Here is a 70498-nt window from a genome sequence, read left to right as displayed (position 1 = left end):
TTTCTGTCTTGAGAGTAGAATCTGGACAGATAGCATTATCTGATGCTCCAGCTTCAAGACTGCTGGACCTAGGGCATGTCTGTTTCCAGGTGTACCCTGGAAAGAACTGACTGGACTCTGTTCCTCCATAGGTGTCATGCTGGGACACAGTCCTTCCCTCTCGCTCATCCAGAAGTCTGTCTGCACTCCTTGTCACCTGGCCTCTCTGTGGGACACTTAGAACAAAGCAGCTAGTTTTCATCAGGGCAAGCACATGAGAGAGAGAGAGAGAGAGAGAGAGAGAGAGAGAGAGAGAGAGAGAGAGAGACATCCAGGGTGGGCACAACAGAAGCTAGTTTTTCTGTAGCCTCATCTCTGAATCAGAAGCTCATGAGTTTTTACCTTATTCTGTGGTGCAGAAGCACACTTCTAGATACAACTCACACACTTAAGAAATCGGGGCCGTCTCAAAGCTACCTGCCATAATGGTCATTAAAATAGAACACATAAAATGATTCTTTTTATTTTTTTCCAATCATCCAGAAGGTTCTCTATTCAAGTCCATGGCTCATTATTCTTTGGGACTAGGATTTAGTAACTTCTCTTAGCACACATAACAGCAGGAGCCAATCAAAAGCATCAAAGTACATTAAGAAGTTTATGCTTCTAGGCACATGAAAAGGCCCCTCGGAGTTGTTTGTGAAGGGATGGAGTGGAAGTAGAGGATGAGGAGGGGACAGGACAGGAAAAGCAGGCTGCTACTGGCACCTAAGACCACAGTGATGGCCTCCTGTTGTCCCTTCCCTTAGATACTATAGGATTTTATGGTTAAACTTTTCTCTAACATTTATTTATTCGTTTACTTATGTGTTGCATTTGTGTGCGCCTGCACACATGTGAAAGCATGCACATGCATATGAATGCCATGGTGCAGGGCATGTGTGGCGGTTTGAGGACAACTTGCAGAGCCCATTCTCTCTCCTTCCATCGTGGAGTTCTGGGGCTCTAACTAAAGGAGTCAGGCTCGTGCAGCAGATGCCTTGACCTCCTGAGCCATCTCGTGGGCCCCCTCACGCTTGTCCCTGAACCTTTTGACTTCAATAATATATTTATTAAAGGGTCAGATGGAGGATGAAAAGACCGCAGGCGAGATCAGTCCTAGCCAAGCTCAGTGTGGTGGTTAGTCACAGCTGTCTAGGATTCCCCTAGAACATCTGCATACATCTTTGCAGAATGACAGCATCCAGCTTTCCGCGGAGGGTACTGGACATCCCTGGCAAACCAAAGGACACAACCAGGAAGAAAGAGGGGGAATAAAGGAGAAATAAAAATGACCTCCTTTCCCCGCCAAGTGACCAGAAAGGAAACAATGGATAGGGTATGGAGTGACGGCGTCAGTGCTATCGATAAAAGTGAGTGTCAATTTGAAGAACCGCCTTCCTGAATTCGACAGTACTGAGTTAGTGTCTGCATGCCTCCAACAGATCATGCCAATTAACTTTTGTTAAAGAGGAAACTCATGCATTTGCCTTTGGGGTGGTCAGATTAGAATGATCTCTCTCTCTCTCTCTCTCTCTCTCTCTCTCTCTCTCTCTCTCTCTCTCCTCTCACTTTTGCTCCTTCCCTTTCTCTCTCTAAGTGTGTGTTGCATGCATGAATGCATTGTTGAATATGTGTCTGCACACATATGTATATTCAGGTGGAGGCCTGACATTAACGTCACTTCTCAATTGTTCTCCACCCTATTCTTCACAGCGGGGTCTCTCCATTGAACCCACAGCTCACTGAGAGGAGAGCAGAGCTAGCCAACTTGCTTCTGGAGTCTCACCTCTGCCCTCAGAGCATTGGGATTACAAACTGGCCATGCCAGCCTACTGGGCATTGGCATGGCTTCTGAGGCTCCCGACTCCAGCCCTCAAGCTTGCACAGCCGTCCGTCCTTTAACTGCTGAGCCGTCTCCCATCACCCAGAGTGGAAGGTCTTAGACTTGGCAGACCTCTGCGGTCAAGTGCTCATCCACCCCAGTTCGCTGGTGAAAGAGGAGGTGAGCCAGAGAGCCACGGAGATTCAAGCTGCTTCGGTGGCTGTCTAAATGGGGGACTTCTCCCTCAGCACTCAAGGCTCACTGGGATATGTGATTCAAAGCCAGTTATTCCCCATCCTCAAACCAAATGATAGATCGTGAACTGTTTTACTCTCACGGAAAAAAAGAAAATTCATTTCCTTTTTCAAACATTTTGTTGCTTTTTTTTTTCTTTAATGGGAATATGGGAAGATTTTTTTGTCAGCCCTATCATAGATAAAAAATATACACATCCTGAGCCAGGCATGGTGGCATGTGGTTTTAATCCCAGCTCTTGGGAAAGAGAGGCAGGCAGATCTCAGTGAGTTCAAGGTCAATCTGGTTTACAGAGTGTTCCAAGACAGCCAGAAGCACACAGAGACACTCTGTTTCAAAAAAAAAAAAAAAAAAAAAAAAAAAGGTTCATCTCCTCATCGCCAGAATTTGTGAATATGGTATGTTACAGAACAAAGGGAAATTCAAGTTGCAGGTACAGTCATGGTTGTCAACCAGATGACCTTAGAATAAGAAAGTCCAATCTGGAGGCTCAGGGCCTACAAACCACTATAGGAAGGATGGGAAGGCAGAAAGCTGAAAAATTCAAGGCCAGCCTATGCAAATTAATGAGACTCTTGTCTCAAAATAAAAAGTAAAAGGTGGCTGCGATGGGAGTGGCTCAGTGGGAGAGCTTGCCGAGAATGCACAAAGCCCTGGGTTTGATTCCTAGGACCACACCTGGGAGGACAAAGAAGATCCTGGACCCGTCATCTTAGCAGGCGTCTGTGAAAATGGACGCAAGAGGCACAAGATCCGGTGTCCACGTGATGTGAATAAGAAAGACTCAAGGACTATTCCTGCTGTGAAGATCAAAGGGACCCAGAAGAAGAAATGCAGTACCTCAGGAAGCTGAGGAGAGAAGAGCGGTTCCCCCCAGAGCCTCCAGAGAGGGCCACAGTGTTAGCACTGTGTGTTAGCTCTGGTGTGTTAGCACCCTGGCTCCAGCCCCGTGAGATACAACTCAGAATTCTCAGCTCCAGAACTTACAGACGGGCTGTCTTAAACCACTGTTTGTGGCATCTTGATAAGACAGCCCCAGGAAGCAAAGACAAGGCACACGCCAAACAAACTGCTGAAGTGGAGTTCCTCTGATTCGGACTGCGTGGTTGCCTCACCAGGCAGGTACATGGGCAAACTGTGTCCCCGAGATCATTAGAGGCGAGCGTAGACACGGCAGTCTCAAATTCTTCACTGACTTTTTTACCCAGAGCTGGGATAGTAACTTTGATCCACTGTAGAAATTGATTTCAGCTGGTGTGAAAATTAAAAGCTGCAGACTAGGGGCTGGAGAGGTGGCTCAGTGGTTAAGAGCGCTGCCTTTCCTCTCAGAGGACCTGGGTTCAATTCAGCCCCCACATGGCAGCTCACACCTGTCTGTAACTCAGTTCCAGGGGATCTGACACCCTCACACCAATGCACATAAAGTTAAATAAGTTTTTTAAAAAAAGATTCAGGCTTGAGTATTTCAATCAAAATGAATGGAGAGATAAAAATATCTTCTACTGAGACTCAGGGCACAAAATCTGTTCAAATAACGAAAATGTCCTTTAATGTCAACATAAGAGGGTTGTTTTTGTTTTGTTTTGGGTTTTGTCTTGTTTGTTTGCTTTTGTTTATGCCTTTTTGTTTGTTGGTTGGTTTGTTTTTGACAGTCTCACCATATAGCTCAGGTTGGCCTCCAAGGCCTCCAAATAATACGTAGTCTAGACTGGCCTGGAACTCGGGGTTCTCCTGCCTCAACCCCCCTGGGTGCTCAGACTGTAGGCATACTCTATCATTTCTAGCCAGATCTGGACTTTGTAAGCCTTGTCTTTCATAGGGTAAATGAGATGAAATCCAGGGAGTCTATTCTAGAAAGACAAACAGCAAGTCCTCCTGTAGGCGTGGGAACTTGTGATTGCAAGCAGTTGGGCCATGTTAACAAAAGACGGGTGATGAGCCCGTGAGGACACGGAGATGGACTCTTGCTTCTTCAAAAGCCTTCAAACTTTCGTGGGGCTCCCCTCCCCCCCCCCCCCCCCCCCCGCATGAGGCCATGAAATGGACGAGTGGCAGGTGAGCACGGACGTTAAGAGGCATGTTCTCTGGGCGATGCACTCCGCGGAGCTTCCATTAACACTTAGGGGAATTGTGCGCAACTGTCAGAGGGGGAGTATATCTCTACTGCTCCAGTTTTAATTTTTTTCAGTTAACAGTCATGTTTAGCCAATTCCCAACAGACTTTGCTGGTGGGATTGCCGGCTTCCTAATGCACGCTTTTTTCTCTTTAGTTAGCCAAGCTAATGCTGATGACCTGTGTTTTGAATTCTGATGTGCTGTTAGGTATATCCAATGTCTATCTAAATGCATTTGTGAAGTAAATCTTGTCTGGAAAGGTTTGCTCGATCAACCTAGGGATTAGAAATTATATTGGCCCAAGAAACAAGACTTGCTATATTTAGTCTGGGATCAATGCCAAAATGCATGGCCAGACCAAAGGATGGGGGAAGGGGTTGTAATGTATTTACTCCAACATCTTGTAAAACATTAAAGTTAGCAATCGTGCTATTTGGCACCTAAAACAATTCCCAGATTTCATGACTTATTGTGTGGATCACAGTTGCATTCCATTGTTAAAGGTGTGCGTTGGGCGGGGAGGGGCAATTAATAAAAGGAAAAAGAATCAGCTCAAACTAATCACAAGGTCTGGATCCTCCTAACTCAGGCTCCAGAGTGCTAAAATTGCAGGCCTACACCATCATGTTGATATTTTTGTTCCCATTTTGCAATGAGGACACCAATTCACAGAGACTAATTAAGACATTTACACAAAGGTATGACTGAGCTGTTACCAGACCCAAGACTCCAGCCAATGCTTATCTGCCCTCAGACTGTGCACACAGCCTTTCACTGTTAACCCTCACTTGTCCTGGGAGGACAGGACAAGCTGTGGATTTCATTTCAGTTGGAAAAGTAATGGAGTGACCTTGTTATAATAATAGAATGGTTTCCAAACCTCTCAAGAAAGCTAAGGAGCTTTTGAGTCAGGCTTCCATGTCTTTTTCAGACCATCATTTCCCTCTCTCCTTCCTAAGAAAAGCACTGATTGAATTAAACATTAAAACTCCAGGAGGAAAAAAGTCTCCAGGAGGAAAGAGTGTCATTTATCTTTGTATCTCTAGTGCCTGGTACAATACCTGGCCCAGAATAGGTGCTTGTCACTGACTATCCAGAAGAAAAAGGGGATGAATAAGCCAATAAATAATTGACTCCATGAAGGCTACTTTATTTATAATGCTTATTGGAAATTCTACTCCACTTTTCAATGTAAGATACGTTTTTAAAAAAATTTTTCAGACAGCTTATTTAAATATTCTAAATATTTCTTATTTCTGATGAGTTACAAAAACATTGGCATTGAACTATTTTTTCCTATCACTAGAAACACACACATATCTATATATACTTATACTATATATAATTTAGTATATTTCCAAAATTGAGTTGAAACAGTTTCTATTCTAAAGTCTGAGGGCGCTGAGCACCCAACTAACATCTTTTAGAAGGGTCTTTTTAAACTTCATTAATTCAGTGCTAGAATTGTACTCAAGGCCCCAAGTGTGCTGGGCATGGACTCCGCAGCAGAGGTACACCCTAGCCACATTCTGCTGAGGTAACATAAAGAGATCTTGAAGAACGGTGGCATTCACGGTGCTCTCTTAAGTGTGACTGCTCTTTACAAACTGTACAACTGCAATAAAAAAAAAAACTTCAAGAACATGGGTATAAGATGGTGTTACTGTTAAGAAGTATTTAAAATTGAAAGTAAAACAGAGCTGGACCTGGTGGCACATGCCAGTAATCACACACAGGAGAAGTGAAGGCAGGAGACAGAAGGAGGATTGAGTCAAAGGCCTCCCTGGCTACATGGACCCTGTCTCAAAACAAAACAAAACAAAACAAAAAAACAAAAACAAACAAAACAAAACAAAACAAAACCCAACAACAATAAACCCAAAAGCTCATCTTTAAAACTGTATCAAATATATTAAGGCTTGAGGATTCTCAGAACGCTCACCTCCTGTTTCCCACACTGGATTGTCTTTCTAGCAAAGAGCAAACTCCAGAATTTGTGTTAGATAGAACTCTATGAAAAACCTTGTTTCCGAGTGAAAAAAATAAATTCTAAAAAACAGTAATAAAATATAAGTTTTGCTGCAGCGAAAAGGCCATTGTAGAGCATTATTTTTATCCAGGGTGGGTCATCTCGTATGAAATACAACCAAAGCTCGTTTTGTTTCATTTTTCATGAGGCAGAGATTTTTCCTCATAATACCACCTCTGGCAAATGTATTGAAATAATGAAAATGTCAATATATGAGGTCACATATGAGGCACGTTTGGATTGATTATGTGTTCCAATAGTCTGAAATCTAAATGAAGAGGTTTTTTAATAAGAAGGTAATAGGACTACAGAGATCTTCATATCACATAAAATGCATGAAGGGGCATGTTGTAATGTGAATATGACTAATTGACCACCTTATTAGAGAAGCATTTATCTTGAGATGAAAAATGGCCACACTTTTGTTTGACATTTGGATGGTCGATGGCTTGACCAGGAGGAACCATAGTCAGACACTCCAGAGGCAAAAGCAGTTCCAGGGATCAGTCGCCTGCCGAAGGTCACCGATGGAATAATAGGGCTTTCACTCTCCACAGTCTAAAGAGAATCATCCGATTCTCTTTCATCCAAATGAGGGGAAAATGAAACACTGGCCAAAAGTCATCTTTTTATTAAAAAATAAAACCAGTCAATGTCCCAACCAATACGACAGGAGAAGCCAAAATTTCTCTGTCACACAGTCCCTAAGTAAGATACTTAGGTATATCACTTATACTCTGCTTATCTGAGGTCCTTATTGAGAAAACAACTAGGAAGTCATCCCAGTAACTAGTTCTATGGCTTAAAATTACTCAAATGGGTAGAATTCTAGATAATGAGTTTAGAATCCATATTAATTTTTAAATTTCCATAAGAAATAGAGAGATCTTAGGTTGTCTTAAAAGGTACCTGTAACGGAGCCCAGGCCTGGTGGTGGTGTACACTTTTGATCCCAGAACTCAGAGGCAGGTGGATCCATGTGAGTTCAAGGCCAGCCTGGTCTACATTGTGAGTTCTTGGGCAGCCAAACAACAGCCAAAGGCTGGAAATAGGGCTCAGCAATTAAGAGCACTGTCTGGTCTTCCAGTTTTGACTCCTGGCACCTACATGGTGTCAAATAACTCATCTGGAACTCCAGTTCCAGGGAATCTGTGGCCCATTCCCAGCACCCACACCACAGCTTACAACCATCTGTAACTGCAGTTCCAGGGGATCTAATGCCCCCTTCTGGCCTCTGTGGGCATCAGGCACATACATAGTGCACACACATACATGCAGGCAACATACCCCAAACCATAACCTAATAAAATGGTTTTTAAAGTAATTAACAAAGAGAGCCAATGGTTCCTCTCCTCTGCCTCAGTGCAAAGGTTACCCGATAGAAGGGTTGGTCCATCTTCTTAGTCTCTGTGCACCTTTGGTAATTTGAGCATTTCCTATCCCTTGAAGCTGGGCACAGTTGGAACTCCAGTTTTTAAACTTGCTTAGGAGTTCAGTCACACATTAGCAAATAGAACTGAACTATTTAACTGGTGTTGGTAACAATGCTGAGGTGTGCTGGTGAGCATGACTCCAAGTCTTGGACTTCCTGCTCCAGACCTAAGAAAAGCCTGCACACGAGGGCCAGGGTTATCTGGCCCATCTGCAGCTCCCCATTCGAGATGAATCAAAATTCAGACCATCTCTGAGGAACTGACTCTGGCTTCCCCACTACCTCTGAATTTTTGCCCAGTGAATTTCAAGCTAAAAACTGAAAACAAGCCAGGCAGTGGTGACTCACACCTTTAATCCCAGCACTCTGGGAGGCAGAGACAGCTGGATCTCTGAGTGTAAGGCCAGCCGAGTCTAGAGAGCAAGTTCCAGGACAGCCGGGGCTACACAGAGAAACTTTCTGTCTTAGAAAAACAAACAAAACAAAACAAAATGAGGCTAAAACAATGCAATTTGTTTGCAATCCATATTCATTTTAAGACTCACTCATGCTTGGAGAGTAAAGGTACTTGACAACTAGCCTGATGATCTTGGTCCTCAGTTAGTGGAGCTATCTGAGTAGAGTTAGGAGGTGTGGCCTTGTTGGAGGAAGTATGTCACTGGGACTGGCTTCAGATTTTTCAAAAGCCGTGTGCCATTCCCAATGGTCTCTCTGTCTTTAGCTTGTGGTTCAAGATGTGTGCCCTCAACTTTCTGATCCTACATACTTATCTACTGCCACACTTACCCACCATGATGTGATGGACACCTATTCCTCTGGAACCACTAACCCAAATAAATCCTTTCTTCTGTAAGTTGCCTTTGGTCATGGTGTTTTATCACAGCAACAGAAAAGTAGTTTATACAGCACTTGTGTCAAAAGTGTCCTTCAAAAGATTGGGGGTAGAGAGATGACTCCATGGTTAAGAGCACTGGTTCTCTTCCAGGGGACCTGGGTTCCATTCCCAGATGATAGCTCACAACTGTCTGTAACTCCAGTTCTGGGAGATCGATCCAATGCCCCCTTCTCAACTCTTCAGTCATCAGGCATGCACATGGCAAAACACCCATATACATAAAATAAATAGATAAACTTTCAAAGATGTCTGTGCGACCCTGAGACTATCAAGTCTCGTCTGAAGATAAGTATGAATAGCTTTCAAAACACTGTACAATAGCGAAAGCTTGGCAGACCTCATTACTACAAAACTTACAGATGGGCTCCAGTGTCCACCACACGGTCATAATTCCGGAGCCGTCTTTTAACTATAGAAAAATTCCACAAGAAGAATCTAATAGTCCCCTGGGTCATCTGCACCACTGAACACATACCCTATATTCTAAATATAATCTTCTGCATTCTTCCTAGAGAAATGCCAGTGACATGTGTGGACCATATGGTTCAGTCTGCTATCTACCCAATCAGCAAGGAATTTCCTGAGAGTCTTCCTAGGATCCCCAAGGAAACGGCAATACATAGCGAGGGAATTCAGCTTGAATTAAGGAACCCTCTTAGACTGAATTAGATATTGTTGTATCTGTAATGACATCACAATCTGTTATTTTGCCATTCAAGGATCACAAATAAGACTATTTGTTTTAAGTAAGGGCAAAAAAAAAAAAATGTGCACACTGTCTTAGAGATAAATAGGAAATGTGCCCAGGTAACTTATGGCTTGAGGCCCTCTATCAGTGTCATCTACCTGTTAAACATCCACAGCCTACAGAGAAGGAAAATTCTAGAAACTGCCTGGTAATAGCTATCAGAATCGAATTAGGAGTGTGTTGGTTACAGCCATCTCCCAAGAGTTCTGAAGCATGGGTTCTGGGCTGTAGACTCCATGGCCTAAGAATACAAAAAACGCTCTGGCCTTGGGTCTTTTGCTTGATAGACATTCCATATATTATATTCCAGTAAATATGTTCATTGCAATTAAGTAAGATTTTGCAGTCCATTACCCTGTAATGGATGTAGCCTTTGGGTGTTTTTGAAAACTAAAATTAAAAGAAAAATGAGCAAGTAAGTAGGTTGATTAATTTATCTAGGAAGATTTTACACTATCTTTTAAACAGATAAGTGAACATTTTTAAGCAAAATAATGACATGAAAATAAATGTATGGCACATTTGTAATGATAACCTGTTTTTCAAAACAACCACCACTGAGTTAATATTGCCTAAGCTATTCTAAAGATGCAGACAGTGAGGCATTAGCAGATGATTTGGTTTTGTACACAACAAGTTACTTAGAGCCACTACACATCCCAGCCAACTAACAGTAATTACTAGAAAATCCTTCAAGAGTTCCTAAGTTGTGCCCAGTTTACTATAACTAAGAATCATGATATCTGTTGTTCTTTAAAGCAGGTTTGCTTCTGTGTTCTGAATCTTCCTGATTCAAACTGTCTTCCAGGCCCTCTGTCCAGGGAGAAGTTGCTGAAACTCATTTTCAAGTGATTGTACTTCCCCATTCGGGCCACTTTAAGGTCTCATTCCAAACCCTCCAATTGTAGAGAAGCACACAACAGGTGAGCCAAGATTCCATACTTACACACGTATGCATACACACACACACACACACACACACACACACACACAGAGAGAGAGAGAGAGAGAGAGAGAGAGAGAGAGAGAGAGAGAAAGTATGATCATACCTAGACCACAACACAGAAACAACTTCAATTATCCAGAAGTCTGTGATTAGAAAACCCAGAAATAGCCCACTTTTATTTATGCATATATGTAATGTGGTGTCATTTTTTTAAAAGAATTTTTGAGTGATTTGTGACAGAGGTAAGGTATAGCACATGATTTCTGTTTTGGAAACCTCACACTTACAGAAATAGGCCAGGCACAAGAGAAAAAATATTATATATACCAGTGAACTTCTGTGAGGCCTCGGACAGTCTGAGTCACAAAGATGAAATGTAGAATGGTGGAGGAGGGAGGAGGGAGGGGGCGTCTCTGCTTAGTGGATCCAGAATGTCAGCTCTGCACAATGTTGATGATTGCGTAACAATGTGAGCAGACTTAATGCTGCCACATTTTGTGCTTAAAATGGATAAAGTAATGTTTTGTTTTAATCCATTGTTCTTTCTGTGTTTAAAACAGTTTATTTTTCCAATCATTTCAATTCCTAAAGTGTTTACCTAGTCTTAGCCTCCTCTGTTACCTCAGTCTCTGACTCATCCGTTTTCCTCCAAAGCATCTGCTTTGTTTTTGTCCTCATGGCCTCAAGTCTTCATTGTCTTTCATCAAAGCTATTGAAATTAATCCCTCAGTGGCCAGAGTGACTCCTGCCTTTCCCTCTGCAGTCTGTTTAATACAGCTGTTCTCTGTGTCATCCTGGTGTTTAAGTTCTCGGTGTCTTACTCTTGCCCCTAGGAGATGCCAGCACATACTAAAACAGCCTAATCTCTCATTCAGAAGGAACCTTGTATATTTAAGAGTGAACTATTCTTACATGGACATTTGTTCACTTCTTTTGGCTGGTTAGTACTTAGCACTAACTTAATCCATTACCGATGGGGTGATGGGGGGAGGGAGGCCCTGTGGGATGTGGTGAAACAAAGAGTCTCAGAAAAAGAAGAGCTAGAGATAACTGTCTTGCCTCATCACTTAGCCCGAGAACAGGATGAAGCACCTTCTAGCGGGATCAGAGTGGGACACATGGACAATGCTTTAAGAAACTGGGCATGGTGGCGGCACATCATTATAATCCCAGCACTCAGGGGACAGAGGCAGGTGGATCTCTGAGTTGGAGGCTAGCCTGGTCTACAGAGCGAGTTGCAGGACAGCCAGGGCTACACAAAGAAACCTTGTATCAAAAAACCAAAAGGAAAAAAAAAAACAGAAACAGAAAAAAGAAAAAAAATCTCTGAAGTATTTATATAAAATTGGCATAATCCTAGACAGAATGAAAAGGAAAATGGCACAGGGTTTAGAGCAGAGAAGATGCATATGTTATATATTATATGCCATATATCATATATTATAGATCTGGCCCTGGTGCTATTATGGCAATAAACAGCCACCCTTCCACAACAAAGATGTGTACAAAATGTAATGCGGATCAGGAGAGAGAAGGATTCAAATGAACAAAACCAAACTGGACATGGAAGTACACACTGTAATTCCAGCACTCACAAGATAGAGGATAGAGAGTTTCAGGTTTGTGTGGGCTACAGAGCGAGACCTTAATCTCAAAAAAAAAAAAAAAGGAAGGAAGAGAGAGAGGGAGGGAGGATTGGATTATGAATAATACTAATCAAACTGTGAACCAAAGCCAAAAGAAGTAGACCTGGGGATCTTCACCAGCATCTAGTCCAACTTTCCCACTTTAACCTAAGAAAGAAGGTTCTTGGGAACCAAAAAGAGCAGGGAGAGAAAGCTGATCCTGCCCCTTTATTACTGCGGTCTATGAAATGACAAGCAGAGAGCCACCGGTGCGAGCTGTGAGATTCCCTTCTCCTGGTAGACTTTGAGTCTTACAAATTCAACAGTCTGCCAAGTTTGTTAAAACAACTGGATGCTGGCCAGACTGCCACTCCGCTTTGTGCTGTGTAGACACAGTCCCACACATGAGAAGCTCCCTAAAGCACTTAATATCACTTGGGGACTTAGCCTGTTTCCCTTACTACCCGGTTTATAAGTTTCTTGAGGGCATAGCAGTTGGTTCTGAGTAACAAACACTGGAATCACTAAAAGTAGGGAAGTTTAGACATGTGTAGGAGAACCGAGGCTTCAACTCCGCAGCTAGCAAGCACTACCATCTAGAATATGACTCTGACAGGCTTTAGTGCTGGAATCACTACTGTGGCCACAAGAATCAACTCTTCTTTTTCCCACTGGTCATGTGAGGGGCTGTTAGGAGAAGATGCCAATGAATCAAAACATCAACCATGTGGTGGTATACACTCCCCAAAATGTGCGTAATTCTAGACAAATTGAGAACACTCAGGAAAAGGAAAAGGAAAAATAAATAATAAATAAATGAAAAGCCTCTTCCAGTCTCCTCACCCATACCTAGAGGCAGCCAGTTGCTAGGGAAATAAGGCATCTTCAAAATAAAACCATTTCTCATTGCAATTATTTAATCCTTGCCAATTTACTTCTCGCTTAACTTGTGGACTACCATCAAACTTCTCAAATCTGCATAACAAAACTGAAAGAACATTTTGGGAGGACCCTCCAGAAAAGCGCAAAGCTTACTTAAAAGTGTACATTCACATCAAGGTGGTAACATAACTATAATCCCAGCACTTGGAAGGCAGGGGCAGGGAGATTTGAGCTCTGCCTTTCTCAAATAGATGTAGCTCATTTGCAGATGTAGCTCACTTTTAGAAATGCTTGCCTGGTATATATGAGACCATGGGTTTAACTCCCAGCACTACAAAAAGAAAAAGAAACATGCCTGCGTTTATATCAACTTGCTTCTAACACTAAAATTTTTATTTCTTTAGTTTTGCTTTATGAATATAGAAAAATGGTCATCATAAATATTATTCCCATATTTCTTTGTTTCTCAGTCTTACTTAAGGTAGATATTTTTAAAGACTATTTTTTTTATTATATGTATATATTTGTGTGGGGGTGCCTGAGAAGGCCAGAAACATTTGGATCCTCCAGATCCCGACTGTTGTAAGCTGCCTGGTGTAGATGCTGAGGACCAAACTCTGGTCAGTACTTGCTCTTAACTGCTAAGACATCTCCTTAGGCCCATGGTAAATGTTCCTCTTCCTTCCTAGTGAATTCTGATTTTTATCAGCACAATTCAGAACTTATTTCCAACTGGTGAGAAGAAAATTGCCCCCAGATCCCACATTAGAAAAGCAGGGTGTGGTGGCATGTATTTGTAATTCCAGTGCTAAGAAGGCAGAGACAACAGATTCCTGGGGCTTGCTGGCCAGAGTCGGGGGGGGGGGGGGGGGGGGGGAGACAAAGGATGGTAGTAGTTCAGGAAAAACACCTTAGGTTGTTGTGATGGCTGGTCTTATGTCAACCTGAGCACAAACTAGAGTTATCTGAAAGAAGGGAACCTCAACTGAGAAAATGCTCCATAAGATCCAGCTGTAAGTCATTTTCTTGATTAGGGACTGATGGGGGATGGCCCAGCCCATTGTGGGTGGTCCCATCCCTCGGCTGGTGGTCCTGAGTTCTGTAAGAAAGCAGGCTATGCAAGCCATAGGGAGCAAGCCAGTAAGCAGCACCCCTCCATAGTCTCTTCATCAGCTCCTGCCTCCAGGTTCCTGTCCTGTTTGAGTTCCTGTCCTGACTTCCTTTGATGATGAACAACAATATGGAAGTGTAAGCCAAATAAACCCTTCCCCACCCCACCCCCACAAAAAAGAAAATTGAACATATATGGCACCCAAATGCTGAATTTCCTGTTGAAGAAATGAATGGTAGACCTTATCTATCATTTATTCAGCTTATGTGTATACACACATATATTACAGACATTTTTATTTAATTATTCAAGAATTAGCACATGAGATGCATTATCTAATTCCTCGGGCCCTCCACCAGCAAAACTAGATGCAAAAAGTATGGTCATCAACTGCATTTTTCCTTTTTCTTATATTTGAAAGTAATGACTTTATTATCTCTATGCTTAATGAGTCACTATTTTGAAAACTTTAACACAGAAAAGCCCAGAAAAAAATTAGTAAGAAAATCCTACTACCTAGAAGTAGCCATTAGTAACAGGTAGCAAATCAGTAACAATGTATCAAAATGTATCAAGCCATCAGTAACAATGTATCAAAAACCCCTACTTCATAGAAGCAACCATCCCAAACAGCCGAAGTCGATGCATTTCTGTCCTGTCATCTCTGTGCCGACAGCAGGAGCTGAGGAGTGCTGATGAACTCAGGCAAAATCAGTGCCTGTCATTTTTAAACAAAAATATGAAGCTTGCTTTTACTTACATTTAGCAAGAGAGAGAAATAGATGAAACTAACAGATAGCGATGTCTTCTTCATAAGAGAGCAGCAAGGAGAGAAAAAGCCTTCTCAGAGGAAAGGGGATGCTTGGCAGTTTAGCCATTTGTCTGTTGTTGATTTTTAGCAACCCAAATGTTCTGAATTTTCTAAGAGTGCTCCTCAAGCTGCAGAACCCTTAGTGAAGCAGTCTTAGGCTAACTCAGTGTGCCCTGCATTAAAAAGTATAGTAACATTTTATAACCTCAACTAGAAGGGGCGGGAATGGGAAATCCAAACCATCATTCCTTATTTGCATATTACCTGGAGCAACCCTTGTCACTGTGCCGGTAGGGACAGGTATAAATCAACATTTTTATTTACAGGTGTTCACTTAGAGCAAGCTCATTGGTGTGCCAAAATATGTATGTTGTGATTGTGTTTATATGGAATCAATTTAAAGACCTCTAACATTCCCTTACAAAATTATCAAAACCAAGGCCCAAACCAAACATGACAAAATTTCCATAAAAACAGACCCAAAAAATTCTCATGTATCTTCCCCATGCGTCAAATTCCAAGGCATCTTCAGAGATTCAAACACAGCTGTCTTTCAAGTGTGCAGAGGAACCATGTGCTGCTAGGAAAAAATAGATTATTCTTCTGCAGGTGTGCTTTTATTTGTAGTCAAAACAGAAGACCAAATTGGCTGTCTTGGCAGGCTGATTTGCTTTTTAAGTTGATTTAAGAGTTTTAGGGACAAATAGTATACTGTCTTCATCTAAATGAAAAATACTATAGTTTTAATTTGTCCTTTGGAGCTCTTTTTATTTATTGACATTGAATCTATCTTAGCTACAAAATTTTTATAAGCCTGAAGTTTCTTTTCTTAACCCGTGTATTGCACGTTTCACTCATCTGAAACGTGGCCCAGGTTTCAAATGTGAGAGGAAGTGTAAACATCTGTGTGTGTATAAGACAGTCACTCACACAGTCTTTTGCATGGTGACTCTATGCTGACAATTGGACCATAAGCAGTTGGAAAAAATGAAGTTTAATTACCAAAATAAATTTACTCTATACATTTATTAGACTTCAAAGTGTCCTTTTGTGTTCATTTTCATTTGTTTGTTTGTTTCATTTTAAGGTCAGACTTTAATAAACTTATAGTAGAAATAGCTTTGTACACAGTTAAGAAAATTCACAATTCCCTACTTCCAGAGTAGATGCAAAGAGAAATTTCTTCTTTCTGCATCAACAGAGTCAAGATTGTGCTGGTTGGTTGTTTCTTAACTTCAGTGTTCATAGAATATAGCAACTAAATAAAATAAGGAAGATTTTACTCTTTGGGGGGTGGGGGAGAAACAGGGTCTCACTGTGTAGTCCTGACTGTTCTTGAACTCCCTTTATGGTCTTGATCTCATAACAATCCACCTGTCTCTGACTCCCCAGAGCTGGGATTAAAGGCCTGCACCACACAACACCACTCTCTGACTAGAATTTGTCATTCTTTAAAAAATAGCAAGGGCTGAAGGGATGGCTCAGCAGATAAGAGCACTGGCTGCTTTTCCAGAGGACCTGGGTTTGGTTCCCAGCACCCACACGGTGCACACATCCATTTATAACTCTAGTTACAGGGGCTCAAATACCTTCTTCTGGCCTCCACAAGCACTGTTCATCATGTGACACACAGGCATACATGCAGCTAAAATGCTCATATACATAAAATAATAAATTTTTAAAAAATAGCCAGACATTTAATCCCAGCACTTGAGAGGTGGAGGCAGATGGATATCCGTGAGTTCAAGGCCAGCTTGGTCTACATACTGAGTTCCATGCTACAAAGTGAGACTGTGTCTAAGAGAGAGAGAGAGAGAGAGAGAGAGAGAGAGAGAGAGAGAGAGAGAATGAATCCTGTCTTCTGCATAAAGAAGCTTCTTTAATGATGGGGGCGTTGGCAGCTACACTGTGGATATAAGGATAAGTATTTATAATACAGTTGGGAATTATACTGGCTTAGGAACATTGCAGTAATGTGTTCTCCTCCAGGGTTCGTGACCTCATCAGCCACAGGTAGCTGGCTAGGCTTACAGTACTACGCATAAATTCCCTCCTAGTCAACAGTCCTTAAGTCCAATTAGGTGGATGCTGGTTTCCACCAAGATGTAAGTACCACTATTATACCCTTGGGTATGTCTTACCATGCCGGCTTTACAGCCCAATAGGATTGTTGATTGCTTTCTCCCTTGGCAGCTTGCAGATCCTGTTTGCATATTATGAGAAGCAGTCCTCAGGGAAAAGGTTTCCAGGTCAGTCATAGCTTGATTCTTCTAAATCCTGTGTTAGAAACGTGTGATATCTTCATTAATGGGGTCTTACCGTCAAGTTCTAGAAGGCAACCACGGACAATGGCAATAGCCTATGTTGTTTGGGGAGTCTCTTGGATTCCCCTGACCAACAACTCAAAGGACGTTTCCCATGCCTGGTACTGGGATTTTGTTAGATAATCTGTGGTTCTTTGGGGGATCATCATCACCCCAAACTTGATTTAAATTGTTTATATATGTATGCACACACACACACGTGTGTGTGTGTGTGTGTGTGTGTGTGTGTGTGTGTGTGTGTGTGTGTGTTTTCCAGAGCTGAGGACCAAACCCAGGGCCTTGTGCTTACTAGGCAAGCGCTCTACCACTGACCTAAATCCCCAACCCCGTGTGAGTGTATTTTTAAGTAAACATAAAATAATTATTTCCCTATGGCTTTTACAATCATTCTTAGCGTTTTTATCCCTCCTTTTTTTTTTTTAACAATAAATGGAGTGCATCACAGAAATCCACAACTGATCAAACTACAAAAATCAGCTGACTGTGAGTACCCATCCCTGACTGATACATCTACAATACAGCTCCTATACCTAAGATTCACAGAAGCAGGATAGAAAGATTGTAAGAGCCAGCGGATCAGGACTGCTACAAAAAGTCTCCTCTGTGTACAACTGGAAGTCGCACCCATGAAATATGAACAATATGGCCATCTAAACAAGACCTAGACAATGACAACAATTGACATCCCAACAGGCATGAGGAAATCTCAAAAGACCCCACCCCTAGATAAAGAGATGCTAAGAGAGAGATCTTTCTTCTCTGGGGCCAAGCACACTGATACATTATTCAGTCCCAAGAGTTGACCCAAGAGGTCAACACTAATAATATGTACATATGAGCAACACTAAATGGACTCAGCTGGTTGTATTTATATACACATATGTAAATAGGTAAATAGATAGGCAGGCAGATAGGTAGGTAGGTGGGTGGGTGGGCGGGTGGGCGGGTGGACAGACGGACGGACAGACAGATGATAGATAGATAGATAGATAGATAGATAGATAGATAGATAGATAGATAGATAGATAGATGTAAGAATAATAATTAAAGAAGAAAAGGTCATAAAGTTGAGAGGGAATAGGGGAACATGGGAGAAGTTGGAGGGAAATAGTGTGTGGTAGAAATGGTGGAAATACAGTACTCATACAAGATTCTTAAAAATTAAAATAAATGTTTTTAAAAGGAAAGAATGGTAAATTTAACCCTGGAAGGGGTTCCACAATATAGCAAAGCCAAACAAGTAACCACCACATTCAAATTTATGACACCATCCAAATTCTATGTACATGAATTCACATGCCACTATGGATGGGAGCAAACTGAAGAAATGTATGATAGAGTTAGCTTTACCGTCCCCTGGGATGAGACAGTACATTAGAAAGTGTTTCATGGTCATCTTGTTTTTACTTCTAGGCATCTCCTTAAATCTTGGACCCTTAAGTCAACAAGTGTTCAGCCATTACAAGTATTATCTTAGTAACTTTCCTATTAATGTAATAAAGTACCCTGGGTAATGAGCTTAAAAAGAGGAAAGGTCTGCTTTGGCTCACCATCTGGGAGATTTCAGTCCAGGTCCTATAGGCCCCATTTCCTTCATCCTGCGGCAAGACCATATGTCATGGTGGGGAGTGCATGGATCACCAAAGTTCCTCACTTCATAGCCAAGACAGAAAAGAAGAGACGTGGGTACCAAAATCCCTTCAAGGACGTGTCCTCAGCTAAGGTCAGGGCTTCCAGTGAGTTGCCTTGGGTGAAGACTGGAGTCAAAGAAACCACCCAGGTAACAAGTGAGAGGGCAAAACACCTGAGCCAGAGAAGCAGGGAAAACGGCCCAAGTCATTCTGAGGTGAAGCAGAAGGGACCCACGGTGGCGAAGGGAAAGGAGGGGAGATCGGACTATCCACACACCCATTCGCTCGGAGTCTCGTGCATCTTAAAGGAAGGGGAAGGATTCAAGGTTTCCACTGTTCTGAAAGTTATCAACACTGAAAGAGAAAAGTGAGGCAAGGCATTTTAGAATCTGAATACAGAGTGCTTACCTCCATTTGAACATCTCTTATCAGATCCCAGGTTATCTATTCAAGAGGAAGTGGCAACTTCTGGCAGGCCTGTCACTGGTAGCTTTTTATTCATGCCAACAGTGAGAAACACTATGTAGTTCATACATACACATACATACATATACATTTCTAATGTCAGATAGGTTAGTTTTTTGTTTGTTTGTTTGTTTGTTTGTTTGGGTTTGGTTTGGTTTTTTGAGACAGGGTTTCTCTGCATTGCTTTTCCTGGAACTTACTCTGTAGCCCAGGCTGGCCTCAGACTCACAGAGATCCACCTGCCTCTGCCTCCCGAGTGCTGGGATTTAAGGCATGTACCACCACCACCCGGCTCAGAGAGGTTGGTTTTTAATTCCTCAGACATCAACTTAAAACCAAGCCCTTGTTGATACTAATCTACAAAACCTGGTAACATTAAGTAGTCTTTTCAGTGATAATCAACAGAGTAAAGATCTGTGGAGAAACACTAAAGTCATTGGATATTTAGTGATCACCCAGAGCAGTCACCTTTGTTTTCTGGGAGAAGCTGAGACCAGAGAAGTTAGTTTTTTCTTTTAGTTATATAAACTGCAGGTCACCTCCCTTCCAGTGGTATTCCTTGATCATTCACCTCAGCCTCAGAGGTTCCATCCATCTGGGAAGCTAACAATCAAACTCAGTTGTCTCCATCTAGACCTTTCTCTGCTGGTCGCTAAAGCATGCAGCAGAGGACCCACAAGCTGAAGTGGAATTCCCATTCTCAGCAGTGAGGTAGGCAGGCCAGTGGTCCAGAAGAGCACAAGGATGAGGGATGCTTTGAGAGTGCACAGAGCACCAATGAGCTGTCTGGTGCATTTGAAGGAAGTGAACAACAGCTGTGCCTCCAGGAAGTTGGGAAAAGGCAACAATGGCTGTCAACACAAGTAACAACTGGCCAATGACATAAAGCAACCAAGTCAAGGAAGAGGGCAGAGAAATGGGGTATGAACCCAACAAAACCTAAGCTTCATTCATCTGGACTCTTTCTGGTCCCATGAAAGCCTTATTTTTCACTTATAAATTAATATTTGTCTTGTTAATGGGGCCCTTTCACACTGTGTAAGTGTAGGCTGTATAGAATCCCTGGTGACAGGATGTACTCCAGCAGTATGGTGTCCCCTAAAAATGCCTCGAAAGTGTCGGTGGCCTGCTTCATTAGCTGTTGCAAGTCCAAATGACCACTTTCTGGGCATCTTTTCCAAATGATATCAATAATAATATTTGAAGCAGGAGAGATAATCTTGAAACTTCTACAAGCTAAGTGATAGATAGTCTTTTCCATATGAATATTTAGGATCACTTTCCTCTTAGTTTATTATTGAATTGAATTTAACAGTTTCTATTGAAATTATATTTCTGGGCAACAAGGATAATTTAAGAAGCAATTACAAATGAGATGTTCAATAGAGCTGTTTTGCATATTTATTGCATATCTTGGAAACAGGATAGAGGTAAAAAAAAAGCTATGAAATCTTGACTTCTATTTAGATAGAGATTTATCATTATTTGTGAGATATGTCCACCATGGTTTTACTTTAAAACCACAAATAAAGTTTTAACAATGGGCATTTTTCTTGTTGAGAGGTCTGTGGTCAGACTAAACATCTCACAGAACCTGATTAGATCCTGAGGTTTTCAAATTCAATATTCAGCAAATATAGAGCGCTTCTTTGGCCATAAGAAATAATTAAGAACTTTGGAGCTGATGCAACTTGCCTGAGTCTGCTGCTTCTTTTTTTTTTATAATGGCATGATAATCAGACATAACCTCCTCTGATATTGGGCCTTGTCATACATGAGTTTGAGACAGAATAAATCACACATAATTAATCTTTTGACAATCTAGGTGACATTGCTTTAGGTTTTTATATCATCAAGGCCTGCTTTTGCCAGTAGTCAAGTTAGGAATATTTTATGTTATTAAATGCTTTCTTTTTCCCTCCCAATTATCCTGAATCCAGAAAAGTAGACACTCAGTCATTATGTGAAGACAAAGGAACATTGAATGGTTAATTATACAACAGCCAGAACTGTCCACTGTGTATTCATTCTTATAATAGATCTCTGGAGGATGAATTAGCATATTTAGTTCAAAATCTTGTAAGATAGAAATGGAATTGTTTTAGTGGCTAATATTTGCGTGGCTCCCTCAAACTACAGAGAGAGCTGCTGAAAAGGAACACAGGGCTGTGAGTAATGGGAAGAAGGATGTTCTGTAAGTGAGTCACGTGACAAGATGATGTCTGAAATCCACTTTTTCTGTGTTCTCACAGTATCTCTGTAATCCTACAGACTATGCTTGCTTCCCTAGACATAAACTCTCTCCCCGTGACCGTCTTAAAATCAAATATGCAAAAGTCGTTGAGTTGTAGAGTTTTCTGTAGCATTTTCCTCACTGGAAGAGATCTCCAAAGGTCACCTAGGTTGTCCCCGTCTCCAGCCAGGACTCTTCCTAATACTGAATATAGCTGTATAGTGATCTGCATTAAGAAAGCTTTTAAAGATCCCTGGGGTTGGTCAAAAAATAGCTAATATTGGCCTGATTCATAGAACAGCACTATAAGAATGTCAAAATAGCCACCTTCATCAAGGAAGACATCCATCAGGACTGTTAAGTGCTGGGACCAGCTTCACAAGGAAACACTTTACTTTCTCAGAGAATGGGTAGTAGATGAAGGAGATGCCCAAGTGTGGTGTTAGTTGTTGTTGAGGTGTTTCAATGCTTGTCAAAAAGGAAACATTGTCACATCAAAGACCACAGGAGGAAACTCACTAGAAGTGACTAAAAAGGAACAGATAAGTAGGACTTGTAACAAGTCTTTTCAAATAGCTGAAGTGCTAGCTCAGAGAGGAAGCAGGTGTTTTAAAGCAAGATCTGATTAGCTTCAGGTTCTGGAGGGGCAGATGATAAAACATAAGAATAATAATGATGGACCTACTTTTAAAGTGATCTTCCCTTCTAAATCAGCTGAGATTGCTAGAGCTGGTATTATTTCAGCTCCATTAAATGGCAGGTACAAAGGACGAGAATTCAAGTGTAATTTCAAATTCCTAACACAGCTATCACACTGCTGTGTATCAAGAAAAGTAATGTTCCACTGTTGTCTAGACTTTTAAATTACTGGAGTTGGAGGGCTTATACCGAAGTCTAGAAACATCATGGGGTAAGGTTCTTGTGTGACTCGTTTGCATCTTTAAGCCTTTCTGTTGAATGATATGGAGGTCCTAAAGAAATGGGGATAAAGTAAGGGAAATGTCCTAATTAGATGATTGTATGGAGTACCCGTTTGCTGTTATGTGTTTATATTGCACTTTCCTTCATAGTTACACTAATATGAGATAACGCAGGAGCCTTGTTGATTGTGGGCACCTTCAGGGGAAGGGAGACTGAGGGAAATTAAGAGTGGAGTTGTTTGGGTTTGGTTTTTAAACCACCCTCTTGCCAGATTTTAAATTGTACCTATTCTAAGAAGTTAATTTGAAAATACTCCACTGTTAAAAACAGACAAGTATGCTATGTTCTTGGCCAGGGCTTTGTCTGACTTATAGGAAGAGGATGCTCTCACTACTGGCCTCTCACAGCCTTCTTTGTGACCCTTTGCTTTGGAGACAGGAAATAGGCAACTGAGAACTTTTTGATGAGCAGCAACTTCCCTCAGAGAACACAGAAGAATGAAGAAATCAATTCTTCGGGATACCTTCCCTCTTCCTTTGGTGAGGATAGGAGAAACAAGAAAAAGCAGGTCTCTGAAGCGTCCCTGGATTTTCAGCATTCCCACAGTGGGCACCTAGCCCTTGAGTTAATGTGTATGTCTCTGATAAAGCTAAGGCCAGGGAACTATTTCCTTAGGTATTTTGAGTTTAGTGGACTAGTTCTCTGCCTGACTTGCCCAGGTAATTATGGATAATATGCTCTGTGTGTGCAACCTCTATGAAGTACTACTTTTAATCCCAGCACTCGGGAGGCAGAGGCAGGCAGATCTCTGAGTTCAAGGCCAGCCTGGACTACAGAATGATTTCCAGGATAGCCAGGGCTACACAGGGAAACCCTGTCTCAAAAGAAAAACAGAACAAAACAACAACAACAACAAACCCCCACAAAAATAAAGAAGAAGAGGATGGGTTATTACTTTTAAGTTACCAGTGTAAACGAATTCTCGTATGACCGTCAAGCTATTCCACATGGAGGCAACTAAATCAGCTGAAGGAATCAAATGAAAAGGATGTAAGAAAAGGCAAAGAACAGTAGATTCTGTGACTTTTATTGCCCCCTAAAAGGTCAAAACCTTTACATGCTATGTATGACATTAAATGTCATATATGAGTTCACTGCAAGCAGATCTTTCAAAAATATACACACTGTATATATTTACATTCAAGTCTGAGTAACTGATGTCGTGGTATAATTCAGGCTCTAGTCCTTACCCACCCTGTAGATTTGTTCAGCTACTAACTAAACAGCGATTGTATCTTCACTCAGGCACATGGAGAGGTAGGAGCCACTTAACATACAAACTGGAGTGCAATGTGAAGGTCATCAATGAAGCAGCTTAGCCACAACAAGGAGACCCTAACTAGCTTTGGTTATCTCAAGAAGCTGCATATGTCTAGTCTGTCCTTGAAATTAAAACTGAAATAACTTCAGAGAGGTGCTTTGCTGACCACATCAGAGGGTTGACAGAATTCAACGACTAAAAAGGCCTGCCACTCTACACCCAGGAATTGTCCATGACTAACTAACACAGCAGCGCTTAGGCCGGCAGCTAGACCCGTTTCCCTGATGAGGCAGAAATAAGATGCAAATGAGAGATATCAAAATAATATCTCTACACACAGCCTCTGGAACTCAGAAGCCAATTTCGACATTTCCTTTGCCAAGTAAAATCCGAACTAATTTCTGCCCACCCCCAAACTGAGCTAAGTCTATACAAGGGTGGGGGCAGTCTGTGACTTCTGTAGACCCAAGGTCCTCAGCCTCAAGAGTGGACCTCAGGAAGGCTCTTGAGCCTGAGAAGGGCTTCCTAGGTTCCGGCCAGATTTAGTGGGATTTGTTTCTGACCGAGGAAGCTGAAGGGAAGCCACAGAGGCAGCTGTGGCCAGAAGGCCCTCTCGTTCCCTTTTCTTCTGTTTCATCCTGCGGTTCTGGAACCAGATTTTGACCTGGGTGTCATTCAGCTGCAAGCAGTTGGCGATCTCGATGCGTCGGGCCCTAGTGAGGTACTTATTGAAATGAAACTCCTTCTCCAGTTCCGTCAGTTGCTTGGTGCTGAAATTCGTGCGTATGGCACTGGAGGGGCTTGCAGCTCCGTATTCGGAGAGTTTGCCTGCAACATAAAGAGAAGGTGTCAGCGGGGCGAGGGGATGCTGAGACTATCCAGTGACGGCTCAGAGTTAAGACCAAAGTCACAACGCAGCCCTCCTGAGTGATGGACACAGCTGTGCCAGACCGAGCGCTCCACCGAGGGCTCGGTCCTAGCTTTCTCAGCGCCTGGGGCATTTTCTGGCCCTGGAGTCTGACCGCTTAGTGGCAAAAGCTCTATCCAGGGAATGGGCTACACGCTCCGGGCTAAGCACGGAGAAGGCTGCTCTCCCCACCCCAGGTGCCTCCCTCCAGCGCCCACCTCCTTACTTTTCTTGGGGGCGTTCCTCTTGACTTTCATCCACTCGAAAGTGCTGAAGGCGGCCGGGAGGCCGGAGGTGGGAGAGGCGGGCTTAGGACAGGCGCCGGGGGCCGGGGACGCAGTCTGGAAGGGCCCGGGGTGGCGGTCCGCTGGCTCCTTGAGACACGCGGGGAAGGGGCCGGGCTCTCCAAAGGTCGCGAAGTCCACCTGGCCGCTGAGCAGGAAAGATCCTCCGCCGGAGAAGACCGCCGAGGTGGCATAGTGGACGTGCGCCCCGCCGTCGTCCGCCGCTCTCCCGAGCGCGCCCGGGAAATCGAACGCCGGCCCGGACCCCAAGAAGCCGTAGTCTGCAGCAGGCGCAGAGGCAGGTGCGGCGCCCCGCTCGTAGGAGCCCTCCAGGGTGCAGGGCGCGTACCGGGGCGCGGCGGGCTGTGGTCCTGGAGGCTGAGCCGGGGCGGCGGGGGGCGACGGCGCGGGCCGGGCGGCGGCCAAGGGTAAGCAGCTCACGAAGGCGCCGTCGCCGCTGCCCAGGGGGAAGGCGGGCTGCAGGGCCACGGGGCGAGCGTCGGCGCGGCAGAACTTGGGTGCGAAGCCGAGCACGTCGCCGCCTACCCCACCGCTGCCGCCACCGGCGCACGACACGTACTCCAGGTAGGAACTCATGGCTCGCTTCCCCCGGGCCCAAACGCTGCACCCTGCAGGTCCGCGCAGCTCCGCCTTCCCGCTACCCCCGCTGCCCTCGCCGAGCCATGGCGAGAGAGCCCGAGGTAAATAGTGGCCTCATATACCGGCGGCGGCGGCCACGTGGCGCCGGCCGGCCAATCGGCGCCTTCCCCGCACTGGCCGGGTCCCGACTGGAGAGCGGTTCCTCCAGCCTGCCCCGCTGCCAACTTAGCCGGAGCAGCCGGGGAGCCTCCGCCCAGCCCGGGAGAGCGGCGCCAGCCCTGGGTGGCCTGGGAAGGGAGGGGCGAGAGGCCAGGGAACCAGCTCCCTGGACAGGTATTGCGGTAGAAAGGCAGTGGAGGGCGACTGACGCAGGTCCCTCTCAGGACCTCGTGGGCTACTCCCCCGGGACTGGCGGGGTGGGCTTGGAGGAGGCTAGTGGAAGAATTGCCTTTACCCTGCGGGTACTCTACTCAGCCCCCCTTCTGAGAAGGTCAAGTTACTCCTGCGCCCTTTTCCTGGGTGTTTTCGGGTTTTCTTGGCTCTGGAGTCGCTCCTGTCCTAAACCTAGAGCAGATGTTGACTTTTCCCTCTTTTCTGCCTCACGGACAACTCCTGGGACCTGGGGATGAAATCACTTTCACTAGCTTTTCTTTGCAACATCCCTCACAGCATTCCCTTCGGCATCCCTTCCAATTTGTGGCGACATGGTGAGGATGGATGTTTGTAGTGTCAGTGTTGATTTGGGCAGAAAATAAGTTTCTGTCTCTTGTGGAAAGAGCCGGATTTTCCCCTCTGACGAGGTCATCAGAATAAAGAATCCACCCTGTGCCAGAAAGCCCCTTGTGTACTGTTTGAGAGGCTGGCACACCCACCAATGCTGCACACGCTTTCAATGAGACTCTTGGCTGGAGGGCGCAAAGGCATCCTGGGGACTGGTCAGATCTCAGAGGTTTGGACTGGCTTGTACCTTAAAGCAATTAAGCTTCTGTTCCATCAGATAAGTGCTGCGTCGTCTCTTGCGAGTGAAATCTGAGGGCTCACGATGTTAATGGGCTCACGTCTTTCCCTTGATAATATGGTTTTGTTTACTGAGTGTAGAGAGACGGGAAATAAAAGTGCAGTTGGCACAGGAAATGAAGAGTAGAGAGGTTATACACACAGGCTTCACGCTGACAAACTTTCCAACTTCCTTCAGCATTTCTTTTCATGTTTTCCTCTTTAGGGCTGAAGGAAAATACCAAGTTAAATAAACACAGGTTATTTACACACAGCCGTAAGTAAATGAAGGTGGCTTCCTAAAAGCCAGCGTAGTGAAGATTCTTAAGGGTCTGCTCTTAGTTCATTCAAGTGCCCTGAAAACTTGATCTATTCGAGCTTCTAAGTTAGAGTGAGTACGACTTTAATATTGTTTTACAGATCCACTTGTCATGAAAGAGTGATTGAGCCCTTGCCTAAAATTCCACTCTTCTCGGCATCATAGTCCCGGAAGTGAGTCCCTTCCAGGACTGTAGACTTGGAAGTAAACAAAGCTATGCCCAGAGTGTATTGTGCTGTTGAGTCTGAGCCAGAGAGACTGAAGGACCTAGAGAGGAATGGAAGGGAGGGCACGTGACTGAACACAAAGCTATATGAGTGTAAGGTTCTTGGAACTGAATGAAAAGTGGAATCCCTCTATTGAAAATAGACCTTCCAGCCGGGCGGTGGTGGCGCACGCCTTTAATCCCAGCACTCGGGAGGCAGAGCCAGGCGGATCTCTGCGAGTTCGAGGCCAGCCTGGGCTACCAAGTGAGCTCCAGGAAAGGCGCAAAGCTACACAGAGAAACCCTGTCTCGAAAAAAAAAAAAAAAAGAAAGAAAAAAAAGAAAATAGACCTTCCATCTAGAACTATCCATTATTTGCTTTCCCTGAAGCAAATTTTTAGAGTTTTTGTCTTTGCTTGAAATAGAAAGTATACTAAAATTAAATAGGGTACTTAATTCTCTTTTTATTTTTTTAATTATTTATTTTTATTTTATGTACATTGGTGTTTTGTCTGCATGTGTGTCTGTGTGAGGATGTCAGACCTCCTGGAACTGGAGCTACAGACAGGTGTGAGCAACCATGTGGGTGCTGGGAATTGAACCCAGGTTCTCTGGAAGAGCAGTCAGTGCTCTTAACCCCTAATCCATCTCTCCAGCTCCCTATTTTTATTGTTGTTGTTGTTGTTTTGTCTTCATGATTGTATTGAGAGTGGACTCAGAAGTACAGGTTGGAGTAGGGTTCAATATTTGTTCAGACTTAATTGTAGTTCCCTGGTGAACCCATACAGAGAGCCGTGCTCTGCTTCTTACTCACTCTTCTAGTACCTGAGTTCTTAGGGCGTCCTGTGCTTCGGACCTCCAAAGCTGGTTCTTTTGTTTTGGTTCTGATGAGCTCAGTACCCAACCTAGGGCCAGACACATGCTAAGTAAGCTCTCTACCACTGAACTACATCCTCAGCCCTTGAGTTAGTTTACTTAATGTTTGGTGAAAGTCAAACCTCTAGTCATTTCATGCCCAAATTTAGCAGATGTTTACCATCTGTCTTAGGTAAGAGCATTTGATTATGCCTAGGAAAAGACATTCTCAAACCAAAGGAAAAAGATTCATTCTGGGTCCTAGCTCTACTTTAAGTCTACTAGATGGCTCTCTCTCTCTCTGTGTCTCTCTCTGTGTCTCTCTCTGTGTCTCTCAGTGTCTCTCTCTCTCTCTCTCTCTCTCTCTCTCTCTCTCTCTCTCTCTTTCTCTCTCTCTCTCTCTCTCACACACACACACACACACACACACACACACACACACGGAATCACACACTCAAACCTCACACACACTGGGCAAGTGCTCTGCTACTGTATCCCAGCTGATACTCCAGAATAATCTTACTCTGTAATTCCCTGAGGAGAGATCGAAAGATATTACTGGGGGAAAACATGAGCAAAAATAAGTGAATAGAGAATCGTTTTAGTAACTATCCAGTTTGTCTCCAATATTCACAGGATATGGGGAAATGTCTCGCTAGTTTTATTAATTGTTCAAGCCATGAATCCTCAAGGGCCACTTGCCCCCTGTGAGTTCTCCACGGGAGGTGACAGCAGAGGCCCTGATTGCCCTGGTGAGTCTGAAGTAGGAATGCTTTGAAATAGCCTGTCTGCTTACCACAGCAGCCAGTCCACATTCCCACCATCCCCCACTCCCTTCTCTCCCATTCTAATAACAACCTTCTCTTCTGAGAGCAGTGGTGGCTCCTGGTGGCCTTGTCTTCTGTGTGTTCAAAGTCGACCTTAAGAACCACCAAGGCCCTTTCTTCCACAAGCCCCACTGTGCTAACCCTGGAGATACCTGAGCACAATCAAACTCTCAGACCTGCAGCTCCAAAGCAGAGAGCCCGAGGAAAAGACAGTCAAGATGTGTTCTCTAAGGCCACACTAAGAGAAAAGAGGTTCGGATACAGTTATCTCGGGCATCCCCAGCCATCAAAGGCTGGAAGTAAGGACACAGGAAGGGGTCCTAAAGACAGGAATTTGAAACCTCTTAGCAGTCTGATAGCTAACAGGAGCCTCCCTAAGGAAACAGTTCAATACTGGGCCCTTCCCTGAGTCTTGCAGATGAGAGACTCATGGGCCAAGCCAACTTTTGACACATGGTAGGTATTTAATAAATGTCTGTTGGTCAGAAATGAAGAACAGAAACAGTGGTATGCTCTATCCTTATTTAGTACTAGCTTAAGAGGACCCTCAGATTATTGACACCCAAAACTACTTTGCATTTATTGGAATCACCATAGAGGCTTGCCTAAAGGTCCAGTTTCACTGGCCCATTTCCAGATATTTTAATCCAACAAGTCTGACTCAGTAATCTTCATGTATTTGTTTGTTTGTTTTGTTATTTTCATTTTGTTTTGTTTATTTGTTTGTTTGTTTGGTTTGGTTTTTTGAGACAAGGTTTCACTGTGTAGCCCTGGCTGTCCTGGAACTCACTCTGTAGACGAGGCTGGCCTCGAATTCACAGAGATCTGCCTGCACCTGCCTCCCGAGTACTGGGCGTAAAGACATGAGCCACCACCACTCGGCCCCAAATCTTTATTTTTTAACAAGCTTCTTGGGTGATCTTACAGTAGGTATCCCAAACTACACTTTGAAATTTTCTGCTTTGGAAGTTGGCTTTGTGGGAACAGAACAGGAAGGAAATGCTTCTGTAGAAGGGATAATGGACAGAGTAAAAGAGCAGTGTGACCTGGCTAGCTGACACATGAGGACACCTGAGCAGTGTCGACAAGCATGTGGAGTAGCAATGTAGAGAAGTCAGCGTCAAGGTCAACGGTCTGTAGCTCCAGAAAGTGTCTTAGAGATGTGGTCAGTTGGGGCTGGAGAGCTCAGAGGATAAGAATGAATGTTTGCTGCTCTTGTAGACCTAAGTTCAGTTCCCGTCACTCACACTGGACAGCTGACAATGACTGTGATTCCAACTCCAGAGGACCTAGTAGCTTTTCCTGGCTTCTCTGGACACCCACATACATTTGTGCTTACATTTATGTGAATGTAAATATACACAGACATAAATATACACATAATAAATAAATATAAAAATAAATAAATCTGGAAGAAGTGGTCAGTAGGAAATTGGCACATGTTAGCAGTCAGTGTTCTCTCGTGGCTGGTTATTCAGTTAGCTTGTCTAAATGGGTAGGAAGTGAAATTTGTTTTTTCCATTCCTTAGAGAAACCCAGAAGTGGTTCTGAAGCAACATTATAAGGAGAGGAGTGAGAATGGGTTCTTAACTCTCTCTCATTTCCTTCCATCTCCTAAATTATCTGGAAGGTGCGTTTGAGCCTCGGGGATCCAGCAGAAGTGAAATGTACCTTGGCCTAACTATCTCTGGCTAAAGGTTGATCATCCACAACCATGTGAGATGGCAGAGCTAGAAGGTGCCTTAGCCATAGACTGGGTCAAACTCTGGGTTTTAGGGAGGAAGTTGCTTTCCTCAGGAGTTGAAAGAGAACGCCATTTTTTGGAGCCTGGATTTTCCATAGTCCATTGCCTTCCTACAGCCTGGACAAAGGAAGAACTAAGGAGCCCTTCTTTGGTAATGGCACCACGGCAGCCTCAGTCCTGAGCAGGCAGAGCAGTGTTGAAGGGGGTGCCTTCATTTCTGGGAGAGTGTCTCTCCCTTTGAGATAAGTTTGCTAAACCAATGCACTAGACTTGGGTAGCTCCACCCTAAGTCTGCAGCAAGAGTAGGCAGAGACCAACCTGGATCCCCACCCCCTCCACCACCTGCAAGGGTAAAGGATTCCCAAATTTCCTGTGGAGGCTCACTCTCTTCAGGACCCTGGAAGGGCCATAAGAAATGACCCTAAGTTGATTTCATTGGATAGAGCAAGTACAAAAAGGAAAAAATGTGAGATGGCCTGTCTTGGGCTTAATATTTCTATTAAAAGCTTTGTGTCTTTTCTCTATTAGTTTATAAACCCTTTGTGTGCTAACCGTTTGCCATATGCTATAAATTTTCTTAGCAATAGGGCTGGGGTGTGTTTGGTAGTCGAATACTTGTGTAGCATGCATAAGGCAATGAGTTTGATCCCACACTGAAAAAAAAAAAATCCTCAGCATGCCATTCTCTTTTTATTTGTTTGACATGTTGAAGATGGATTTTTATATTTTCAAATCTATTTCCGGTTTCTGTCTTTGGCACAGCATTTATAAAAGTCTTCTACTCTCCTCTATTGTATTCATATTTTAAAGGCTATGTATGAATACACACAGGCATATACCAATTTGATACACATGTACTAACCACTTATAACTTGCTGCTTAAATTGTCTTTATGAATATAGATGTTTTGCCTGTATGTATACCTGAGTAACACATGGGTGCAGTGTCCACAGAGGCTAGATTAGGGGCATCATATCTCCTGGAGCCAAATATACAAACAGTTGTTAGCTGCTGTGTGGGTGCTGGGAATCAAACCCAGGTCTTTTGGGAGAGCAGTCAGTATTTTTAAATGAGGTGCTATCTCCCAGCCCCTAATTTGTTGCCTTGAGAGTTGGGATGTAGCTCAGGGGGATAGTATTTGCCTAGCCCTGGGATTCCATTCCCAGTACCTCTAATAATAATGATGATAATTTGTTGCTTTATCTTTCAAATAAGTAATAAATTGACAATTGTGTGGCTCAAGATTCAAAGGAGTATGCAGTGGAGTCTTTCTCCTACCCTGGTCCCCAGCCATGTAGTGCCTGTTCAACTAAGCAACACATGTTATTCATGTCATGAATATTTTTTAGAGATACTTTATACATGAGCAATTCGTGTTTTCCGCACATTTTTAGTGCAATGGTAGCATGCTAGACTGCCTCTATTGCACTGAGTTTTTCCTCTGTTGCATCTTAAGATCTTCCTGTACAAAATACAACCAACACCTCTTAGCCAACTTTTCAACTCCATACTGCTCTACTGTGAACACTTCCTAAATTAATTTTACTAGTTCTGTAACTGGATGGTTTTGTGTGTGTGTGTGTGTGTGTGTGTGTGTGTGTGTGTGTGTGTGTGTGTCCCACCCAGTCCACAGCCATTCAGACCCAAGTAAACATATAGAGGCTTATATTAATTAAAACTGTTCGGCCATTAGCTCAGGCTTACTATTGACTAGCTCTTACATTTAAACCCGGCCCATTTTCTGCTAATCTAATGTCGCTGTGTTTTTTGTGGCTTTACCTGTGTGCCATTACATGTTGCTCCCTGGACAGTGGCCTGGCTTCTCCTAACTCAGCCTTCCTCTTCCCAGCATTCTCCTCTCCTGCCTATACTTTCTGCCTGGCTACTGGTGAATCAGTGTTTTATTAACCAGTGTACAAGGGCATTATCCACAACAAGGTCTGCTGATGGGTCTTTCACCTGTGTGAAACTTTTGCTTGCAATAGTGGAGAGGGGCCTGAACTGGACATCTCCTGTCATCAGATTGGCGACGACCCTAACTGTCACCAGAGAACCTTCATCCAGCTTCATGGAAGCAGATGCAGGAATCCACAGCCAAGCATTGGGCCAAGCTCCTGGAGTCTTGCTGAAGAGAGGGCAGAGGGGTTGTATGAGCCAGGGAGCTCAAGGTCATGATGGGGAAACCCACAAAGACAGCCAACCTGAGCTCTTGGGAGCTCACAGACTCTGGACTGACAGCTAGGGAGCCTGCATGGGACCAACCTAGGTCCTCTGCAGGTGTAACAGTTGTGTAGCTTGGTCTGTGTGTGGGGCTTCTACCGGTGGGATCAGGACCTGTCCCTGACACTTGAGCTGCCTTTTGGGAATCTCTTCCCCATGCTGGGTTGCCTCACCCAGCCTTGATGCAGGGGGAGGACCAACCTCAACTGGATGTGCCACGCTTTGTGGACACCCATGGGAGGCCTGCCCCTTTCTGAATGGAAATGGAGGAAGAGTGGATGGGGGTGGGTAGAGGAGAGGTAGGGGGAAGGAATGAGGGGAACTGCTATCGGGATATAAAATAAATGAAAATTTTTAATTAATAAAAGACAAACTTTTGCTAGTAAATACACATATACAAATTTTTACCCATTAAGAAATTTCTTGAAGTAGAATTACTAAGTCAAAGTATGTATGTGCTAACATCTTTAATACATTTTACTAAACTGTTCTTTATAAAAGTAAAGCAAGGTAGAGAGGTGTGTCTATACCTGCTTGTAATCCCAGAACTCAAGAGGAAAGAGGAAGGAGTATCAAGAGTGCCAGCCAGGCAGCGGTGGCGCGTACCTTTAATCCCAGCACTCAGGAGGCAGAGCCAGGCGGATCTCTGTGAGTTCGAGGCCAGCCTGGTCTACAGAGTAAGATCCGGGACAGGCACCAAAACTACACAGAGAAACCCTGTCTCGAAAAAACAAAACAAGAGTGCAATCCAGAGGCTGGAGAGATGGTTCAGTGGTTAACAGTGCCCGCTCTTCCAGAGGACCTGGGTTTGTTCCCAGCACCCACATGTCGGCCAACAGCTGTCTGTAACTCCACTTCACAGGGATTTGATCCCTTCTTCCAAACTCCCTAGACACTGGGCAAACTGCAGGGCACATATATACTTGCAGGCAAAACTATCACACACATACAATAGAGTAAATTATTTTAAAAAGAAAGAGCACAAGCAATCTGGGTAATTGAGAAAAGCCTTCAAACAAAACAAAACAAAGCAAAAACTCATATTTCTACCAGTAACCTATCAGAGTTCCTGTTTCCTTACACCCTTACCAAATCATCGGGATATTAAAGGATTGTGTTTTTTTTCTTATTTAACAATCTGATAAATAGAAAATTTCATCTTTTATTTACTCTTACAGCATCCCATAAAATGTCATTTTCCCTTATCTGATCTATTTCACAGATGAAAACTGGTATAAAAAAAAAAAAGACAAGCAACTTGTAGCCACATCCTTGTAAACAGCCCAATGCTTTTCCTATACTAAGCTGTTCCTCTCAGAGGATATGGAACTTAAGCATCCCCTGATAGACCTATGATATTAAAAAAAAAAAAAAAAAAAAAAAAAAAAAAAAGCACAAAAGCTTCTTGACATCTGCTAAGAGGCCTCCTCTTTAGTGGTCTGATACCAAGACCACATTTCCATGGGAATCCTCCTGAGATCACCCATCTGGAAGCAGAGGGCTCTGATTAGCAGTCTGAGCTGACCTCACCCTAAGCATTAGCTTGGATGCAATATCTGGGAAGTGGTAGGCTCTTGTTTTTAATTTCCATGGGTCTTCTGTTTCTGTGGCCACCCAGGATCTAAGTATTGATCAACATGAGGAGGGCGGGAGTGTGTTTCCCCTAGGTTTTAGCTTTATATAGAACATTGACTTGGGCCTGGTGAAGATAACAACTAACACACACACACACACACACACACACACACACACACACTGCTCTGATGATCAGCCTATGAGGTAGATATCTTTATTAACTGTTCCGCTGATGAAAGTGAAGTTCAGAAAGATGAAGTGAATCGCTTAGGGTCTTGCAGTGAATCAGCAGCAAAGTGGAAAACACAATGTGGGCCTGAACTGAGCACATTCGATTCCCTCAAGGTCTCTTCCTCCTCTGCTCATTGTAGTTAATGGCTTGGCTCCCACTCAGGCCCTCCAAACAGAAAGTTAGGAACTAAAGTCTCAACTCCTCCTCTACTCGCCCAGTTTATCACCAAGTCCTGTGCCTCTTAAATGCCTTTTCTCCTCAACCTTATTGCCACTTTCTCTAAACTTGACCTTCTCCTTTCTCCAATGAGATACAGAGTTAGCTTTCCAGCCAGATAAGGAACCCCCCTTGTCCCAGCTTAAGACCTGATTCAGCAGCTACTGCTCACATGAGAGGTCCAGACTCCTCTCTGCAAACCTTGTAGAAACTCTCTTCCCAACCATGGTGCACTATTCCAAATTACTCCCCTTGCTCCTCCTTCCTTTTTCTTTTTCTTTTTCTTTGTTTCTTTCTTTCTTTTTTTTTTTTTTTCTTTTTTGCAAAAGTTGTTTTCTCTGCCCGGCATGTTGTTTCTTCCTTGGCCTGAAAAACTCTTAATTCTTCAGGAACCCCAAATAGTCTGTGTAGCTGGTTTGACACTACAGCGTGGTTGGTTAATGGTTCTCTTCTTGATTCCGGGAACACCGAGAAAACATGTTATAGCGCTATCACGTTGTGTTTAGGAATGTCTCTCTCCCTCACTAGACTGGAGGGCATAACCTGTTGGTTACCCAGCCTTGTATCCCAGGGCACAGCACAGGGAACCCAGGAATTGCTCCGTCGCCGGGTGGAAGGTCGGGGACAGGGAAACTGAAACCAAACCAGCAGGGTTAGTGTTGGTGTTGCTCAATGGAGTGGGGTATTAGATGGTGAGGCTTAGATGACTCGCCTGCTGTCTAAAGCAAAGTTGTAGTAGGACATTTTTCCAAAAGAAGTTAATTTCCAACCCCAAAAAAATGAGGACAAAGAAGGCTGGGGGGGGGGGACAATGCTGGAGCGTTGCTGAGGGCTGAGCATTACAGCCTATCCGACGTAAGAAACATTTCAGCTGATGCCACCCAGAGAAAAAGGCACAAGGGTGACAAGGCCAGAGCTTTTAGAATTGACAAAGAGCATGCTGCCACGCCATAAGTAGTATAGGAATGTTATCACCACCTGCTCCTCCCGAACCTGCCTGTTGCAAACAACTCCAAGGTTCATGACTGTCTCCAGAAACTCCAGAGACTTCCAGTCTCTCCTTTATGATATTACTAAAATGAACCCCCAAACAAACTGAAGTAAAAATACTTAATAGACTTGCCGCTACAGTAGACAGGAAAGATGTCGTGGATGGTGCATATACATACTTTTATTGTAACTTTTTTTTTTTTTTTTTTTTTTTTTTTTTTGGTTTTTCGAGTCAGGGTTTCTCTGTGTAGCTTTGCGCCTTTCCTGGAGCTCACTTGGTAGCCCAGGCTGGCCTCGAACTCACAGAGATCCGCCTGGCTCTGCCTCCCGAGTGCTGGGATTAAAGGCGTGCGCCACCACCACCGGCTTATTGTAACTTTAAATGGCATTCAAGTTTACCCCAAGGTCACCAGCAGCCTTGACCTACTTACTCCCACGCAAAGAGGCCTGCAGGCAGATTTGGGGTCAGCAAGAAACCTTGATCCGTTGGGATTGTTCTTGCCCTGCCTTCAGAGGAGGGGTGCCCCTTTCTGGGAATAGAAGGGCCTATGTGGGTATCACTGGGGTAGGTGGAAGGGGGGGTAATGCCGGGTCACAATGGGTCAGGGGTTAATGTGGGTGCGGGCTTGCTGCGAAGGTCCAGGTCCAAGGTCCGAGCTGGTGGGCTGCAGTTAGAGCTCAGGAGTTGAGTAGTGGCCCTCCCTCCCCTCGGGTGTGGTACAGAGATGTCTCCTCCCCTCCCCTCCCCTCCCCTCCCGCGCGTCTGGAACACCGTCCGAGCTGCTGCGGGGCCCCGAGCGGACCTTGTGTCGCATCCTCCCTTAGCGCTCACCCAGAGCACCAGCGTCTCCTCTGCTTGCGGTTTCTGGTCGGCTCCCAGCTGGCCCAGACTTGCTCTAAAGTAGGAGGAACCGCTGTCGAGCGAAAAGTGCACACCGGGTGATTGATGAACTCTTAATAGGACTAACCTTTCCCGCCCCCCACCCCAGACACACACAGAGGAACCCCACTCCCCATCCCGCCTCCAAGGCAGGCGCAAAAGACGCGGCCGCCAGCCGGTAGGGTGATTAACTCGCCGTTTGTCTTTCCTGGAGAGTTCTAGGTGGATGCGGGAACACCGGCGGGGGCGGCGGCAGCCGGGTCAGCGCGCGCCTCTCAGGGCAGCGTGGACCAAGCCGGCTTTGTGCTGAGCCCCCGACCTCCCGGGCAGGCGGCAGCTATTGTTCCCGTGGGCGACCGGGACGCTGAGACTGGCAACCACACCAGCCTCCTGCTTACAGTGACCCTAGGTCCCGGGGCTGAGTCGGGGCTTCCTTTGTGTTCTCTGCCAGCCACGGGATGGCGTCGGCGCTGGCTGGTCTAAGGGATGGCAGACTGGAGAGAGGGACACTGGGACCAACTCCCTAGAGCTCTCCTCGTGTGACCCACTTTCCCCGCGAGGCCCTGAGAAGAAGTAGGGAGGGCTAGGGTATTTGTAGGCCAAGGAAGTGAACAATAGAGCCATCAAAAGACCTTCGAGTCCCCTGTTTTAAAGAAAGGTCCCTGCTCGCAGGCCCTCCCGGCCTGGTTTAAGCCTCCGCTTCCCCAGGCCCATCAAATTGTCTGTACCAAAGCTCTTCGTGAATCCTGATTCATATGGGGATCTCCTCTTCCTCTGGTCCTCTCTAATGCTAAACCGCACTTTGGTAAATAATCCAGACCTTAACTGAAAAATGAGCCAGATTAGCCAAAGGAGCCAGTCAAGGCACTCTGCCACCGGCTGTGGGTGTAGCTCAGTGGTAGGGGGCATATTTGCCATCCACCATATTTACTGTTGGTTCGAGTCCCAGGTTGTTTTTAAAAGTCATTATCACAAGATGTAGAACAAGAAGACACAGGCAATGGCCCCCACCCCACAGACTGGAGTGGATAGGGTGGCATGGTGGCATTCATCTCTCTCTACTACAGCAAAAGACTGGGTACCTTTGTGCCTTGGGCTTCGGCCCTTGGGGGAAGTCTGTTCAGTTTGCTTCACACTGGGCCTGACCTAAAATGGATTGTCTTTGAACTTTGCGACTTGACAGGGAGGAAGTGAGACCTGAGGGAAATGTTTAAGAACCGGCTTCAGGTCAGGTTTATAAATCCATTTGACACCAACCTTGGACCCCAAAGGTAAGAACATTTGTAGTGGAGTAGAAAACAAGGTAACAAGTGACGGGCCCCTCCAGCCACCACCCCCCTCAGTCTTTCCCGACCCACCCAGGTCTTCTGAGAGAGAAACCGAGAAGAGCCAGCCCTCCAAAGTGTGGGTTAGGAAAGGCCTGGCTGGGGACGACTCAGTCTCAGCTCCCAGGGTGCCCCAAGGTCTGTTGGCCCAGGTTCTAAATATACCATCTGGGAAGTAGCAGTGCCCATGAGTGATGAGACCAAAGCCAGGGGTGGGGGGGGAGGAGTACCCGCCTCTTCCTCTCCTGCACACTCACAAACTTCTGTTGTTACTTTCTTTAAGTTTCTGAAAGAAGGACCAAGGTTTGACCAAGAACTCCCAGATGAAGAAGACCTGTAAACTGGGATTACCCAATGGTTGACTTCAGAAGGAGGTTTCAACCAATTCAACTGGTAAAGCCAAAACAGACCTGGGACAGTCCCTTGAATACTGAAGGTGGAAACAAACTTGTGCCTCGCCCACCCGGAGGGGGGTGGCAAATAAGTGGAGCATTTATTCTTAGAAGGAAGAGTTAAGTTCTTTGTTATTCAAACATACGCCTACTCAGGGCATCCTCTTTACCCTCCCTAATGAAAATCCTTAGCAGATGGAGAGCCTGGACTTTCAGGCCTGCTGGCTGAGGAGAGCATTTCACTCCCGGGGCCATTGGTGTGGTGCAGGGGAAGGATAGCTAGCTAGTGTAGGTAATCACTATCGCTTAATACTTCTTAGAGATAGAAATTCGGAAAAAAAAAAACAGTCTTGTTCAGCAAGGTTAGCAGCCTCTGGGGCCTCGGAAACCAATTCTGCTGATGTGTCTCTGATCAGGAGTTGCACCAAGGGGAAGCACTAGCTGGCTCTGTGTGCTGGTCCTGGCTCCCATTTGAAAGCCTGCACAAAGAAACGGTACCAATGGATGGTCAACTTAATGATTCCACCAGAGGCGGATTTTTCTCGGTCAGGTCCCTGCATGAAGTTGTGTTCTGAAAGCCAAAAGGCAGAATATGTACTTGATCACCCTTAGTTCCTTAGCAGAGGAGCCAGCGGCCAGGGCTGCTCTCCAGGGCTTTCCTGGGCCTTCCCTTCCCCTGGCTAGCTCCACACCAGAATGGATCCTGAGGTTTCCCAGGTTGCTAGGAAAACCTCCCTGCTTCCTCCACCTCACCTCCATTTTGCAGCAGGGCCACACATACCCTCTGCCTGACGGTCCATCCTGCTTTAATCCACATTGGATTGTCTGGACAGTATAACCAGGGACGCCCAAATGACTACCATCTAGGAGCCAGGCTCTAAAGTTTTCAAATCTAACGGAGATCCACAATCTTCCTGACGCCCGCTGCCCCCGACCCCCTCAAAAAAGCTATGGAGAAAAAAGGTAGACCTCCCAAGACCAACACCCTTCCCTTCTGGTATAGCCCCTTGTTGTGGCTAAAGCCTTCTCTGCAGAGGACCAGAAAGGAAGCCGCTGGTCAGCACAATGGACTCCTGGGCTTCGGGTAGACCTGACTGCTTCTGGGCATCCTCAACCGGGGTTTGGGGAGGGGGCGGGTTGACGGACGGTGCTCCTCTGCCCCACAGCGTGCGTCGTGGGAGAAAGACACGCTAGGGTGGTGATTCCCTTCCTTTGTCAACTTTGCGCATCGTGTCCTGCCAGGGGCCTTGAAGCTAGAGCCGAGGCCTGAGACCCGGGCGCCATCGCTGGCCAGGCTCCCCTCCCCCACTTTTCTTTCTTTGCTTCTCGGAGACCAGGGAGGGAGGAGGCGGCAGGCGCCTCGGCGGATAGAGCTGCTATTGTGACCTTCCCAGGCTGAGCGGGAACCCAGCGGAGTGTGGACTGCCCGCGGTGGCGTGGCGGGGGAGGAGGTGACTGCGTGCAAACCTCGGGTGCAGAGGGGGTGGCACCGGGAAATAAATAAAGGCTTGCAACCTCGGGCAGTTGGGCCCTTCAGAGGGCGTTTGGTTGTGTTTAGACTTGGGTGCTTCCTAACACTAATTGCAGGCTCAAGAGGAGCGGAATTTATGGCGAAGGCCAAGGCGGCTTGTTTATAATTTATGAAGTTTTAAATGGTTGTGCCGCGGGCCCAGCTCTCTCGGGCTGGCGGCCGCGTGGGAGTGCGCCCTCCCAGAACTCGCCGCCGCCGCCGCCGCCGCCCCCACCCACGCTAGCAGCGAGTGTGCCCGTCACGTGATTCCCGCCAGTGGCAAGAAAGAACCAAGCAATTCTCTGATGTCTCTAGAACTTCAGAAGGTGGGGAGAAGGCCGCAGATTTGGTCGAAGCGACCCCCTCCCCCTCTCTCCCAACATCCTTACTCCACAGCTGGGCCTGGGAGGCTGCGGCTGCCTAGAGAGGGAGCCCCCAACCTGACACTTCTTAGAGCCTATGTGTGAGAGGAAGCTGATGTCAGCCGGGCTAGACGCTGTTTAAAGTCTAATCCATGAAACCCTAAGCCACAGATGACACTTGGGGTTTTGCAGACACCCGCAGACTCAGCAGATCCTCCTGCGGTAACACACCGCGCTGGGAACCGCCTGGAGCCATGATGCATTATGTATTTTTATTATTATTTATGGTAGGAAGATGAGATGAGAGAAACCGGGCTGAATCTAAACAGCTTGACAATTCATCTATTTAATATTTAGCCAGTTAAGAAAGGTGGCTGTGATTTCCTACAAGGCAGCTAGCTCTTCTTTGATTTCCTTAAGAGCTTAAAAAATAATTTCTTACAATTACGGATTCTGCCTATGAATGCAGGTTTCATAGAAAACAATGCTAAGCCTTGAGAGTGGGTAAAATATGCCTTCAATTGAAGTCATTTATTCTGTTGATACAATTCTACAACATATATACTTTAAACTTGCTCAGATAGAGTGAAATTTAGCAAAGGATATCCCCTCCCGCCCCCAGCCTAACATGCCATTTTAAAAACAGCACAAAGGAACAAGGAAACTAAATATTTTGAGCCATCATTACTGAGCGAAACACAAACACCCAAATAGAAAACGATTGTTGTTCCACCAGAAGAGAAGAAGCTATTTCCACACACAATGGGAATCCCACCTCATGTCACCAGGCTGGCCGTGGGAGTTGCATGTTTGCCAAACCAAATAGAGGTGCGTGGGCGGACTTTGCTGAAATACAAAATAATTGAACCTTGTCTGAAGACTTCTTTCCAAGTGCCCCCTTCTGTAGAAGTGGGTGGAAGTGCCCGACCCGAGCTAGAGCCACGCTAATATTTACAAAACGATTATAAATGTTGTAGACTTTTTGCCCGTTTTGCACAAAGAAACAGAAGTAAACAAGGTGTTTATACGTGTTGTGTTCCATTAATGAAACTTTTATTATTTTACACCTATGGAGAACATTTGTTTTCTTTTGAAATGAGCTACTGACCATGACAAAGGAAAAAATCGTGAGTACTTCCTAGAGATAAAAGCCTGGGTGCTTGTCTCTGCGTGATCATTTCTTTTTATCCGCCTGCACCTTAGCTTTTCATAGCTTAATCCTTCCTGTTTCTCTTACGCTTTTTCTTTGATTGTCAGGTTTTTTTCCCCCAAAGTTTAATTTTTATTATTTAATGCAGAAAAAAAAAGAGCTCTGTCTCCCCCGCCCCCTCCATGGACCGATCTTGTCTAGAAAGAGGTGTTGCTTTGGCGAAGTCTCATTGCCGTCACCCCATCTAGAATATTTTGAGGTTTGCGTCCTCTGATTACTGCCGACCTATTTCAATTCCTCCACGACAATTTGTGCAATAGGTTCCGAATAAATAAAATATTTTTCAGAGGGTCCTTTTTTTGTGGGGGGAGGGTTTCTTACAGAGGGATCAAGGCAGAGTTGTCTGCCTGCAAATGTGTGTGATTAACACAGATACACTTCCAACTGAGAAAATTTTTTTATTCTAATTGTTTGTTCAAATAGTACCAGACAATTTGAAATCAATAAGCTGTGTCGAGTTGTGAGGGCTTCGGCTGTTGAGAAACGGCTACCGTGAGCCGTGCCATGCCACCGGGCTGCCTGACTCTACCCATGAAGGACCATTTATGATCTCAATCCTTTACATCAACTACAAACACCAGCCACGGTTACAACTGCTCAAAACTACTCTCTCAACTAGTTCAGACCAAGGGGACTAAAGAGGTGAAATGTGGCCCCCAAGGCCTGGGAGCGCGTACCTAGGCCCGTCCGGAGAATTCTACAAATATACACATAAATACATTAAGACGAGGATAAATAATCAGGGAAACGAAATTACTCGCTTCAAATAATAAATACAGATTGTTTAGTCCAATGCAATCTTTACAGGAGGAGAAGGAGCATATAAATTAAGGTCTCTGAAACTAAGCTAGACGGAGGGGCCAGGCCCGGGATTCTCCAGGCCCTAGTCCCTCTTCAGGACACGCCAAGGATGGGTCTCGGACTTACCTTAGGGACACCATTACCAGATTAGAGTCCCTCGGTCCGCAGTATATGGCACTGTCAGGTTTACAGGGGAGGATCCTTGCGGCTGATTTATGGCGAGTCACCCAAAGGAGGACGCGCCTGGAGGGGAGGCCCAGTCGTATCAGCCTCGGCCGCTGGAAGCCCGAGACTCATGAGGCAGCGGCCAGACCAGATCGGGGAGGGGGGGTCCCCCGAGCTGCCCCTCGGGCCCCGCCCCGCCACCACCCCTGCCACCAAAACCAGAGAGGTAATTGCGCCGAGCTACCAGGCCGGCGGCAACCGCTACAGATGTGTCAGTTTGGGGGCCTCGGGCAGGCGTCCCTGAGACGAGTGGTGAGCCGAGAGATCTGTGTAGGTGGGGTGAGGGTCGCACGGTCCGTGGTGGTGGTTGCCAGGGATTTGCGCGGCGCAGCTGTAGTCCACGCTGGCCGAAGACGGGTGCGAGAGGTGGCCCAGATTGAAGACCGGCCCGGATGCGGGCGCCATGGAGTCGACGAAGTTGCCACCCACGTACACGGGGCTGCCCTGCAAGTTGGCGCTGCCGAAGCCGCCGCCGTTGCTCGCCATCGGGTGGGGCTCGAACTCGGGAGCCGCGTAGCGCTTCTGCTGCGGCAGGCAGCTGCTGAGCGGCGCCGTGTAGGCGGCCAGGCCGTACATGTTGGGCTGCGATTTGGCGAAAGCGGGTGGCGAGGGTGCGTCGTAGGCGAGGCCGGGCACGGGCGGCAGCTGGCCGGAGTAGGCCACGTGGCCCGCCGCTCCTCCAAGAGGTGGGCTGCGCTCTGGGGACTGGCCGGCCGGTGAGTGCAGGATGCCCTTGGCCTTCTGGTCCTTCTTGTACTTCATGCGGCGGTTCTGGAACCAGATCTTGATCTGGCGCTCGGTGAGGTTCAGCAGGTTGGCCATCTCCACGCGGCGCGGCCGGCACAGGTAGCGGTTGAAGTGGAATTCCTTCTCCAGCTCCACCAGCTGAGCACTGGTGTACGCTGTGCGCACCCGCTTGGATGCTGGGCCTGGGGGGCTCTTGTCCTCGCAGTTCTCTCCTGGGCAGGGAGGGAGACAGAGAGGGTGCTGAGCGACGCGGGTAAGAAGCCTCAGAATGGAGAGGAGGGCTTTCCTGCCTCCATCTGCCTCCCCTGCTCTCACCTCCAATCCCGCTCAGAGTCGGGTAGGGGATTCTGAGAGGCCCAAGTCTGAGGAAGCGCTCACTCTGCACCCCCCTAGGCCTACCTGTCAGTCACACCTGTAACTCCTGCCTTACTCTGCCTTCTTTCCTCTCCACCCTAGCCCATCATCTCATCTCAACCCACAGGCCACGAAGGACCTTACTGGGAAGCTAAGAGCCCCTCGTGGAGAAGCCAGACTTCTTTGAACACCCCTCTCTCTCAACCTCTGCTGCTGGGGACTGGGGGCTGCGGGGGGGGCGCGGTGTCCGAGGCAGCTCCAGCCTGCCTCGTTTGTTTCCAAGTCAAACACTCCAAAGAGCAAAGAAGTGGGTAGGGGTCTTGGCACCTCACTCCAGGCAGGTGCACCCAAAGGCGGGGAGGTGGTAATACACGCCCCCCCCCATACTGCCCTGGAGTTTTAGGGGATCCCAAGGCCAGGCTGAAAGCATGTTGCCTATGGCAGTGCTGAGATGCCAGCACTGGCTTCACCTCCGCTGCCACCCCTCAGCTGCCTGTCCACTCCTTCACTGGGAAGACAAATGGATTTCTCCTGGGAGGGAGGGCCTGTGTCTGAGCTAAGGAGGGAGGGGCAGAGGAAGGAGCTTTCTGGCAGGAAGACACTTTCCCCCTAGGAGCCACAGCCCAGGGAGCATCAGGCAGAGCAGAGACCTGATAACAAATCATACCCCAAGCTTCAGACTAGCCCTGGACCTGCAAAATAAACACCATCAAGAACACAAAGCCAGAAATTTTCAAGAAGCATCAGTCTGAGCCGAGAGGAGGAGACATCAGTCCTTAGAATGGACCAAGAGATGTCCATTCCTCTAGAGTCTCCCTTGCCGGGGTATGAAAGGGACAGCTAGCTGCTCTTGTTCCAAATTATTCTCTCCCCCTGGAACATGCTCTTCCCTGTTACAGGTTCACTGGAGTGGGCTGAGCTTCACAGTTATGCCTGAAGTCATACCCCTTAGCTCCAAGTCCACCACTCTGCAGTTCTGTGGAGCTGGGAAAAATAAGGGTGTTGGCACATATCTATTTTAAAGAGTTCTCTGGAAAATTAAATAAAATAAATGGATACTGTTTATAACTTTTTTGGCCATGGCTCTTTTCCTTCTGTTTTGGGTATTGTTTGTCTTGACTTGGTTTTCTGTTTTGAGATAAGATCTCTTTAATGGTGTCCAGGAACTCACTATGTTTCCCAAGCTCTCCTTGAAATCGAGATACTCCTGCCTCAGCCTCAAGTGTACAGAACCACACCCTGCCTGCCTTCACTTTGGAAGGGCTGGTGGGTAGAAAAGGAGGCTTCCCGTGCCTGGGAAGGCAGATAATATGTCAGCCTAAGAACTTTCTATTAATAAGCATGGGACAGTCCACAAGGGCACCAGCAATGAAATCATGCCCTATCTCTGCAAGAGTGTGTATCCAAACAGAGTCACTAGAAAGGACAGATGTCTCTATACAAGTGGGAGTTTGGATATATTGTTGCTGAGGTTGCTCTTACAGCCCTGAGTCTCTTGGCTCCCAGGTAATTGGTCCTTGGGGCTGATCTGAAGGGATGCGGGCCCAGGGATGACCTGCCCAGAGAGCTAGCTACCTGAAGTGGCACAGCTGTTCTTCTGCTTCGAATTCTGCCGGGATTCTTTCATCCAGGGGAAGATCTGCTTGCTGATGGTGGCTGAGGAGCCAGACGCATTAGGCCCCCCCTTGGTCTTCTTGACAGGCCCTCCACCTCCGGGATTGGTGGGCGAGGATGGGGGCAAGGTGGGTGGTGGAGGAGGAGGTTGTGGTGGCTGCTGCTCTGAGTTCAGACCTGGAGGTTGGCTGCCACCACCCCCGCCCTGGCTGTTCCCAGTGCCAGGTCGCATGCAGCTACCATTGAGTTCGGCTCCTTTATGGACTGGGGCTCTGAGGGGTGCCGCGCTCTGGATGGAGCAGGCAGAACCTGGGTAGTCACTGTCCAGGGAGTTGGCAGCGGCAGGGGGTGGGTAAGGCTGGTGAGGAGTGCTGTAGCCATAAGCGTCGGTGGCTTTGCTGTAACCATAGCCTCCAAAGAGTCCTGGGTTCTCATAGTACGCAGCCTTCTGCATGGTGCACTCAGGAAGCTCCAGGGCCTGCTGAGCCCGCTCAAATAACATTGACTACCACTGTCTCCTTCACCACCGAGGCCAGGGGCTGCTGAATCTCCAGAGAGCTGGGCCAGCTCCCCGGCTCCAGGTGACCTGCCAAGAGAAAAAGGGAGAGATCCTAGAGGGACTGTCACTGGCAAGACCAATCAATATAGAAGGACCAGAGGAAGCTCTCAGCTTCCCACTCGCTTCAAAGTGGAAGGATGGGCAAGGTCCTGGTCTGGGGGGTAGGGGGCTTTATGAAGCTCAGTTCATTGGAACTCTTAGAAAAGTTGAAGTATTTCTTCTAAACATAAGAAGAGATCTTTCCTCCTGAGTTCCACTTTAGCCTCTTCCACCCCAAGAGCCTCTTGGAGAATTGCCTTTCTCCAGGATTGTCAATACAGCTTTTGAGCCTGCATGGGAAAACACTTATGATTCTCCCCCTAAACTAGGAACTCCTTAGAGGAAGGGGTTGTGTTTTCTTCATCGACATATCACTGGCGTTCAGCGCAATGCCCTGCATGTAAAAGTGCAATAAATGGATATTGAACAGATGGATGAATGAATGGATGAACAGGTCACAACCAGTCTGGGTGATCCTGGGGTTTGGTTTTGCTTAGTGATAGAGATCAACCCCAGGGCTTTGTACATGCTATGTGAGGACTCTTACCCTAGTCTCAGTGTTTGGATGGACAAAAGAAAAGCTCTGTTACACACCCAGAGCTTCCCTCTAAAAGTATCTTTCCCACCTAGTTTCAGAATCACACCATCATTTTTGAAGACCCAGACAGTCCACTTTGATGACAGGGTGAGGATCCACACAGTTAGTTTTGTGGGTCAGCACTATGAAATCCACAGTGTGGAAAACTAGCAAGTAAAAACAAAAAGGAAGACTTAAAGACTCCCAGACTTACTTTGAAGCTAAGAAAGTTTCTTTCATCTACATTTTCCCACACCCCTTACTTTATCTTTCAGCTACTTTTAGAAGGGTGTTCCTGAAAATGAATGAAAGAATTTAGACCTTAAAATGAATATAGTGTAAGTGAATGGTGAATGCTCTTATAACTTGATCATTTTCCTCTGGATCTTTACATAAATAGATATTATTATTGACCTCTGCTCTGGACCTTCCATTCTGCCCCACCTCCTACCCAACCTACAACCAATGAGACAAGTTCTCATGACATGATGAATGGACCCAGAATTAGAAGGATTGGGGGGGGGCTAAGAAAATTCTTCCCCTTTTGTATTCCCTGACTCTTCATGGGGGGGTGCTCTTCCCACCCCTTCTGAAAAGCTCTTGAGGAGTTAAAGTATAACTAATATCATTCAATCACTTTTGTCTGTTTGATAAAGAAAACTCACAGGTCAGCTCTCTGGCCTTAGTTCTTGAGCTCATCTTTCAGGCAAAGTTTCTTTCCAAAAATTCTTCCTGGCTTCCACCATCATGAGAGACCACATCACGCAACTTATGGCCAATCAGATTGAAACACAGGAACCAAAACACTTCTGCATTAATTTCCCCCTGTATTTCCACCAGAAAGCCCAACCAATTAAGAAAACTCTCCGAGTTAGCCTTTGCTTGGTAGTGTGGTTGCTCATTTTGTTTTAGAATACAAGTGAATATGCCATCTATCTTGATGAGAGATGGGTCTTTCTCAATGGGCTGCAGTAATACTGAAACGTTTTGTTGTGGGCATTGTTTCTACTAGTACCCACAAATGCGTGCAGTTAAGAGATCCACCTCACAAAGCTAGACTAATTCTTTTGATTAGTTTTCAATACCAATCTCTGATTACTAAAATTACCAAGTAGCAAGTGGACATTACATCCTGATTCTGTGACTAATATTTATATATGTTTGCCCCAGGCCAGAGGACCTGCCACAATGGTTTGACTAAGTTTTGGGGCTTTCCAAAGATGCTGCTCGATTCTAGGTGTCTAAATGGCCGCATCAAGCTTCTGAGACCACCAGAATTTGCTACCACTTTGTCATCCCATTAACCACTGTGGAAGCAAAACATCCCCCTTCCGCCTCCATGTTGACCCAGTTTGTCTTGGGAGGTGGACCAGTCACATTAAAATACCTTCTTAAGGAACTGAGCAAGCCTATGGGACAGATGGCGTTACACATTATGTTTACTCCTGTGGCATGCTCCTAGAAAAATCTCTATATAGAGACCTCAAAGATACAGATAGCCCTCACAACCAGAGTCATCTCTTGCCTGTTTACATTGTCTTAAAGAATTTTCAGGCCCACTCCATGGTCTAACATCTAACATGGTAGCAAAGGTAGTAATTAGGTGCTGTTCTCGTTGGGGAGAAAAAAAAACAACTTTGCAGCACCCACCCTACAGAGCCCTAAAGAAGCCCCACTTCCAAAGCTCAACCTGAAAATACTGTTACAAAACTGATTTTTTTAAAAAAAAGTTTATTTCTTTCCAGAAATCACTACTCCTTGTGAACTCTGCTTGAACCTAAAAAACGGGACTGGGTCATAAATCATTTGGACAATGGTCAACTGTTCAGTGGCTCATCTTTTCGATCACCACCACCCCCCCTTTAAGGCTTTTTTTTTTCTCACCCTTCGATACCTTTGCTCAAATGAGCACCAAGATCCAAATGCCTTGGGGGGGTGGGGAGGCATAGCTTTGGGGGAGGGGCAGTTGAGCAGACTTCTTATTTTGGAGTTGTCCTCAGTTTTCCTCTCCTCTTCCTAACCCCTCCCCCTCTTCCTTTTCCTTCTTTCTCCATCCACCCCCACCCTCACCCCAGCCAGAGGAATGGGACTATGCAGCCACCCATTCCTCTGGAGCACCCCTGCTCCTCTTAGGGAAGGGTGGCCTAACTGGACTGGCTAGTCCTTTTCCAGAGTCCCTGGAAGTTACCCAGCTCAGCTTGGAGGCCTAACCACAAGCTCAGAAGACAAGGCCAAATGGTTTCCAGCCCGAAGGAAGGCTAGGCACCTTCTCAGAGTTAGCATCGCTCGCTCGCTCTCCAGCTCTCCAGCCGTGCTGGCCCGCCAAGCCGGCCTCGCCTCGGAAGCAACGGAGCCCTGATACTTGCTCACTGCACTTAATTCTGCCCAGATCAATACCTAATATGATACCGAATAAATAAAAGGCGCTCACAGCGGCCAGGGGACAGGGTTATTAAGCAGCTGGAGCTCTCACGGTGCATATCAATGCACCTGTCATTGTGGTTTGTAACAAAATTTATGACTGCGACCACGGCAGCAGTAAACGCTTCAGTAAGGAATGAAAAGAAAAACACTTCCCAAGGCCCGGCACTTTTCAGAAGTGGAAAGCAGGCTCCGCGTAGGAGGCAGAGCAGCCAAAGAATCCCCTACTCCGCACTTTTCCCGTCCACACACCCTGCGTGCGGTGCGAGCTGCGGGATTATATAAAGTGGCCGGCGCCGGCCGGGGCCAGCAGCTGTGCTCGGCCGCCCGAGTTGGAAAGAGGATCGCAAGCCCGGCCGAGGACCACAGACCTGCTGCCCGCCTGGCCTCAGACGCGGGGAGGCTCGATGGACGCGCAGAGACCTGCTAGGCGTTTGCTCGCCCGCCATGGCCGCGGGAAGGCCCAGGGAGAGGGACGCTTGGGCTGGGAGGGAGGCACCGGGCCGTGCCTAGCGCTGCGTTGTAAATAACGGACCTCTGCCGTCAGTCGGTGCCAGTTGAGAGAATAGTGGGAGGCTATGGAGCGCTGCTGGTGTCAGCCTCTCTTAAAATTCTCAGAGGCTTAAGTTAATCTAACCTCCACCCCTTCCTTTGCCTAAGCCGGGTCTTCCAATAAACCACGGGTCTCATCCTGGAGGCCACGACTCTTACTGGGCATTCTTGTTAATTCAGTGGGACCTAGCGATGATACGCCTTTCCCTGATGGCTTTGCAGCTTCAGGTTTGGGGAAACCACTTCTCAGCGCGTTTGCTGGGAAGAGAATTGACTATTTGCCTACCTTCTCCCGACCTCTCTGCCTGAGCCTCTTCTGCCCTTGGGGAAGCCCAGGACGCCCATTTTAAATCACTCCTGTTTAGCCCGGATAACTCAGTACTGTAACATACCCTGCATTTAAGACAGCGGACGCACTCTATTAAAGCGCCATAAATTTGAAGGCCGATGATCGGTTCTCATGTAACAGGCGGCAGCTCACACTGAGGTGATCCACTTCAAAGCCGCCCTTTGTTTTATGTCTTGATGTATGAATCCTGGGGTGGCTACTTTGAGTTGAAGGGGTGGGGGGGGATATGGAAATGCACACCCCACCCCCACTCACCACAATTTTGTATGTGTTTATTTTCCTGAATTTTGTTTCTAACTCTTTTTGTAGGCTCTTCAGTTTTCCTTGATATTCTGTGGAAGCAGATCTGGAACAAAATGGGAATCTCAGTAGCAGCCGGTTCTGCCTTGCAAACACACCAGGAGAGCCGTTAGCCTTTTTCAGGGTGTCATAATCAATGTGACTATTGTCTGTGGTGCCTGCAGCCATTCCAGACGCTTTGGCCCCAGCAGAATGAAGACTCAGTTGGCTCCAGGGGAGCTAGAGGGCAAAATCCTTGGCTGGATGGGGGAGGGGAGAGAACCTGTTCGTGAGGAAAGGACCCGGGGGTGAGCCGAGTGGGTCAGCCCGCGCAGGGAAAGCCGTGGATGAAGGTGGGAGGAAGGCTACAGGTTAGGAGAGCGGGAAAGGAGGGTAGCTACTTAGGTGCTCCCGGTGGATGGCTGCTGCTGGAGCTGCCCCAAGGGCCCGAGTGAACCCGGAGCTAGACGCTAGCTATATCCTGGGTTGCACATTGTATCTCTGGCTCAGCTAGCTTTCCTGGGTGTGTTAGAAAAATACCCAAACCATTCTGGGCCTGGGTTGCTCAAGTCTGGATCGAGGCTAGGCTATAAACCTCCTAAGAAACCAACAGCCCTCCCTACCTCCACCTCAAAACTACGACCAAGCCGCTGAGCACTGCGGCTGTTCAGCAGGCGCTGGCCCCTGGTCAGGTGAAGGGAGAGGGACGCAGTCTGTCTCTTGATCTGCCCCGTGCAATTTGTCGACTCAGTAGTTTGCAAACACTAAACTGCGCCCGGGAAAACCCCACACAAAGCGTTCAGGGCGCTTCTAAAGACTAGAGAGCGTAGCCATAAGCCTTTGAAGTGACCTTTGGCTCACGCTGCAATAACTCACCCCTTAATGAACACCCAACGGAAGCGCCTCAGAGAGATCCCAGCCCGGTAGGACTTCTAACTTTGCGTCCTGGCTTCAGCTTCCCAGACGACCTGGGTCCAAGGGGGCACGTCATTTGCCTGCTCACTACACCCCAACCCTCTTGGCAGGGGGCCCCCAAGAGTGGCGCAGTAGAGATGTTATCAGGATGCTCAAACCCGTGGCCGAAGACCTCAAACCACTTTATATTATACAATCGCGTGGGCAGACATCAACCTGTGCCGCCGCTTGATTATCTTATTTATTTTTGAAAAGGGCTTCTTTAGAAGTAGGATCATTCCCTGAGAAGAAGAGTCTCCCACTCTCAACGCATCTAGTTAAATTGTGTTTTCCAGGCGCTGAGGAGCCGGGTAAGTTCGTGCCTGGGCTTTCTAGGGTGAGTGGTGCGCTCTGAGCGCTGGGCACAGTGGGCTTGGGAAGTAGAAAGGGAACCCCGGTTCCAAGTTGGTTAGTTGGGTCACAATCAAAACACGCTTTCCCCCAGAACTTTCTCTGAGTTCCTTCCCCTCCACACCTTCAAGCTAGGCAGCACTGGCCTATTTTCTGCCTTCTGGGTGCCCCAAATCGTGATCTGCACCCGGCTGGCTCCGTCCTCTCTGAGTTCTACTACTCCTTTCCCAGCCAGAAACTTCAGAAGCAGAAGGGTCCTGCCTGCCAGCTGACGGGGAAGAGCTGGCTCCAGACAACCCGACCCCCACACCCCACCCACCAGCAGCACCCAGGGAAAACTCTTCAGGATGGGGCCAGAGTGGAGCCTTGGTGGGGATTATTGAAAATTTCGGGGAAGTTATAAGTGAGTGCTCCATGGGGCCAAATGAAATGCTGCTCGCAGTAATTGGATTCAGCTGACTAAGCTGGCAGGCTCGCAGCTCCAAGGCAGTGAGCAAAGAAAAATGTCCACCGACTTCAAATTTTGATGGAGCCCAGTGCAGTTGATTGACAAAACAACTTTTTCTGCTCCCTTTGATGGCAAAGACCTTGGAACTCAGTCCTTCACCCACTGGGGCCTGTCCCAAGTTAAATTTCGGGAGCATACCTCGATTTGGGGTTCCTTCCCTGTGGTAGTCCAGTGTGATCTGGCCCACTCCCGCTCATGAAGCCACTCAGCCTTGCCTTGGTTGGGGGTAAAGACCTGGGATTGTTTGTCCTCTACACTTCTAGCCTGAAGCCACTGAGAACAAATCAACAAAAGGATATGTGGAATGCAGGAACCAATATGGTTTAGCTTTCACCACTTAGGGTTAGTTGGGCAGAAGGACCCAGAAACACTAAACCTGTTCTTCATCATTGTAACAGTCAAAGCCTAGGCTGATGAGAGACTGGAGAAGCCTCTCAAACTCTTCAGGGTACTTTGGGGGGGTCTTTTTTAATCTGGGGGACATTTTAACTCCTATGGGGGAAAAAACAGGAAGCCGACAGCAAGAGGTAAAGGCTCAGTGTGTGGAGGTGGCTACCAAACAATGAAAGAGCTGGCTGGCCACACAGTTTATTTTAAATACGTATAAATCAACCCTCCTGCACCCCGGCCCAGCAGCCCAAGACACGGAATTAATATGATGTTCCATCTTACTTTGGCAGTGACAGTGTAAAAAAAAAAAAAGAAGTTTCTTTTTATTCATTCCATTTTCAGCCCATTCTCATAACTACACATTTACCCTCAAAATACCAACTCTAGCCCCTAGTCCGCTCAAGAAACCCACTCCTTAAACTGCTACACCCCCTCCCCAATGCTGCCGGCCACCCTCCAAGCCTGGTAAGGTGGTGTCCTCTTAACCTTTTGGTAGGCGGGGAATGTCCCCATAAAAGCGCACCTCGTTACGATTAATCACCGTCCTCCGATGTATATGTAGAAGCGCGTCTAGGGCTGCGGGCTGCCTCACCAATTGGCAATAATCAAGATCACAGATTACACAAAATAAATCATATTTAGTATCCCGCTCAGGGCAGCAAGCAGCCCTGTGCCCAAAGATTTCCATTTTGTCATGCAATTGCTTACCTGGATCCCAATTTATCATAAACCTGGTGTCCTCGGTCTCAGAGTGGGCGCCAGTGGGGGGGCAGAGCTAGCCTTCCCCCTTTGTCTGCAGACGACAGTGTCCCAACCCTGGTCTTGCGCGCTTGCAGACTCGGCCATATACCCGAGCACACGGAATTCCCGGTAGAACGGAACCAGGCTGAGGTTCAACTACCAATAAACGCTGGAGGAACGAGTTTGTAGTCCCCAAGCTGGCTTCGCTTGCGCTGCTCGCTGGTCGGTCCACCCGCCCGCCGGTCCGCTCCCAGGCCCAGAGCGGCGGCCACTGGCTCCCCCACCCACTCCTGGGTTCCTGCCCAGCCCTCCCAGGCCCCCCAGAGCTCTGGGTTTGTTTTGCTTTCGGAACGTGGTCCTTTCTGAATTTGGAGAGAGCCCCGGAAACCCCCTCATAGTCGGGAAATACAGACGCTGCCTTCAAATGCGAGCATATTTGTTCACGTGACCCCGAGGGAAGATTGTACTGATTGAGGCTGAAACTTTCACGCCATCCAGCCCAAGAGCGCAGCCAGGCCTGGGGGCTGGGAGGAGGGGCGCAGGAAGCTTGGGACCCAGGCGCCATCCCCGGGGCAGGACACTGGTGGGTGAGAGAAGGAAAGCCTCCATCCTCGCAGCTTGGGATTAGCGCGGCCACAGCCTGCAGTAGTATGAGGACCTGAGACTCTCTCTGGGCAAAGACCTCTGACCCTGGCCCGGCCTTCTGCCAGACCTACCAGTGGCTTGGACGTTTTGGGGGTTCCCTCTTAAAAGCCTTTGTGGAAAGGGCTATGAAACAGAAGTCTGGAGCTTCCCTAGCTTCCGGCGGCGTCCTGGACTCCATATCTGCATGCACCTAGACAAGCTGCCCAGGCTGATGCCTTACTTTCCCCATTCCCCGGCCAGGCACTTAAGTTGCATGGCAGGACCCGTTCCTGCCTTAAGGTGGGACCCGCTGGTTCTCAACTCTGGTCTGTCACCCTGTTACTCCTTGGGGGCGCTGGCAGGCAAGCTGCCCCTTCTGAACCAGAAAAAAAAATCGCCTAGCAGCAGGGCAGGCCCCGGCATGACCTCCTTTCTTGGCGCCCTGAGCACTCCACGCAAGTCTTTCGGGGCCTGGAGCCACCTAGGCGAGGAATCCTTGCCCACCTTGACCTGTGTGATTCCAGATCGGCTCAGAGCCTACCGGATCCCGCAGGCCCAGCAACAGCCATGCCGCTGCAGCTTCCCGCTTCCTGCAGTAACTCCGAGAGGGCGAGGGGGCCTACTGAACCGGGCTTACCTGGGGATAAGGAGATTTCTACTTTAGAATTACCGTATCAGAACACGACGTCACCACTCAGGAAGTGGCTAGATGAGATTCGCTGTAGATATTCTGCATGTGGGAAGAAGAGTTAAGCGAATCTCGGCCAAGGCTCTCTCCTGGGTTGTAGCAAGCTCAGGCCGCCCTCATCCTAGCACCCCATACCTGGGAAATTCTGTATCTGGCTTTCTCGGTTTCTTAGCGGCTTTGCCATGGAGCTGATGTCCCGCCATGACTTGTATGGCCTCTTAACAAAGTGTCCCAAAGCTATAAATGAGCACTGGGGAAAAAAATAAAAGGCTCTGAAACCTCAATCTAGAGGACCCGGCAGGTCCCAAAGAAAGGGTCACTGGAACCTTCTCCCAAACTTAACAGGGAGTCCCTCCTTCTGTTCACCTGTCCTGGCCAGGGCTCAGGCCCACTTGGGGTGCCTGTCACAGTGGACCTTAGACTGCCCCCACCCCACCCCCATTCTGAGGACCCCGCCCCCAAGCCTCCGCTGCAAGTGTTAATCCCCAGCCAGAGAGGGGGGCTGCTTTGCGGGAATTTGTCTCCAGGAAAGGATCTAAGCCTTCTTCAATCGGAGCATATGTTCATAGAGCAATAAACCGGAAAGATTTACAGTCCTCGCCCGGCCCCCAACAGCCTCACACCCTTTCAGGAATTACTTACGATGATTTATCACACCAACCCGGGCAATTGTCACACTGATAAAATAGCCCGGGCCTGTGCCCGCCAAGCCGGGCCTTGGGAGGCTGTTGGCGGCCTGGCCTCTAGTGAGGCTGGGAAGCCTTTTTGTGGGTTTCTTTCTGAGCCTACAAGGGGATGTCTGAGTGGATTGAAGTGGGTGGGGTGAGAGGGGAGCCGATCCTCATTGAGAAAAATGCAAGCAGAGAAAGCACCCGGAATCTGCGTGCAGGAGTCACTTGCTAAGCACATAAACATTTATCATCTTTGAATAATTGAATTAATGTGTTATTGTTTGAATGTATAATTCATAACGGGGGGGAAACTTTGTTGCTGTCCTGACGGAGAAATATACACACACCAAAAATTAAAAAAACAAAACAAAACATACACACAACCCTAAACAACCCTCACACACAGCCGGCCCTCCGAAATTCTCCTCAAAGTCAATGGAGACGCAGATGTTGAGGGGGGTGCACGAAGGGACTGTCCACTGAGACACCCGGGGCAGAGCTTGCAGCTCAAAGAAAAGAACGTTTGCTACCAGCCCCCAAGCCCAGGGACCGAAGCACAGGCGCGTTTAGGGTGTCAGATCTTGGAGTGAGGGTGAAAAGAGGCTGAAACTGGAGCAAGAGACACTGTCGCTTTTGCGGCTCACTGCAGCCTCCCCTCTCTCGGAAGCTTCCCCTTGCCTTGGTTGCTCCGGTTTGGGAGGTGGAGGGCTTCTTTTCCTTTTGTTAGATATTCCAAAAAAGAAAAAAATGACTAATACAAAGCTAAAGAAGAAGCAAGGAGACTGCTCGCTGGAGCGACGAGCAGCTGAGCTTGGGGTGGGGAAGGCGGAGAGCGAGAGAAGTAGCTTGGAATCATTATCTGTTGGTTAAAATCTGCCTGGGGTAAAATTTCAACTCGATTTTATAGCCTTCTATTATGACGCAAAGAAAAATTTACGAGCCTCGCTTGAAAAGAGGGCCAGGGCCTTTTCTCGCTGGTTTAAGAATAGGCGGCAGATGCGGTGACAGCGACCATTGTTCCCGGTAGACACAGGCGACCGGGCAACCTCGGCCCGCGTGCGCCAGGAGTGTCCCCAGCCCGGCGGGATTTTTTTTTTTTTTTTTTAAACTCCTGTTGTCTGGGGAGCAGGCTGCACGCACCCTCACCCCTCGCACACCCTCGCATCCTCATCCACACCCTCTCTCTCTCTCTCTTTCTCTCTCTCTCTCTCTCTCTCTCTCTCTCTCTCTCTCTCTCTCTCACACACACACACACACACACACACACACACACACACACACACACACTCGGTCGCCCGTAGTAATTTTTCATAAGTGCAAAGCTTCGCTGAACCAAAGGTCACCATCCAAGCCACTAACAACTTCTGGCCGGCTCGCGGTTCTAAACCAGAGAAGCAAAGGCAACTATTTGTCAGCAGCTCTGACAGCTAAGTTCATTAAGGATTGAAATCTGATGAAATAAAAGTCGCCCAAATATTTACCTGCGGGCCGCGCTTGGCGCCCGCCGCGGGGCCGGGTCTGCGGGCGCGGGGGGACCCCCCTCGGCGGGCCGTGTTCTCGGGATCCCTGCACTTTCCAAGTCGGAGAGAGCCCTTTGCGTGGCAGATTAATGACGACTCCGTGTTTCTTAAGGGACGTGCTGAATTAATTATTTCGCCAATCACGTGGTCGCGACTTGTAGAAATCTATTCTTATCATCTTCCTCGCACTTTGAAAATTCTCCGGGTTATGAGCGGCCCTCCCCCGGCTGCCGCCGAGCCCCGGCCGCCCAGCCCGGCGTGGGGGGCAGGGAGGGCTCCCCAACATGGCGCCGTCTGCCGAGGGTCCGATTTACTGTACTGTACTCGGCGGGCTCAGCTATGGACTCGCTTCCTCCTCATCCCTGCCGGTGATTCAATACACACAGCGGTATTGATGTATTGGTGGGCACAGGAGGAGCCATTAACCAGAAGACGGGCAGAGGACAATCATAAAATGTGTCTGAATATTTAAACTTCTGTCTGCGCACTTATAAATACACATGTCCACGCGTCTGGGGCGAGCCCTTCCATATATTAAGGACATATGTCCTATTTTATGCATTCTACTCATTTCCTGTCTCCAGCAAGACACCCCCCCTATCTATTTTGGAACTCCTGTCGTGGGCCCCTCTTCAAAGCTGAGCCCAAGATGTGGGAAAGCCCTCATGATATAAACAGTGCATGGTACGTTTTATAGTAGAGAGTGTTTATTGTTGTCTGAGGGGCAAGAGGGATGCAAAGCAGGAGCAGTGTTGGTAACCCCAAAGGAGTTCAGCAGGCCCAGGAAAGTAGGAGTCTAAGAGGGGATGCCAGCCAGGTCAGGTCGGAGCAACCACCACCAGCCAGCCTCAGCTGGGCCCAGAACAAGCATTCACCCAGCCTCTGGAAAGTGGGAAGGTTTCTCACTTATCAGGAAGGCTTCCTCTGAAGGGGGTCTAAGGATTGGCTAGGACAGAAAGCCAGTTTGGAGCCCCCTAGTAGCTCAAGACGTTGCTTCTCTTTCAACAAATAATGCCCTCCACCCTGCAGCCTGGATCTGGCAGCAGGCTTTCCAATGCTCACAAAGTATAGTAGCCCAACTGGGAGTGGAAGGGAAGCATAGAACTGCTGGACCTTGAGTGGCTTAACTTTCACACCAAAGGCACCAAATAACTTGGTGTCGATTTCATTGCAGAAAACAATAAGATAAAGTGTTTGTAGTGAACGCTGGCTTTTTAGAAAACGTAAGTCTCTATCAAGGCACCAAACAGGAGGGAGATTTTACTACACCTTTTATTATTTCAAATATAGATCAATGAATTACATCAAAACTACAGGCAACAATTAATATAAATAATACTTTAATCAGTGGCAGTAAAACATGGTCAGTTCTGTTTGTAAAAAGCATCTTTGTGAGCAGACTTCAAGGGGCTGACTGACAACGTCATCTCACAACAAAAGGCTGCAGTGGACAAAGTGAGGTGGGAGCCAGAGGCACTCTGTTCTCAGCAAACATCCCACCCCTCAGCCCCAGTCACGACCCCGACGCAGGTTTTAAAACACCCAAACAAACACTTCTGGCTCATATTTGGGGGGGAACAAACTGGAAATAAATAACAGCAAATGGGGCCAGAGTCTTTCCACATCTTGCTTTCTCTAGAGTGCCTTCCCACATGGAGACTTCTTCCCTTCCCTTCCCTAGGTAACTAGGGTAGAGGGGGGGGGGAACCTACCCCTTTCCTGGTCCACTCTTTGGGGCCCAAATGGATACTAGGGTCCGAAGGGGACCTTAGGGCTGTCAACTGTTCTCCAGGCCCTGCACAACGCCATTAGCATTTCAAAAGACAATCCCTCCCAGCTGAAAGGAAGAGCTGAGACTTAAAACAAAGAACTTGTTTCTCAGATTAAGTTACTTTCCAAAGTAGTGGGGCTAAGTTTGAGAAGGAGCTGGTGTTTTCTTCTGGAAAGCACAGTCTTGGCTTTCCTTTGGGGCAGGAGGAAGGAGGGGTAGTATTTGGTCTGAAGCTGGATGAGTACCCAGAACTTCTGAGGAGAGGGGGAAAATCTACATGATAATCTCCATAGTAAGTATATAGTTGAATATTGTGAAAATATATACTCCCCCACCCCAAGGACGTGGTTCAATATATGCTTAGATTTGGCTTTTAGGAAAGAATCTTAGCAACTTTCCAATTGGCCCAGGGAGAGTGGCTCTTTTCAAATGCAATATCCAAAGACTGTCTCCATGTTAGAGGGAGGGGGAAAAAGAAGAGAAGGGTAGTTACAGTCCAAAAGGTTAAGGGTTTAGAGGTCAGTCCTCCCGGCTGAAATACAGCTAATCGAACAGAAAATTTGCCCTCTGGATGAACCTGATTCTGTAATTTAGCCGAACTTCAGTAAAATACCTTTTCAGCTTCTCGACGTGAGGGCGTCAGAAAAAAGACATCTTGACTATGTATGAACTCTGTGCTTTTTGTCATAGAAACAATGATGCAAATAATGCAGGAATATCCATCTTTAATATCCCGACGTGTTGATATTCAAGTATTGCCATGTGCAAGTCTGAGAACCAGGCTCACCCCAAGGAGGAACAAAGAGCCTTCCCCAGGGTCTAATACAAAAGACCCAGGCTTGGAAGATGCTTCAGAGAAGCAGGATTTCAGTTTAGGGGCTCCAGCTGAATGAATCCTTGCCCTCAGTTCTCAGGAGACACAGAACCAAAGACCAGGCCTTTCCATCCTCCACTTAAGTCTATTTTAAAAACAACCACCGAAACCTTCTAAAGTGTTCTGAAATACTGAAAACAGTAACAGCACTATTGATCTTATGGTTAAAATTTAGGTTTACCTCTCCCTCATTTCTTACTGGGGGGGACTGCAATCAGGGGGTTCTGTTTGGAGCCCAAGCTTTGGGGTTCAAGCTTTCAAAGACTTGTTTCATCTGAGTGTCTAAACTCTTGTCCACCTTTTACTCTTCCCTTCCTGATCCTTAAGGGTTAGCGTTTTAAGAGAAAAGAGACTTGAACTCTTCCCAGACATGGAATAAGAATAAATAAAGAACTAAACCATTTTTTTTCCTGTTGTTTGAGACTGTTTTAAAGTCACTGTCTTCAAGGTAAAGAAGTAGGCCTGAAAACTTCGGGACTTTTATCATTTCTGCTTCTAACTGATGTCTTGAGAAACACTTTAGGGGAAAAAAAACACTTCAAGGGAAATCTCTTTAAGATAAACTTTTGTGGACTTCCAGGGTCTATTAGTTTCTTTTTAAAAATAAGGCTTCCTTACCTACCCACTTTGTCTCTATGGCCAGCACCACCCCGGAAGAGGCCATACATTGAGTCCTATATAATCCTGCTATGTGGGAGTACTTGGAGCATTTGGAATCCCGTTGGAATAGAAAATTCAGACATTATCTGATGACCCAGGGCATATAGGTTTTGTTTTCTTTCCCCAGAGGAAAATATTGAACCATTTGTTTCTTTTTTTCCCCTTCTCTTTCTTCCAGCCACCCAGAACTGCTTGTAAACACAGGGCTTGGGCAAGCACATGTGGAAACGTATTTTCAAAACGCAGTTTTCCTGGATCCTTGCCTTCCCTCTGGAAGAGTTAAGGGCCTCCTACACATATTTCCAGGGTGGGTGGGTGGGAGGGAGGAGCTCAAAATCCGGAATAGGGCCAGAAGTGAGTCCACAGATTTCTAACTCAGTCCCCTGAAGCTCAGTCGCTTCCACTATCCTAAGGGTTTTTTGGCACACAGGTGTCAGGTATTTTCTGGAGTCCATTCCCCCAAACAAATAAATATTTAAGCAAATATAATCAAAACATAAAATAACCCGTTTCCACTTCCTCCTTGGATTTATTTCTTTGGGCATGGGCCACTGGGAGCAAAACATTTCTTATTATCACAGCAGAAATTCTATAGAGAACTCAGAAAGTTCTGAGGTTCTCGCTCAGCTCTCCTGCTGTGAAAGCACCCAACACTGGGTGCTGGCCTTCTGCCTCAACTCCCCCCACAGTTACTAAACCACACAGCTCCCTGGAGGGGTGGTGTGGAGGAGAATGTCCAGGCTCACACTGGGATAAAGCCTCCAACCTTCATTTGCAAATTCAAAATCCAACAGCAGAGATTTCATGAGTTTAATGACTCGCCAAGGTTTTATGTTCTCAGTAGCTCCTGCCATATGATAATATACTTAAAGAAGCCCGCCCACCCTCCCACCCCATCCCTTTAGGGAGGGGGCTGCCCTCGGGCAGGATGGTAACCTAGTCCGAGGGCGGCCTGTATGTCCCAGGTCCACCCCCACAGTACCTTAGAGCCCAGCGAGGTGACAGCAGGCCACGCCTGCACCCGCAGCTTCGCCTCAACCTGGCGTGCAGGGAGGGATGGGCCCAGGGTCCCCACTTCTATAAGGTCGTCAGGTCCGTGTGGTGGTCCTTGGCCATGGGCTGCAAATGCTGGCCGGGGGCAGCTGAAGAGGAGCAGGAAGATGAGGAAGAAGAAGAAGACCTGCCCTTGGTGTTGGGCAGTTTGTGGTCTTTTTTCCACTTCATCCTCCGGTTCTGGAACCAGATCTTGATCTGGCGCTCAGACAGACACAGGGTGTGAGCGATTTCAATCCGACGGCGTCTGGTCAGATACCTGTTAAAATGAAATTCCTTTTCCAGTTCTAGGACTTGCTGTCTGGTGTAGGCCGTCCGGGAACGCTTGGGCTCCCCGCCGGTGTAGTTGGGGTTCACTACGAGACAAAACAGACAGGACAGCCAGGTCAGAGCCCGGCCACTAGTTAGGCCCCTGACTTGCCTCTGCCCTCACTTCCTGGCGCGTCCCGCAGCCCTCGGCCCTCCCCGTGCTCCAAGCTTGCCTGCTTCCTCCCTCCCGCCCTCTCCCTAAGAACACACTCACGCCCACCCAACCTCTTCCACGCACCCACTCCCCAGGCTCACAGATCCTCAAAAGTGCTCCCTTCTCCCCGGCCCACCGAGAGCTCAGGATCTCCAACATTTTGGAAATGCCCTTCTCTCTGCTCTGCGTTCCCTCTGCTGTGGAAATGGAGTCCTCCCCCACCCCACCCCCATCCCCACCCCCTTTTGCGCCCACAGCCAAGCAGCCAGCCACATGGTCCCGGCCTGCTCCCTCAGCTATAAAAATTTATGGAGAGAGTAATTGCGGCGCCCAAGGAAGCTTCACAAGCCCCCACCCACTCGCACCCCCTCCGGAGGGGGGGTGCCCAGGCCAAAAGATGCGAGTAGGGGTGGGGGAGGGCTGAAAGGTCGCTGCACCCGCTCCTTACCCGAATTCACATGCACCTTCTTCATCCAGGGGTAGACCACAGCGGGCTGCTTAAGTGCTGTCCCGGGGGGTGGCTGCTTGGGGCCCGTGGGCTGGCTGCAGGCCCGGGCGCCAGGCAGGGGCGCAGGCGGGGGCGCCGGGCACGGCTCTCCCGGGGCACCGTAGTGACTTCCTGGGCCGCCTGGCTCCTGTCCGTGACCCCGCGCCGCCGGCAGCGCGGAGCCAGGCCCCGGCCCGCCGCCTCCGAAGGGTTGCTCACCGAAATCGGGCCGTGGGTAGAGCCCCGAGGGCTGGAAGTCGGCGCCCTGGGCGCCGCTGCCGTAGTAGTCGGCTCCCTGCTCGCCTAGGTAGCCACCCTGCAAATATTCCTCGCACGGAGGAAACTTGGGGTCCACGTACTTAGAGTTCACCATATACGAACTCATGGCCATTAATTTCAGAAGGTAGAAAATACTAATTTTTCTCGTGTTGTCTTTTTTTCTCCTTCCATTGGGCCCTCCTACTTGCTGTCAACTGAATAAAGTTGGGCGGCCATGTGACCAGGCCAGCCAATAGGAAGGGAGCGAGTTTATCACCGGGTTTGTGAGCATCTCATAATTTTCACAAATTTAACTAAATAACATACGTGTAATCAAGTGACTTGCCATGCCACGTTTGAGAGTCCCTGACAGATGTTAATAGAGTTCCAATTCTATCCCCAGAACCCTCTCCTCAGCAGGTCATCTCAGCTTTTGTTTTCCACTGACTTGGCTAACCTCCCATGCCCTCCTCACTACCACCGCCTGAGGCAGCCCCCAAAGTGGGCACAGTTCAAGGAAGAGTGAATTCTCCTATTGGGGTGCAAAATAAGGAAGAATGAGTGTGGGCAATGTGGCCTCTGAGTTGGGTAGAGAGTGTTCCAGGCAGGCAGCCTGCCCGGCCAGCTGGCGGGAGTCCTGGACTCTGACATACAAAGACCTGTCGCGGCTTTGTCTTCATCAGGGTCACCCAAAAGTTACCAGAATCTGGCGGACCAGAATTGAGCTAGGCAATGAGTAACCACTATGGTTTTCTGCCAATGTCCAGGCTGGGGTGTTTCTAGCTGATGTTGAGTCTTGCTGATAGAGCAGGAGGCCCTCACTGTCCTTGGTCTAGTAGCTGTGGATTGGGTCGGGTTGGGATGGTGGTAAAGGGACCTTAACCTTGCCTAAATGTACCCCAAAGGTCTCCAGTGGCCTTCCTTCCAGATTGTCTTCTTCCCACACAAGGGTTTTAAAACCAGGTGAGCCCTATTTGGGGACCCTTGCATCTCATGCTCCTGAAGGGGAGAGCTGCTGCTGGCCTTTCACCTCACTCCCCAGTGCCCTAAAACCTGGCCCTTACGCTCAGACAACCACTTAAGCACCTTCTGGAGCCTCTATTGATAAAGGTGGGGGGTTCTCCAGGAAAAGGCTGCACGATGTCACCAGGCAAAGTCCATCATCCTGGAGTCCAAGGTAATGAAGAAGATAGAGGTGGCTGGCCGGCTCGGCTGCCCCTCCTCTCATGCCTTAGTCTCTGGTTATGTCGGAGGAGACATATGAAGTTTTTGCATCGACCATATATTCCCCTAGAATCGAATCTGTGACTATGTGGGTACCACACAAATTCGGTTCTACAGGGTATATATAGACAACGTTACAACCTCGGGTCCTACCCAGAGCAGACACTCGGGCGGTTGCTAGCCCAGATCTCTTCAGCTCAGCCACCAGGAACTCCCCAAGCCCGGCTTTCAGAGGCAGCTCAGGTAGGCTCGGTGACCATTTGCAGCAGCGAGTGCCCTTATTCTCTTGCCAGGATCAGAACTACGGAGCAGCTGAGCAACCAGGACCTTCTTCTTAAAAAAGGAAAGGAAAGGAAAGGACGGGGGAAATTCTTTTCACCCCAGAGATGGCGGCTTTATTGCCCCCTTTCACAAGCCAAATCTCCCGCCCCCTTATCAAGTGGTATTTCCCAAAAAGAAGCAAAGGTCCTCAGCGGCAGGGAGTTTTGAAAAAGGCAAAAGGGGATCTTCTTCACCAATTCCTGAACCAGGTTGGTGGCCACCGCTAGTCCTCCCAGAATTCCAGCATTTACCTTCCTGGGCCCTCAGCTCCGCTGGACTTTCGGATCCCACTGCTGCTGCCGCTGCTGCTGCCGCTGCTGCTGCCGCTGCTCCCCGAGGCAGGCGCTGTTTGCGGCCACCGAGCCGCCCTGGGCTGAGACCGTCGCGCTAATGGTGAAGGGCAGGGCGAGGGGTCATTCGAAATCATTTACAAACATATCACAAAGTTTCATTATTTTTGCTTTGCCGACAGCAGCACAGAAGAGTACAAAAGTTCACGAATTTCGCCGCCCCAGCGCCTCCGCTGTCCTGGGCTTGCCCCTCAATTCAGGGCATCCAGAGCCCAGATGCACTCTGGGGCTGGCCTGATTTCAGGGGCAGAGGCATACCCTGTCCTGAGCCGAGTTTCTGGATGCCTGACAACAGGCTGAAGATGTCCACATTTCTAAGTATTGTTTTGATTCTTCCCCTATAATTCAAAAATCACTCTCAAGTTTTACACCTTAGTTTGATGGGGTGGGGGCAGGGAGACTCCCCTCACCCAAACTGGCAAAATCGGGTGCTCACTCTTATCCTGCACTTTGCTGTTCCTCCCCCGCTTTTCATGTGCAGTTTTGACTATTCTGAAGGGATTTCCAGGCTGCCAATTCTAAAAAACGTTAGAATCTTTTTAAAGACTCCCCCCGGTTTCCGCTAATGCCAAGCCCTTTCACCTTTAGCTTTCCTGGGGACACTGGGCCTACCTAGGCTTTATCCAGACAAATTGGGGAAGCCTGATGGGTTGAGTGCGGACCAAAATGAGTATACACATTTTCATATTTGTTAGACATCGTGACCTGCATTTCACCTTATTGCTCGACTTGTTCAGACAGGTCAAAGCCAACAAGTTATTGATGAACAGAAGCGTTAAATATTCACCTCCCGCTCAACTGCCCATACAAATGCGTTTGATCTCTGCCGCTTTTTGTGCTGTGTGCAGCTTCAAGGCGCCAGATTCGGGGTTGCAAGCAAGCGGCCTCGGGAGAGATAAGCACCCACAGCCAAGGGTGTCAGGAACGAGGTGGAGTGGGGAGGGCGACCAGAGGAAGTCTGGAGATTCCAGATTTTTATCACCGAGCCTGGAGTCAGGTTCACTTTGTGCAGGCCTGGTTCATAGAGGAGGCTACAAGCTGGGGAATCTCAGCCTCACCAGGGGCCCAGCAAAGAGATCTGGCCCTGAGCCCAGTCTCAGCTTCTCTGACCCTGAAGGGAAGACATCTCAGAGGAGAGGGAGGACGCCTGGCCCCTGTGGCTCTTGCAAACCCACTCTTCCATTAAAATCAAACCCCTTGGGTTTTTCAGTGAGTGAAAAGCCCCTGCTGTCTCCTCTATCAGCACCACCCCAATGAGAAGGTCCTCCTGAAGGTGTCACCAGCATCCTCAGATCCAAACTTCAGAGTCCCTGCCCCCGACCCCACCCAATTCCATAGAACTCTGGAGCAGAAATCCTTCAACTGCAGCTAAAGAGGCACAGAGGTGAAAGACAAAGCAAGCACTCATCTTGTTCAGCTGCTACCCCAAACCTAGAACTCACGCCGCCGGCTGGTGGAGCTGGTTCCAGGACAGAGACAGGAGTGTCCATGTAAGCTCAGAACGCACAGCCCTTCCTGGAAGAAGGCCAATTCAACAGACCCAAGGCCATCAAGGGTTACATGTTTGTTTCTGTTTGTAACAAATCAATTTTTGAAATTAAAGCGCATATATACATATGAGAGAGAGAGAGGGAGAGAGGGAGGGAGGGAGGGAGAGAGAGAGAGAGAGAGAGAGAGAGAGAGAGAGAGAGAGAGAGAGAGAGAGAGAGAGAGAGAGAGGTCAGACTGGGCAGGCTTAATTTAGGTTGGACTGTAGAAGGGGACCCCTGTGCTCACTGCACTTCGTTGAGAGGGTGGACCGCTAATTAGCTGCAAGTCCGCTGCACCTGTGCGAGCCTGCGAAGCCTAGGGAAGGCCTGGAAGGTCCAGGGAGGTCTGGGAAGACCAGGACGAGCCCCCGCGGTGCGTTCACTTGGGCAGGTGACTGTGAACTAGGCCCCAGAAAGGCTTCCTAAAGGCTCAACCTGGATCTTCCCCCCTCCCCCCGCGAGCTCTCTGGGCCATTCTGGCCTGGGGAGGCATCGCAACTACGCCACCCTCCTATCCCCCGCTGGCTCGGACCTTCGGACCTTCGACCAGGACCACCGTCTCCCTCAGCACTGCCCTTTCGTTACTGGGGGGAAAAATGAGAAGGTACTTACAGTGGCTCTCCCTGGTTCCCCCTTGAGCTCCGGAACCTGTTGCAATGAAAACAGGGTCACTCAAATTCCACAGGATAATAAAGCAGAAATAAATGACATGCAGAAAAGCAATGAGACCCAGGATTCTAATACCTACAACTCCTTGCTTTGGGTGACCGCCTTCGGGAACTGCTCAAAGTTCTCAGCGGACAGCATCCTCAAAGGCAGAGCCTGGGAATAGAAGAGTTCGTCCTGGTGACCTCCCCCACTTCACGCACCCTTGGGCAAAACCCTACTGTTTCTATGGTCTGACTCAGACTGCCCGAGGCAGGGTTTCCCCAGTGGGGAAATGGGAAGTCGGAGAAAATGGGCCTTTGTGCATCTCCTTCTGCTGCAGGCGGGTGGTGCAGGTCCACTCCTGAGTCTGCAGATATTCCTGACCCCAATTCCCCCGTCTGCTCCCTCTCCGAGCAGTTCGGTTCCCCTTTTCCAGTTTCAGGTTGCTTTCCAATTCCTCAGTCCCAAACAGTAACCCCCATCCTAGCCACCAAACCTGCCTCCTCATCAAAGAAGGAGCAGGCATGGCTGGGACATGCTTTTCCATGTCTCCAGTTCAAATCAGTCATCTCCTTCCAAGGGGAAATGAGGATCCAAGGGGTAAATTAAACTAGAAAGGAAAATCGGTATGGTTAAAGGTAACCGATCTAGACCTTAGAGGAAGGATCTAGCCTGTGATCTAATTCTATGGGTCTGACACTAATTTTCTAACTTGGCTGCAGGAAGACCTACAAACTGTTCATACACAGCAGTGGTTCCCCCGGCATTGATGTCCACCTTCAAGTTTTCAGTCCTCTAGGAAGAGCGAGCAACCCCCTCTGAGATGTCTCAGAGCTCACTGTCCCCACACTTGCCCCTCTCCCTCCCCACCCGTAACCATGGGTGTTTTGTTCTACTTTTGAAACAGTTGCTCCACGGCATTGAGGAGAGTGTGGGTCCTGCTTTGGGGTAGAACCCCTCCATCTCTAACTTCCCAAGTATACAGAGGAGGCCGGGTGGGGGTGGGGGAAGAATCCGAGATCCAAATTCTATTTATTAACTTGGGTTTAAGCTAAAATTAGAAAGAACTTCGATAGACTTTCCTCAGGCAGAGAAGGCCAGGCTCAGAAAACAACCTCCCCCCACGAGAGTTATTGTGGAAAAAGTACTAAGTGACTTACTGTTTTTCTTTTCTAGTGGGTAGGGTGGCTGGGAGTAGAGCTGTGTCCTCCTGAGCCTGGGCGCTGGCTGGAGCCTCTCACTTTCCTATCGCTGCTCCAGGAACGGAGCATCTGCACTTGTATGCTCTTAACCTAATTTATGGTGGGAATTATATTTTGGCTTGTCAACTCTCAAGCCATAAAACAAAGTTTATTGGAATCACGTGCTTGTAGATAGCCACTCAGGTCCCTTCTCTGCAGAACCATAAATAACCTCTGGCTTTAAACTTTTATTCACTAAATAAAGGTTCCCTGCAACTGTTCCCTTGGATTTAAATAGTTCCAAATATCCAGAATGCAAGAGAGGTCATAGTGATATCAATACCCCGGGCTTTTCAACTTGCATCTTTTCAGAGAAGGCTGTTTAAATTGGGGGATAGTGCTATTTGGAAAAGGCTGGTTGGTGGGCATGTCTTATGATTCTTTGGCTGCATTCGCTGTGAGTACCATGAACTCCTTTATTTCCATCATTTTCTAGCACTAGATGTGGTAAATAGCAAAGCCAGAGGCTGCTCCTTACTTGGTTATCACAAAAGTTGGAAATTATTTGAGATTTTGCTCAAGTTTCAGTAGAGAAAGAGTGGCTAGGGAGAGGCTGGGTGGCCTTGGGGGTGGAGGGGCAGCTGGGATTAACACTTAGTTTCCTCTGGATTGTTGTGGATGGAGCTGGGTGAAAGTGGAAAGGAGCCACATGCCCAGAGGTTTTTATAATTTGCTTAGATCTGAAAGAGAAGCCTTTGCAAGTGACCAAACTGCTTAAAACAGCAAGACTTGGGGTCTGGCGAAGTGAGAAAGTGGAGAAGAGCCCCATCGGACTCTGGCAAGTTAGGCTCTAAAGAAGGCTATAAAACAATAAAACAGCCCTGGTGTGAAGGGCCAGGGTGTGAGGAAGCACAGGAGGCTCTTAAAACAGCTGAGCCCAGGAAGTCAGACGTGCACAATCCCACCATGTGCCCAAGTCACTCAGTGCAGAGCTCAAGGGTCCCTGAAGGCCCTCATCTGAGTGGGCTCTTGGGTAGCTCCTCCCCACCGCTGCCTCCATCACAGGGAGGGAAGGAGAAAGAAAGAAATGTAAAACTATCTCTGTCTATCCTACTGAGCAATCCAGGAAAAGGGCTGGGCATGCCTCAGGAGAATGTGGCCATCTCTGCTCATGGGAGACAGGATTGGGAAATGGGGGAAATGGGGGGAATCCCCCAGCTCCCAGGAAAAGGCACACACACACACACACACACACACACACACACACACACACACACACACACGGGATGAGAACTAGGCCCTAGCACCCTTCAGTGGCCCTCCAGAGGTGCCACAAACCATGTGAAAGTGTGATTTTTTTTTTCTGCTCTGATAAAATAATGGATGTGCTGCATAGATGTGTAGAGCACACACACACATACATGATTTATAAATCAAATGGAATTACAACAGTTCCTATCAGAAATTTCCACAGCCTAGAGAAAAGATTCTTTGTATGAAGATCTCTTTGCATGCTAATTTCCAGCCATTATATGTGCATTTCCAAACCTGCTTCCTGAGTTGACTCTCATTAGCCAGAAAACAGGAGGTTGTTAATTCAGACACCAGGACATTCATTTCTTTTTCTTTTTAAAAATCCATCAGCTATGTGAGGAGACTGTTGTGTTTTGAATGTTTATTTATTATTTATTTATTTATTTATTTATTTATTTATTTATTTATTTATTTATTTATTTTTTACAACTTGTGGCATATTCTTAAAGTAATGGGTAGAGATAACCCTTCAAAAACTGGATTTTGGTGGCACCAGGTGAGCAGCTTTGAAATGAACCCTTGTTAATCACCTAGAAGAGATAATTAACATCAAGGCAGTCGAGGAAAGCTTTAATTTTTAGGTTAAAATTAATTAAAGGGTAGATGACTTTCCGGGTCTTTGCGTTGTAAGGAGCTGAGATGGGGTGAAAACAAGTCTTGAGAAACCGTGTGTGGACCCACAGGGCCTGGTATGCAGTTGGGGATCAGTAAAGACTTTTTTTTTTTTTTTTTGATGAAAGATGATGAAGGATGGTGACTGAGATGTGCTTGTAAACATCACTGTAGGTTACACATGAAGACACAGCCTCCTCTGGGTATTTAAGAGAATCACAGGAAAGGAGTCATGTAAGAAAATGGAAGGAAGGAAGAAATACATTGAGACAGACATCTTTGTTTTCTGATCTGAGAGCTCACAGGCAAAATGATTAAGGAGCCAGTGTGTGTCCTGCTCCACTCACCCTTTGTTATTCCACCCCACCTCCAGAGTCCTAGGATTTGTGAATGAAAGAGAGAGTGGGCATCAATGGGGAAAGCAGATCCTGTGTATCAACCAGCCTGTTTCAGGTTCCTTTGGGCTTCTCCACCCCACCCCCTGTAATTGAAGTCCCTAGGAGGAAAGTGCCCAAACTCTGAGCCCCATCCAACATCCCATCCCCCAAGGACTTTCAATGTTGGTAGTAGTGGTAATCAAACAGGAAGCGGGCAGAGAGGGTGACCCTCCTTTAAAATCTGTAAGGAAGCCAGGCAGTGGTTGGTGGCATATGCCTTTAATCCCAGCACTTGGGAAGCAGAGTCAGGCAGATCTCCAAGTTTGAGGCTAGCCTGGTCTACAAAGTGAGAGTTCTGGGACAGCCAGGACTACACAGAGAAGCCCTGGCTTGGAAAACAAACAAACAAACAAAATCTGAAACTAGCACCCTGGGTATTGCCTTTCCTCAGAGCCAATTCTGAGAATTTCTGCCTGGTGGGCTTCTATGATAAAGTGTGCCCTGTAAGGTTTCTCCAACCCAGATGTCAGAGCTGCTCCCAGGAAGGTGAGAGGGAAGGGGTTCCAGAAGACAGCATCAGGTATCGCAAGTATAATGCAGGTCAACTTCAGCACACTCGAAGGAAAATTCTGCTGATGTCTCCTAGGAGGCCTCTTGCCTAGCAAAGATGTTGAACTCTCAAGTTAAATGTTTGCAGGACAAGCGGGGACAGATGAGGGGAGGCTTTGGGTGAATTCCCTGGCCAAAGACACACGGTACAAGGAGTCTGCCCAGGATTTGTGCTTAAGGACAGAGGCTAGGGTTAGAGCCAGAGAAGAAATGAACAGGGCCTCCTAAGCAAGTGAGAAATGTGATTCTGTCCTCCTGGCTGCTGAAGTCTCTCTCTCTCTCTCTTTCACAATGGAGCTACTTAGCTAGTTTAAGTAAGGAAGAGACAATCCCAAAGGAAAAGGCCCTCAGTAGGAGGTAAGAAACTCTCATTCTAGAAAAGAGCCTGGGGGCAGGATGTCTGACTTGGGGTCAGAGGCTAGAAAAGGCACTGGTGGTTCCAAGAAGGGTATTTAAGTGCTAGAGGGAACTCTCTCGATGGCATGGGAATTGGGTGGTTGGTAGCGTTGCTCCCTTAGGCTACGGACAGAACTTTACAGGGGACACGTGGAGGCAGAAGAAACTCTG

At 47.3% G+C, this 70498-nt stretch overlaps 3 protein-coding genes across 11 annotated transcripts; all 3 read right to left on the bottom strand.

Moving 5' to 3' along the window:
- Nucleotides 1-23332: 23332 nt before the first annotated feature.
- Nucleotides 23333-25394, bottom strand: Hoxd1 (homeobox D1). The gene is made up of 2 exons (XM_006972459.3): nt 24721-25394; nt 23333-24415 (listed from the first exon to the last, which is right to left on the bottom strand). Exons 1-2 carry the CDS (start codon nt 25373-25375, stop codon nt 24081-24083), a joined length of 990 nt encoding a protein of 329 aa, XP_006972521.1. The 5' UTR covers nt 25376-25394; the 3' UTR covers nt 23333-24080.
- A 16224-nt stretch (nt 25395-41618) lies between these two features.
- Nucleotides 41619-57321, bottom strand: Hoxd3 (homeobox D3). Of its 9 annotated transcripts, none has more exons than XM_076569704.1 (4): nt 50630-52975; nt 49730-49820; nt 44939-45563; nt 41619-43221 (listed from the first exon to the last, which is right to left on the bottom strand). In XM_076569704.1, the coding sequence occupies exons 3-4, from the start codon at nt 45477-45479 to the stop codon at nt 42464-42466; spliced, it is 1299 nt and encodes a 432-aa protein (XP_076425819.1). In that variant the 5' UTR covers nt 45480-45563; nt 49730-49820; nt 50630-52975; the 3' UTR covers nt 41619-42463. The 9 variants fall into 9 exon arrangements, with proteins under 9 accessions (XP_076425819.1, XP_076425820.1, XP_015843684.1 ...); XM_076569705.1 differs by having other exon boundaries at nt 51705-52975; XM_015988198.3 differs by having other exon boundaries at nt 52665-52975.
- A 133-nt stretch (nt 57322-57454) lies between these two features.
- Hoxd4 (homeobox D4) lies at nt 57455-63069 on the bottom strand. The gene is made up of 2 exons (XM_042275485.2): nt 61470-63069; nt 57455-60914 (listed from the first exon to the last, which is right to left on the bottom strand). The coding sequence occupies exons 1-2, from the start codon at nt 61897-61899 to the stop codon at nt 60583-60585; spliced, it is 762 nt and encodes a 253-aa protein (XP_042131419.1). The 5' UTR covers nt 61900-63069; the 3' UTR covers nt 57455-60582.
- Between the last annotated feature and the right edge of the window lie 7429 nt (nt 63070-70498).

Source organism: Peromyscus maniculatus, chromosome 4 (assembly GCF_049852395.1).
Source record: "Peromyscus maniculatus bairdii isolate BWxNUB_F1_BW_parent chromosome 4, HU_Pman_BW_mat_3.1, whole genome shotgun sequence".
Lineage (NCBI taxonomy): Eukaryota > Metazoa > Chordata > Mammalia > Rodentia > Cricetidae > Peromyscus > Peromyscus maniculatus.
Note: the sequence above shows the minus strand (reverse complement) of the source record. Positions and strands in the feature narration are given on the sequence as shown.

Coding starts and splice junctions, on each gene's coding strand:
- Hoxd1 (XM_006972459.3), bottom strand. CDS start 25,375: ATGAGTTCCTACCTGGAGTACGTGTCGTGCGCCGGTGGCGGCAGCGGT. Junction 24,416..24,720: donor GAGGAACGCCCCCAAGAAAA/GTAAGGAGGTGG, acceptor TTTATGTTGCAG/GCAAACTCTCCGAATACGGA.
- Hoxd3 (XM_076569708.1), bottom strand. CDS start 45,479: ATGTTATTTGAGCGGGCTCAGCAGGCCCTGGAGCTTCCTGAGTGCACC. Junction 43,222..44,938: donor GAACAGCTGTGCCACTTCAG/GTAGCTAGCTCT, acceptor CTCCCTGCCCAG/GAGAGAACTGCGAGGACAAG.
- Hoxd4 (XM_042275485.2), bottom strand. CDS start 61,899: ATGGCCATGAGTTCGTATATGGTGAACTCTAAGTACGTGGACCCCAAG. Junction 60,915..61,469: donor GAAGGTGCATGTGAATTCGG/GTAAGGAGCGGG, acceptor TTTGTCTCGTAG/TGAACCCCAACTACACCGGC.